This window comes from Podarcis vaucheri (genome assembly GCF_965113315.1).
Source record: "Podarcis vaucheri genome assembly, chromosome: W".
Taxonomy (NCBI): domain Eukaryota; kingdom Metazoa; phylum Chordata; class Lepidosauria; order Squamata; family Lacertidae; genus Podarcis; species Podarcis vaucheri.
Genome location: NC_138757.1, coordinates 19,962,275 through 20,033,938, shown reverse-complemented (window position 1 = coordinate 20,033,938; position 71,664 = coordinate 19,962,275). Strand labels below are relative to the sequence as shown.

At 44.5% G+C, this 71,664-nt stretch overlaps 1 protein-coding gene across 4 annotated transcripts; it reads left to right on the top strand.

Moving 5' to 3' along the window:
* The first annotated feature begins 52,593 nt into the window (after nt 1-52,593).
* On the top strand, nt 52,594-68,712 carry LOC309523306 (RNA-binding motif protein, X chromosome-like). 4 transcript variants are annotated; one of them, XM_082207102.1, is made up of 11 exons: nt 52,594-52,867; nt 53,053-53,159; nt 54,402-54,570; nt 55,518-55,637; nt 56,277-56,391; nt 58,994-59,119; nt 62,701-62,801; nt 63,279-65,247; nt 65,593-65,615; nt 65,715-65,731; nt 68,418-68,712. In XM_082207102.1, the coding sequence occupies exons 1-8, from the start codon at nt 52,759-52,761 to the stop codon at nt 63,587-63,589; spliced, it is 1,158 nt and encodes a 385-aa protein (XP_082063228.1). In that variant the 5' UTR covers nt 52,594-52,758; the 3' UTR covers nt 63,590-65,247; nt 65,593-65,615; nt 65,715-65,731; nt 68,418-68,712. The 4 variants fall into 4 exon arrangements, with proteins under 4 accessions (XP_082063228.1, XP_082063227.1, XP_082063229.1 ...); XM_082207101.1 differs by having other exon boundaries at nt 65,593-65,731; XM_082207103.1 differs by lacking the exons at nt 65,593-65,615; nt 65,715-65,731 and having other exon boundaries at nt 62,716-62,801.
* Nucleotides 68,713-71,664: the final 2,952 nt, after the last annotated feature.

Below are 71,664 nucleotides of genomic sequence, written 5' to 3'. Positions count from 1 at the left end.
GAATTAATTAATTAATTAATTAATTTTTCCTGGGGAACCTGCCTTTTTCTCCCAGATCAACTACAAGAGCAGGACCACAGCTTTAACAAAATGACACCCCAAACAGGAAGACACATGGGAGCAATGGTACACTGAGCAGGGCAGCTGTGGAAAAAATTGCAATGAAGTACAATAATGATTTAGTCCTTAGTCCTATAATCTAGGGGACGCGGGTGGCGCTGTAGGGGACGCGGGTGGCGCTGTGGGCTAAAGCCTCAGCGCCTAGGGCTTGCCGATCTAAAGGTCGGCGGTTCGAATCCCCGCGGCGGGGTGCGCTCCCGTCGTTCGGTCCCAGCGCCTGCCCACCTAGCAGTTCGAAAGCACCCCCGGGGGCAAGTAGATAAATAGGTACCGCTTACCAGCGGGAAGGTAAACGGCGTTCCGTGTGCGGCTCTGGCTCGCCAGAGCAGCTTTGTCACGCTGGCCACGTGACCCGGAAGTGTCTGCGGACAGCGCTGGCCCCCGGCCAATAGATGTGAGATGGGCGCACAAACCCCAGAGTCTGTCAAGACTGGCCCGTTCGGGCAGGGGTACCTTTACCTTTACCTTTACCTATAATCTAGTAAGCCTTTAAGCCCAACAGTCGAAATCGCATAATTTCAATGCTTTAACTATATTAGGGAACATGTATAGTTAGTAAACAAATTGCTAGTTTGGTGAGAAATAACACTTCACTGAAGTGGATAACACTTTGGCCAAGAGCTCACCTTTGGCAATCTTCTAGAACATGTTGCATATGTAGCAGTTCTTTCTAGCTAGAGTGAAACTCAAACCTGACTTTTACAGTACCAGATAGAAGTGTTCTGGAATGTCCTGGCTGAATGTCCTGGCTGTGTCTGTAGTCCAACAGTTTTGGAAATCTGTAGGAGAGCATCCCACCAATCTCTTGTCATACTAACAATCGTGTTATCAGCTAACAATCAAAAGTGTTAAAATTTTAGCTACATTGGCAACAGGATGTTGGCTAGAAGCAACTGGTTTTCTGAAGCTAAAACTTACAATTTTTTTAAAAAAAATATTTTTATTGCTTTCCAGGTGCAGATATAAAGTCAGATATAAAAAGAGAAATAACAGAAAGAGAAATAAAGAAAAAAGAAAAAGAAATCCATCTTTCAAAGACATTTTTCCATCACCAACCGGACTTCCCCACGTCTCCCTCACCCTGCATTCTTTACAATAAAAATATCAGCAAATTATTACCTTGTTTCATGCATTCTTTTGTACTTTTAAAATAATATATTTTAAGTCTAAGGTGCTTATTATCAGTTTACTTTTGTCCTAAATTAAATACCGTGTTACTTTAAACTTTAGTCCTTTCATAGTTATAACTTAGTTTCCCATATTACCAAGTCTTAATTGCTGAAGCTAAATTTTCCAAATCATGCAAATTCTTAAGATTCATATAGCTTATAGTATTTTTGTAAATAGTCCTTAATTTTTTTCCAATCCTCCTCCATTGTTTCTTCTCCCAGATCTCGGATTCTGCCAGTCATTTCTGCCAGTTCCATATAGTCCATCAATTGCGTCTGCCACTCTTCCAGTGTGGGTAAATCTTGTGTCTTCCAGTATTTTGCGATGAGAATTCTTGCTGCTGTAGTTGCATACATAAAAAAAGTTCTATCCTTCTTTGACACTTTCTGGCCGACAATGCCCAAGAGGAAGGCCTCTGGTTTCTTGGGGAAGGTATACTTAAATACCTTTTTTAACTCATTGTAAATTGTTTCCCAGAAGGCCTTCACCCCTGGACAGTTCCACCAGAGGTGAAAGAATGTCCCTTCAGCCTCCTTACATTTCCAACATTTATTGTCAGACAGGTGATATATCTTTGCAAGCTTGACTGGGGTCATGTACCACCTATATATCATTTTCATAATATTTTCTTTCAAGGCATTACATGCCGTGAATTTCATACCGGTGGTCCATAACCTTTCCCAGTCTTCAAACATAATGTTATGCCCGATATCCTGTGCCCATTTTATCATGGCTGATTTGACCGTCTCGTCCTGAGTATTCCATTTAAGCAGCAAGTTATACATTCTTGCAAGAACCTTAGTCTTTGGTTCTAACAGTTCTGTCTCTAATTTCGATTTTTCCACCTGGAAACCTGTTTTTTTGTCTAATTTGAAGACCTCTTGAATTTGAGCATAATGAAACCAATCTTGCACCCTATTCTTTAATTTTTCGAAGCTCTGCAACCTCCAATTATCTCCAATTTTTTCTATTATTTCCCAATATTTTGGCCAAACGGCTTCCATATTGGGGGTTTTTCGGGCCTTAGCCTCTATTGGTGACAACCATCTCGGGGTCTTGCTTTCTAATAAGTCTTTGTATTTAGTCCAGACATTAAATAATGCTTTTCTGACAATATGGTTTTTGAACATTTTGTGAGTCTTTACCTTGTCGTACCACAAATATGCATGCCATCCTAAAGAATTGTTAAACCCTTCCAGATCTAGGACATCAGTGTTTCCTAACAGAAACCAATCCTTCATCCAGCAGAAAGCTGCAGCTTCATAATATAACCTTAAGTCTGGCAGGGCAAATCCCCCTCTTTCTTTTGAGTCAGTTAATATTTTAAATTTTATCCTGGGCTTTTTGCCCTGCCAAACAAACTTAGAAATATCCTTCTGCCATTTTCCAAAACATTCCACTCTGTCCACAATCTGTAGGGTTTGGAACAAAAACAACATCTTTGGCAATACATTCATTTTTATAGCTGCAATTCGACCCAACAAGGAAAGTTTCAATCTTGACCAAATTTCTAAATCCTTTTTAACTTCTGACCAACATTTCTCATAGTTATCTTTAAATAAATTCAAATTTTTGGAAGACAAATTAACCCCTAGGTATTTCACTTTTTTAACCACATTTAATTCTGTTTCCTTCTGAAACCCATCTGTTTCTAAAGGTTTTCCCAAAACTTTAGTTTTTTGCTTATTCAACTTAAATAAGTTGGCCACCCGACCAAACTCATAAATCAGTTCTAAAACTCTTTTTGTACTAGATTCTGGCTCCTGTAATGTTAAAACCAAGTCAACTGCAAAAGCTTTCAATTTATATTGTTTCACTCCGATCTGTATTCCTTGGACCAACCGGTCCTCCCTAATCATATTCAAAAGCACCCCCAGGACTGAAATAAATAAAAGAGGGGAAAGAGGGCACCCCTGTCGTGTTCCTTTTTCAATTTTAAACTCTTCTGTCACCACATTGTTCACTATCAATTTAGCTTTTTGCTCTGAATAGATTGCTTCTATTCCTTTTTCAAACCCCCGTCCCACTCCCATCCCTTCCAAATTTTTCTTCATAAACTTCCAAGAAATGTTATCAAAGGCCTTCTCCGCATCAATAAAAATTAACACTGCTTTAGTATTAATGTTAGTTTGCAAAAGTTCCAAAATGTCAATAATGTTCCTAGTGTTATCAAACAAATGTCTGCCTGGGAGAAAGCCTGCCTGGTCCTTATGAATTACTTCATTTAACACTTTTTTGAATCTACTTGCCAAGATGTCTGCAAAAATTTTGTAATCCACATTTAGGAGTGAGATGGGACGGTAGTTCTTAAGTTGAGTCTTTTCAGTTTCCAGTTTAGGTATCAATGTGATGAAAGCTTCTTTCCACGTTTCGGGTGCCTTCTTCCCCTCCATAATCTCATTACAAACCTCCATTAGTGGTTGTATCAAATAGTCTTTTAATAACTTATAGTACTTGGAGGTAAGTCCATCTGGGCCTGGAGATTTGCCTAATTGCATGTTCTGAATGGCTCCCTCTATTTCCTGTTGTGTTATTCTGTGATTCAAGATTGTTCTCTTCTCCTGAGATAGTTTTGGTAATCCATTAACTTTTAAAAATTGATCTATCTCAGTCTCTTCCTGGGGCCCTTGCGTAAAAAGTTTTTTGAAGTATCTCTGGAAACACTTTCTAATTTCTTCTGGTTTCTGAATATTTCTCCCTTCAACCTCCAGATTGGTAACAAAGTTCAGTTTTTGTCTCTTTTTCAACTGCCATGCTAGCAGTTTCCCACATTTGTTCGCCGATTCGAATGATCTTTGTTTCATTTGTTTAATTTTCCATTCCACTTCTTGGTTTATCAATTTCGCATATTGTGCTTGATGGAATTTAATTTCTCTTAGAACTTCTTTTGATTTTGGTCTTAATCTCAGTTTTTTTCTCTCCATCTCTTATCTTCTCTAGTATCTTATCCTTTTTTCCATTCCAGAGTTTTTTCTTAATCGTATTCTGTTGTATCAGAAACCCTCTCATAACTGCTTTACTTGCGTCCCAGATTGTTCTCTTTTCCACCGAAGTGTTCAAGTTAATTTCAAAATAGTCTTTTAAAGCTTTTTGGGCCTTCTTCACAATCTCCTGGTCTCTTAGTAGGGTGTCATTCATTTTCCATCTGAAGGAACCAGTTGGAGTGAGTCTCAGTTCCACTTTCAAGGCGTTGTGGTCGGAGCAGGTTTTTGGGCAGATTTCCACTTTTCTGGTTTTAGGTGCCAGCCCTCTAGTTGTCCATATTTGGTCGATCCTTGTCCATGACAGGTGGGCCTCAGAGAAGAATGTTCCTTCTTTACCTAGGGGGTTCTTTGTCCTCCAAATGTCAATCAAGTCCATACTGTCAGTTAGTTCAAAAAAAGTTTTAGGTAGTCTGCCTTCTTTGGTTAACTTTTGATTTTGTGACTTATCCATATAAGTAGAGACCACCCCATTCATATCTCCCATCATAATGGATGTTGGCTAGAAGCAACTGGTTTTCTGAAGCTAAAACTTACAATTTTGTTCTAGGAGTTACTTGATCACAATATAGAACTATTTGTTTATTCCTGATGAGTTTTACACATGATGAAACGTATACTCAAGCAGATATTTTTGTAATCACTGTACTATACTATGATACAGTGCATAATGAACATCCACATTCAGCTAGTCTGTGTGCCAGCCCCCTTCAGATTCAGCACAGAGAGCACCAAGTGACTCAGAAACAAATCAGAAGTTTAAAAGTCATGATACAAAATGAGTCTTGGGGCCTATGTGCATACCTAACCTTAAAAATGAAATAAAATAGCAAACAAACAAACAAACCGCACCACAGGGTAAGACTCCCAAAATCGGTTAAGACAGACCTTGAGACCTGGATCACGTTTCTGGAACGCTACAATGGAGTCTCCTTATGGCAGGAAATCCTCAACCTGTCCTTAAATTTCCAGGTTCACTGATGCTGCTGGGTCCTTGGGCTTCAGTTTATTCTTTAGGGGACGCTGGTGTGCTCAACAATGGCCAGCAGAGGAGCAAGGCGAGGCTATCATGTGGGATCTCACTTTTCTGGAGTTTTTCCCCCCCTTAGTTGTGGCTGTTCACATTTGGACTGAGGAGTTCCAGAATCGTCGGGTGTGCTTCAGAACTGATAACCAGGCAGTGGTCAACATACTGGCTAAACAGTCATCGCGTTCCGAGAGGGTGTCGTGCCTACTCCAATCATGCGTCCTCCAGTGCCTCGCTTCCGAGCATTAGCTCCCAGGGCTCAGCCACTGCCAGAACCCGTTCCGGAGCACCTGTGGAACCTTGGAGACGTGAAGTGATTAAGGGAGTATTAGCATCTGTCGCACCCTCTACGCTTAGATCATATAAGAAGGTCTGGTGTGATTTCATGGGGTTCAGGTCCAAAGTATCCTCCCTTTCCACCAATGTTACACCCTCCACAGAAAACGTTCTGCAATACTTAACACACCTTCATGGCCTAGGTTAAGCCTCGAAAACTTTGAGGATACACATAGCCGCTATCACATTCTTTAGTAGACCCATGTTTTTCCACAGTCACCTTTGTTGAGACACCAATTCACAAGGGCACTCCGCAAAGCTATTGATGCCTGTGGTTTATCTTCCCAGGATTATGCGGCACACTCACTCAGGATTGGCGCCGCCACAACAGCTGCACGCTTGGGCCCGCCAGCGGATAAGATTAAGGAAATGGGTCGGTGGAAATCCGACGCTTATAAAGGTTACACTCGTTAGAATGTGCTCTGCTCCTTTACCTCTACTTACCCATATTTTTCTTTCCTTTATTCTCAGCCATTCTCAGAAGCGTCTGGATTTGTAGCCATGGTATAGTCCATTCGGCCCACGTACGGTCAGTTAGCTGTGGCCTCACCCCTAACCTTGGATTGCCACCTGGAGTGCGAGTTTCCTGGTTTTCGAGACGAGGCATTGCGTATGCCATTGCTGAGAGGGAGAGACGAGGCATTGCTTATGCCATTGCTGAGAGGGAGAGACGAGGCATTGCTTATGCCATTGCTGAGAGGGAGAGTTGCCACGTTTGGCCCTCCTGACATCCTTATCATTCACTTGGGAGAGAATGACCTTACTAAGATGAGAAGCGTGGACTTGTTGCGGAACATAAAAAGAGACTTGGAGGCGATTGCGGCCTTGTGCCCAGGAACAATGGTGTTCTGGTCCTCCTTCTTGAAAAGAATTGTTTGGCGCGGTGCGCAGAACTGTATGGCCATTGAAAAAACCAGGAAACTCCTGAATCGGGCGGTAGCCCGTTGGGTACGCTTTATGAATGGCCGAGTCATTTATCATGACCGTATCCGGATCGGCGACCAAGCCATGTACCGGAATGACGGAGTTCATCTGACAGACATTGGGAATGACATCTGGTTGGACAGCGTCATTAGTAGCATTAGGGATTGTTGCAGCTGTGAGGGTATTGGCGGCGAGCCCCTTTGCGGCTCGGGTGGCGGTTAGGCATTGGATTCATGTGTTGTGATGTGTCAAGGGCTAGGTGTGGCCATCGCCTATGCTATCTACCGTGGGTTATTCCGTTAAAGGAATCTGGCGGTCGTGTATTCCGTCCGATGCCTGCTTGGCGGGAGGCCATGGCACGACCCTCGGTGACATCAGGGGGTGAGCCTATAGTTGGATGAGCATCAACAGGCTCCACCTACTGTTGAATAAACCCACCACCTATAGTCATCCAATGCCTAAGCCAATACCTTTTCACTGCTGTAATCAATAAAGTTGTGGCCTTTTCTTGCCCATTAACCTTATACCACGTGTCCATGTGTATTTATTTCACTTAGCGGGGTCGGGGCCCTCGATCCACAAACTCTCTCTCAATAATACCATCTCAATATATTACTTTCATTAATACTCATCAGCATAAACACTCAACCGTCTTTACAGCCCATTACCCAACTTTTCTCCTGTTCCAACATTCTCACTTCTCTACCCTCTACCTCTCACCTACTTTTCTACTTCCCTCTACCTTCTCCCGCCGAGACCACTACTTCACCTTCTGCATAACATTTGGGACACAATTGTTCATTCCTTTTACAAATAAAAATTATACGCATTTCAAAAATATATCAGAAGAAAGGTAGTGCAAAAATCAATTTTGGTATCAAATAGTGTGCTCATCCTTATTTTAAACTGAGCTGAGATTTATAATAAAATCTAACTTGCAGAGTTGCTCTGGGGGCTGGCATGCCATGCAATATTTAGTAATTTTGTAATTTTCCTGAGTGTTCTTTGGCCCCATTTTCTGTGTTTAGCACACACACACTGCAGGGGTACATTTGTACATTTTTACTTTTGATCAACATTTAACAAGTGGTTTCTAAATCACCCAGGGTACCTATGCAACAGAGTCAATAAGAAACAAACTTTTAACAAAAAAATTAAGATACCAAGTAGCTCAAAGCACAGTGAATTGATGACATTCAAATTCTGAAACCAGTACATGATTACATGATTGTATTATTAATTGAAACCTTCCCACCTTTAACATGAAAATATAAAATTTGACCTCATGAGCAACTCATGTCACTTTTAATGTTAAAGACCAAATAACCCCCCCCCCTTTTTATACTTGTACTCTGCAAGATTCTAGGTGTTTTAAGGTCTGTTTCCCAACCCCCTAAGATGCAGCACAGTAGATGTGGCAGAATTGGGAACCCCTTCATGCAGGGTTCTATTCCTGGTGCCTCTTGCGCGTTGGCAGAGCACATATCTCTTTTTCCCGGACCCCACGTGTTGGCAATACAATACAAGCCAACTGGATGCACCTATGCTGGTCACTGCCAGAATACAGAAAGGAGCTTACAAGGGTTTTCAACTGTAGCTTGACCTTTCCAATTGTCCCCAAAATAAAACACTGCAAGGCAGCCAATTTACTGCAATTTACTGGGACACTCCGACCACCTAATGTAATTATTCACTCAGTCACCTTTCTCCGCGTCCTGTCAGTGGCCTAGATGGACTCGCGTCGCTAGGAAACGCACCTCAAGGACCACACTTCTCTTCACCAGTGGCTTCTGAGCCTCAACGTCTCATCCACTTAAAACATTCACTGGAGTGTCCCCACACACAAATAAATGCACATACATACGAATCCCCATACACATAAAAAAAAACCCATGCACCTCCCCAATCCCCTTTACCCATAAACTTCCCAAGACCGGTGGCACTTACTGCTCTTCTACCGGCAAACCAGCGGCACTCTGCTCTCTACTGGTTAAACCCAGCGGCACTTTACTGCTCCTACTGGGCGGGGCTGATCAAACCCCTGACTCCCACGAAACAAGCTGTGGAGCCTACCTTTCCCCTGGGTACCCTTCTCCCGTGCAGCTGCTGTCTTTCTTCCGTCTCTGCTGCATCTCCAATCAAGTACGGGGTGGGGGCTCCCCCTAGAAAATGTGGGGTGCGCGCTTGGAGCCACCGACGCCGACCGAGCTGTTCACTGAGCAGTGACGCCCCGGTCCTTCGTCCTTGTCTTCAGAGAATGCAGATTCCCAGCCAATGCACCATGAAATGTAGCCTTATTGGAGTTCACCGATTGGGTCTGCGTTGCTCCGGGACAGGAGGAAGGAAGTCAAAATGACACCGAGGTTGGTTCAAAGAAAGAGTTTATTCTGCTCTCCGGATAGCAGAAGGCACTTGCGTGGTGAGTCCACAGCAAGTACAAAGAAATGACAGGTTTCATGCAGTTTATATATCCTCCAGGCACCCTCTCACTCCTCCCCTAGGAGCCCAACCACGTCGGCCTACGTACGCAGGTTGACATCACATATGTTCCTGCTCTGGTACTCTCAACCATAAAAGGATCTTCCTTCCTGTACTTCTGACCATAAAAGGATCTTCCTCTTCCTACTCTTATCTGGGAAGACGTCATAATCTCCGGGAACACGCTTTTGGCATTTTTCTCGGATATTGGTCTTGTGCGTATTTTGTGGTCAGCACATAAGATAAAGTTCTGACGTGTTTTCTTTGTTCCCCTGGAGAGCCAAGGCCATCCCTTGCCTGTCCTGATAAAGGACAGAACTGTTTATGCAGCTGTGTCCTTATTATGGTTTTGCTCAACAGTTCAAGTTTTACGCATTTAAAAGTGCTCTCTTTTCAAAGAACAAAAGGGGGGTTGAGTCAGTTTTAAACTTGCTACACAGAAACCCATTCCTTCACTTGAGATTGGATATAGGCTCTCTGGACTTAAAAACGCTGGAAAAACTGCTGAGCCATCCAAAAGTAACAAAGCTACTTCTCAAATTTCAAAGTCATGCCATCCCCCTGCTTCTCCCCAAAATGGGTGGCTTCCTGAGTCATTTCCACATTACAGTTAAAAAGGTGTTTGCAGACTTGGACGCTGTACCTCTACTTCCAGCTATACAGAGGCCGACAAGTCGGTTATCTCCTGAGCTACCCCCCGACTCAAGCTCTGCCCCACCTTCAAGATTAAGCCAACGTGGAAATTTCCCAGATCCTCTGATTGACACTAACACAGCTGCAGTTAATAAAAGAGTGACTTTAAAGACATCTCCACTCCTTAGGAATGTTGAGCGAAGAGTACTGATAAACACAACCCCAATTAACTCCACACTAGAGGAAATTGAAGAAATAACAAACAGTATTCAAGATTCAATGCGTGACCTCAACAAACCCCCATGAACCTGCTAACGTGGGCAGCAGGAACACGAATAATGATAGGTCTGGGAAAGAGGAGATACTGGCCTTTCTACAGGAGGAATCCCCGGTAAGAGACTCACCCAACCAAGAAAGGCGTTTACAGACCAAGGGACTGGATCCAACTATATGCCGAATCAACATCTATGACACTATATATAATCCATCCTCACCTCTATCCATAGAACAGACTTTGCCCACAGTTATGGAGGAGGAGTAAGCAAGATCAGAAACTACACAAATATCTGGGGGACTTTTCGAACTCAATCAGAAGATGCACACTAGGAAGCTGGTCACCCTGAGAGCTGAGCTACGATTGCCCCCAGCTGAGGACCAACCAGAAACCTTCCCAATAAATAACATAATGCCAAACCTACCGGATGTAACACAAACTGTTAAGCAACCTATTCTCCCACCTGTGTTCCAGGACTGTCCCAAAGCTCATCTGCAAGAAGTTAACATTTTAATCCATCAACCTTCAACTTGCCCTGCAAATGCTGACTTGGATATGCCGGCACTAGAGGACACCTCAACAGAAGAAGAACTCCCGGGAACAACTTCTGGAACGCACATTCCTGTTGATGCTCTCAGACCTAGTGATCTTGCCCCCCAAACTGGCTACTTGACTTCAAACAAGGAGTTGACGGCAGACAGTTTAAGAAGTGCCGACAATAGGGACCATGAGTCTTCTTTGCCTGAACTGGAATGCTCTTCTGATATTAATCCTTCTGGTGATGTAAACAAATTAAGTGGAAATGTGCTTCCTTTATCGGATTGACCATTAGTATCCGTAAATCATAGATCTCTGCAAACTCTTTCTATCATGTCCTGGAATGTAGCTGGACTTTTATGTAAATTAGCTGACCCAGATTTTATAAATTTTCTTGATTCTCATGATATAATCCTTTTGCAGGAAACTTGGTCTCTTAAACCTTTAGTTATTCCTAATTTTATTACTTTTAATTTACCCACCACTAAAATGTCAAGAAAAGGACGCTCCAAAGCCAGTTTGATCTGTGGTATTATACAGTCTTCTAACCTTAAAATTAATTACACTAGAAATATTGGACAGTATGCACAATTGTTAGCATTTCCAATTTTCACAAGGAAATTCTTCTTTTAAATATATATTTCCCTCCCATAGAGTCAGAAGCCAGACCACATTATTGATGGAATATAGTCTTTGAAGAGCTGTACTTAATACGCAGTAAATTCCCAAATATCCCCCTGATTGTAATGGGGGACACTAATGCGCGAATTGGATCAGATAACACAGCTCTCTATAAATGCTATGTCTCAACTCTAACCGAAGATGCTCCACTTCCTTTGAGAATAGGGAGGATTTCAAAAGACATTACTATTAATAAAGTGGGAGGAAAACCTCTTACAATTGGTTTTAGAATTTAATCTTGCATTTTTGAATGGCTCAATACGGCCTGATATTCCAGGAGATTTTACCTTCCGCTCCAAAAGGGGCAGGAGTGTAATTGACTATTCCTTAGTCCCCTTAGAAATGTTAGATGAAGTTGCCTCTTTTACAGTTGTACCCCGCTTTGAGAATGACCACTTTCCTTTTTTTAAAAAAAAGATATTTATTGAGAGTTTCAAACAAAAAATCACCAAACATGTAAGATACCATCACCAAGATATAACAAACAAAGAAGAACAGAGAAAAACAAAAAGATAAACATGGAATAGAAAAAATACAACAAAAACAACTATCCATAAATCATATTTCCATAACCTTTGGACTTCCTCACATCTCCCTTTCCTGCGTTCCCAATTATAAAGTTATAAGCAGCAATTTATTACCTTATTTCAGTTCTTATTTTGTAATTTTCAAATATTATGTCTCCGACTTTAAATATTTTTATCAAATACTTAACTACTTAGTTTAAACATAATATTGCTTCAAATTTCATCTTTTTCTTAAACATCACTTATTATCATATATCTTTCAACTAAATTGCTGATGCCATGTTGTTTTCTATCCTGCATCTTCTTAGCATTCATACAGCTTATAATGTTTTTGTAAATAGTCCTTAAACTTTTTCCAGTCCTCTTCCACTGTCTCTTCTCCCAGGTCTCGAATTCTGCCAGTCATTTCTGCCAATTCCATGTAGTCTATCAGTTGCGTCTGCCATTCTTCCAGCGTGGGCAAATCTTGGGTCTTCCAATGTTTTGCGATAAGTATTCTTGCTGCTGTTGTTGCATACATAAAGAATGTTCGATCCTTCTTTAACACCCTCTGGCCAACAATGCCCAAAAGGAAGGCCTCTGGTTTCTTAGGAAAGGTATACTTAAATACCTTTTTTAACTCATTATAAATCATTTCCCAGAAGGCCTTAACCCTCGGGCAAGTCCACCAAAGGTGAAAGAATTTTCCTTCAGTCTCCTTACATTTCCAACATTTATTGTCAGGCAAGTGGTATATTTTTGCAAGCTTGACTGGGGTCATGTACCACCTATATATCATTTTCATAATATTTTCTTTCAAGGCATTACATGCCGTGAACCTCATAACCTTTCCCAGTCAGCAAACATAATATTGTACCCAATGTCCTGTGCCCATTTTATCATGGCTGATTTAACTGTTTCATCTTGAGTGTTCCATTTTAACAGCAAGTTGTACATTTTTGAAAGTACCTTAGTCTTAGGTTCTAACAATTCTGTTTCTAGTTTCGATTTTTCCACCTGGAAACCTGTTTTTTTATCCAAGTTAAAAACCTCCCTAATCTGAGCATAATGTAACCAATCTCACACTTTATCCTTTAATTTCTCAAAACTCTGCAATCTCCAAGTATCTCCAACTTTTTCTAATATTTCCCAATATTTCGGCCATTTGGCCTCCATATTGAGTCTTTTCTGAGCCTTAGCTTCCATAGGTGACAACCACCTTGGGGTCTTGTTTTCTAATAAGTCTTTGTATTTTATCCAGACATTAAATATTGCTTTCCTGACAATATGGTTCTTGAAAACCTTATGAATTTTTACCTTGTCGTACCACAAATATGCATGCCATCCAAAGGCATTGTTAAACCCTTCCAGATCCAAAACATCAGTGTTCTCAAGAAGCAGCCAATCTTTCAGCCAGCAGAAAGCTGCTGATTCATAGTACAGCCTTAAGTCTGGCAGGGCAAACCCCCCTCCTTCCTTAGCATCGGTCAATATTTTAAATTTTATTCTGGGCTTTTTGCCCTGCCAGACAAATTTAGAAATGTCTCTTTGCCACTTCTTGAAACAGTCCATTTTGTCCACAATCTGTAGGGTCTGAAACAAAAACAGCATTTTTGGCAGTACATTCATCTTTATAGCAGCAATACGGCCCAACAAGGAGAGCTTCAATCTTGACCAGCTTTCTAGATCCTTTTTAATTTCTGACCAACACTTTTCATAATTGTCCTTGAATAAATTCAAATTTTTGGCAGTCATATTAACCCCTAGGTATTTCACCTTTTTAACCACATTTAAATCTGTCTCTTTCTGAAACCTTTCTGACTCCAAAGTTGTCAAATTTTTTTCCAAGACCTTAGTTTTTTGCTTATTTAATTTAAATCCCGCCACCCGACCAAACTCATAAATCAGTTCCAAAACCCTTTTTGTACTAGATTCTGGCTCCTGTAGTGTCAAAACCAAGTCATCTGCAAAAGCTTTAAGTTTGTACTGTTTGGCTCCGACCTGAATTCCTTCAACCAACCGGTCCCCTCTAATCATATTCAAGAGCACCTCCAGGACTGAAATAAATAACAAAGGGGAAATAGGGCAACCTTGTCGTGTTCCTTTCTCAATCTTAAACTCTTCTGTCACCACATTGTTAACTATCAATTTAGCTTTTTGTTCTGAGTAAATTGCCTCTATACCATTCTCGAACCCCCGTCCTACTCCCATCCCTTCAAGATTTCTCTTCATAAACTTCCATGAGATGTTGTCAAAGGCCTTCTCCGCATCTATAAAAATCAACACTGCCTTTGTTCGTCTGCAAAAGTTCCAGAATATCAATAATGTTCCTTGTATTGTCAAACAAATGTCTACTTGGGAGAAAACCTGCCTGATCTTTATGAATCACATGATTTAACACTCTTTTAAATCTATTTGCCAAAATGTCTGCAAAAATTTTATAATCCACATTTAAGAGAGAGATGGGACGGTAGTTCTTGAGTTGTGTCTTTTCAGTTTCCGATTTAGGTATCAATGTGATGAAAGCTTCTTTCCACGATTCCGGTGCCTTCTTCCCCTCCATAATCTCATTGCAAACCTCCATTAATGGTTGTGTCAGATAATCTTTCAGTGTCTTATAAAGACTCTCCTCCCTGAAAGAGAGGGGAGTGGTTGTGGTTGGGAGCCCGAGCACCGCCCAGCAGGGGGCGTGGCCCCCTGCCTCCAGCTCACCTGGCTGGCGCTCACGCCCCCGGTGGCCACCCAACCAGGTGCCGCAGAGGGGGCGTGTTCAGCAGCCTTTTGCTGCAGCGCCAGCCTCTCCCTGGCCTCATTCCTCGTCGTTGCCCCGTCGCGAGTCATCATCTCCTCCGTCTGCCCAGCAGTGATGACCACGTGGATCTAACTTCGAATAGGACCTTTAGCAGAGAAGTTTTGCCTTACCTTTTCTATTTTCTATTTTTTTATTTTTTATTTTTTTTTATTTTTTTTGCTGCTTTTCCCTTTACTATCCTTTTAGTTGTGAAGGATAGGGGCTGACAAGAAGGCTTAGGCGTCCTTAGCACCCCTTTTGTTCTTTAACTTATTTCAACACAGAGCACAACTCGAGCCAACATGCAAATGACCAGCCTATCCTCACATCACCCCCCCATCTCTGCCTTAGATTTTCGAAACTTTCCTGTAGCTTCCTGCTCCTAGCTGCACTGCTGCTACACTCTGCGTTTTGAAGCAGCCCGACCTTTCCTTTTGAGTGCCACTGTGTGTGCGGGCGGAGTGTGTGTGTTAATTTACCCACTCTGCGTGTCCCCTTACACATCCTACTTTCCTTATACTTCATTTGAACCTAAATTCTCGATTGGGTGTTTCTCCCTGCCTCCCCATCCAGCGTCTGTTCTAACTATTTTGGACTCCTTAACGCTCCTCCGACAAAAAATCGGACACTCTGTGTGTGTGTGTGTGTGTGTGTGTGTGTGTCTTCAGCATAGCTTCGCTGCTTGGGGGAGGAATCTGGGAACTTTCTGTGTGTCTGCGGGTGTTCTTGTCATAGCTGCGCTTTTGAGGGAGAATTTGGGTGCAAATTTTTACTTTATTTATTGTTTAGCGGGTGCCTTTACTTAATTGGGGTGTCTGAGCGATGGCAGAAGCCTCTCTTAAAAGCTGCTTCCCCCAGCACTTCTTCTTGGTTCACCACTGTGTATGTGCTGAGAGCGTATGCCTGAAAGATCGACCGTTCGACTTTAAGTCTGCTGCTGGGTGTGTTCTGAGTCTGTGTGGGGGTTCTATGAGTGCGTATTGCCCACGTGGTCAGTGTGTTTCTCCTGCAATTTTTCCCTTCCCCAGTTTAGCGTTCTGGCTGCGTTTGTCTCTTTAAACTGCGGTTTCTCTGCTAAAGGGCTCTCAGTAAGCAGCTGATTTTACAACTGTTTGCACATTGGTTTGGGGGTGCCTGTGGTGTCTGCGGGATCGCTACTGCTTGTGGTTCATTGAGATTTTGTTTAAATTGTTGGCAGGATGCATTTAAAACTACTGTATTTGCTGCGTGAGTCCTTGGCCCTTTTACAGCGGATTGGTTCCCTGCTTGCTCTCCCAGCCCCATACCGACCTCAAGTTGGCCACTGTGTGTGTTCTGCTGGTGTGTGCGTGTTTGCTTTTCAGTGTCTGCTCGAAAAGATGGTCGGATTTAATTCTTTTCCTTTACTTGCCTATGAGTGTATGGACCACGTGGTCTGTGTGTTTCTGAGGCAACTTTTCCTTCCTGCTTTAACAATTTTATGCTGCGTTTGTTCTCCTGGAGCAATGCTTTCTTCCAAACGTTAATTTTAGCGGGGTTGGGGTGCTTCCCTCTTACTGGTTCTTAAATTTGCACTCCTTGGAGCTTCTTTGTTGTTGTTTAGTCGTTTAGTCGTGTCCGACTCTTCGTGACCCCATGGACCAGAGCACGCCAGGCACTTCTTTTTTTTTTTTTTTTTTTAATACATTTTTATTGAAGTTATACACGGAAAACAGACATATATGAAAATACAGAGAAAAAATTACAAAAGAAAAAAGAAAGAAAAAAGAAAAACCACACATCCGAAAAAAGAAAAACACACAATCTGAACTTCCCTCCATCCTTTTGATAAGTATCAAATATCTCCTTCCATTACGTATTTGATTTTCAATCTATAGTCTTAAATTCACTCGCTGGTCGTATTGTTCTAACCCCGTCAATTCACTTTAAGCATTTATTCCAATATATTTCCAAAATTTACTCCAATTTTTCAGAAATTTCTGTTCATCCTGGTCTCTTATTTTACCTGTTAGTTTGTCAAGCTCAGCATAGTTTACCATTCTAATCTGCCAGTCCTTTATGTTGGGGATGGATTCCACTTTCCAATATTGTGCCAACATAATTCTCGCTGCTGTGGTGGCGTAGAGGAATATCGTCCTATCTTCCTTTTTAATTTCTTTATCCATCATTCCCAACAGGAAGGCTTCAGGCCTCTTGGGAAAGGTATACTTAAATATTTTTTTAAGTTCATTATAAATTAATTCCCAAAAGCCTTTCACCTTTTTACATGTCCACCATAAATGATATAGGTCACCCTCCACCTCGCCACATTTCCAGCATCTCTTATCCTTTAATCTATACATTTTGGCCAATTTCACAGGGGTGTGGTACCATCTATATAGCATCTTCCAGATATTTTCTCTCAATGCCATACATGCTGTAAACTTTATGTTACAATTCCAAACTTCTATCCACCTTTCAAAATCAATATTATAACCAAAGTCAATTGCCCATTTAATCATTGCCTCCTTCACCTCCTCATCTTTGGTGTACCACTCTAGTAATATATCATAAATTCTGGACAGGGTTTTATTATTGCCTTCTATTACTTCTATATTAAATTTTGATTTTTTATCATCAAAACCCGCCTTCCTCTTATCCTCTTTTAACAAATCATTCACCTGGTGGTATTGCAGCCAACCAGTGAATAATTTTTTTATTTCTTCATAAGGTCTGAGTTTGGGCCCTTGGTCAGTTTTTCTTAACATTTCTTCATAGGTGGCGTTTATCTCCTCCATATTTATTTTCTTAATCGTTAAGGCCTCTATTGGTGAAATCCACCATGGGGTTTTTCTTTCAAGGAGGTTTTTGTTCCTTTCCCATGCTTGATATAATGGTCCCCTAAAAATATGGTCTAAGAAACTCTTGTGAACTCTCACTTTCCCATACCAAAGGTACGAATGCCATCCGTACCAATTATTAAAGCCTTCCAGGTCCAGTAGCTCTTTATTCTCCAGTTTTATCCAATCTTTTACCCAATATATACAAGCCGCTTCATAGTATAAGCTTAGGTCCGGGAGAGAAAAACCCCCTCTTTCTTTTTTGTCTATCAAAATTTTCATTTTTATCCGTGGCCTTTTCCCCTGCCAAATATACTTTGCCAAGGCTCTCTGCCACTCTTTACATTGTTTTAGACCTTTAAGTATGGGGATGGTTTGGAATAAAAATAACATTCTAGGCAGAATGTTCATTTTAACAACAGCTATCCTCCCCAAAAAGGAGAGTTTCATCCTCCCCCAAATTTCCATGTCTTTCTTTATACTCCTCCAGGTGGCATCGTAATTATCCTTGTATAGATTTATGTTCTTGGCTGTAACCCAGATCCCAAGATATTTCACTTTCTTAGCTACCGCAATTTTGGTCTTTCTTTCTAGATCTATCACTTCTTCCTTTGTTACATTTTTAACTAACATTTTGGTTTTGGTTTTATTTACCTTAAGTCCTGCCACGGCTCCAAATTCATCAATTTTTTGTAAAGCTTCTTTTACGCTGTTTTTTGGATCTTCTAAGGTTAGTACGATGTCATCTGCGAAGGCCTTGATTTTGTATTCCCTCTTTCCTACCCTGACTCCTGTGACTTCTGTTGCCCCCCTGTTGACAAAAAATCGGACACTCTGTGTGTGTGTGTGTGTGTGTGTGTGTGTGTCTTCAGCATAGCTTCGCTGCTTGGGGGAGGAATCTGGGAACTTTCTGTGTGTCTGCGGGTGTTCTTGTCATAGCTGCGCTTTTGAGGGAGAATTTGGGTGCAAATTTTTACTTTATTTATTGTTTAGCGGGTGCCTTTACTTAATTGGGGTGTCTGAGCGATGGCAGAAGCCTCTCTTAAAAGCTGCTTCCCCCAGCACTTCTTCTTGGTTCACCACTGTGTATGTGCTGAGAGCGTATGCCTGAAAGATCGACCGTTCGACTTTAAGTCTGCTGCTGGGTGTGTTCTGAGTCTGTGTGGGGGTTCTATGAGTGCGTATTGCCCACGTGGTCAGTGTGTTTCTCCTGCAATTTTTCCCTTCCCCAGTTTAGCGTTCTGGCTGCGTTTGTCTCTTTAAACTGCGGTTTCTCTGCTAAAGGGCTCTCAGTAAGCAGCTGATTTTACAACTGTTTGCACATTGGTTTGGGGGTGCCTGTGGTGTCTGCGGGATCGCTACTGCTTGTGGTTCATTGAGATTTTGTTTAAATTGTTGGCAGGATGCATTTAAAACTACTGTATTTGCTGCGTGAGTCCTTGGCCCTTTTACAGCGGATTGGTTCCCTGCTTGCTCTCCCAGCCCCATACCGACCTCAAGTTGGCCACTGTGTGTGTTCTGCTGGTGTGTGCGTGTTTGCTTTTCAGTGTCTGCTCGAAAAGATGGTCGGATTTAATTCTTTTCCTTTACTTGCCTATGAGTGTATGGACCACGTGGTCTGTGTGTTTCTGAGGCAACTTTTCCTTCCTGCTTTAACAATTTTATGCTGCGTTTGTTCTCCTGGAGCAATGCTTTCTTCCAAACGTTAATTTTAGCGGGGTTGGGGTGCTTCCCTCTTACTGGTTCTTAAATTTGCACTCCTTGGAGCTTCTTTGTTGTTGTTTAGTCGTTTAGTCGTGTCCGACTCTTCGTGACCCCATGGACCAGAGCACGCCAGGCACTTCTGTCCTCCACTGCCTCCCGCAGTTTGATCAAACTCATGCTAGTAGATTCAAGAACACCATCCAACCATCTCATTCTCTGTCGTCCCCTTCTCCTTGTGCCCTCCATCTTTCCCAACATCAGGGTCTTTTCCAGGGAGTCCTCTCTTCTCATGAGGTGGCCAAAGTATTGGAGCCTCAGCTTCACGATCTGTCCTTCCAGTGAGCACTCAGGGCTGATTTCCTTCAGAATGGAGAGGTTTGATCTTCTTGCAGTCCATGGGACTCTCAAGAGTCTCCTCCAGCACCATAATTCAAAAGCATCAATTCTTCGTCGATCAGCCTTCTTTATGGTCCAGCTCTCACTTCCATACATCACTACTGGGAAAACCATGGCTTTTACTATACGGACCTTTGTTGGCAAGGTGATGTCTCTGCTTTTTAAGATGTTGTCTAGGTTTGCCATCGCCTTTCTCCCAAGGAGCAGGCGTCTTTTAATTTCGTGACTGCTGTCACCATCTGCACTGATCATGGAGCCCAAGAAAGTAAAATCTCTCACTGCCTCCATTTCTTCCCCATCTATTTGCCAGGAGGTGATGGGCCCAGTGGCCATGATCTTCGTTTTTTTGATGTTGAGCTTCAGACCATATTTTGCGCTCTCCTCTTTCACCCTCATTAAAAGGTTCTTTAATTCCTCTTCACTTTCTGCCATCAAGGTTGTGTCATCTGCATATCTGAGGTTGTTGATATTTCTTCCGGCAATCTTAATTCCGGCTTGGGATTCATCCAGCCCAGCCTTTCGCATGATGAATTCTGCATATAAGTTAAATAAGCAGGGAGACAATATACAGCCTTGCCGTACTCCTTTCCCAATTTGGAACCAATCAGTTGTTCCATATCCAGTTCTAACTGTAGCTTCTTGTCCCACATAGAGATTTCGCAGGAGACAGATGAGGTGATCAGGCACTCCCATTTCTTTAAGAACTTGCCATAGTTTGCTGTGGTCAACACAGTCAAAGGCTTTTGCATAGTCAATGAAGCAGAAGTAGATGTCTTTCTGGAACTCTCTGGCTTTCTCCATAATCCAGCGCATGTTTGCAATTTGGTCTCTGGTTCCTCTGCCTCTTCTAAATCCAGCTTGCACTTCTGGGAGTTCTCGGTCCACATACTGCTTGAGCCTTCCTTGTAGAATTTTAAGCATAACCTTGCTAGCATGTGAAATGAGTGAAATTGTGCGGTAGTTGGAGCATTCTTTGGCACTGCCTTTCTTTGGGATTGGAATGTAGACTGATCTTCTCCAATCCTCTGGCCACTGCTGAGTTTTCCAAACTTGCTGGCATATTGAGTGTAGCACCTTAACAGCATCATGCCTCGCTTCCGGTTGCTAGCGCCTGGAGCTCGACTGTTGCCCGAACCCTTTCCGGAGCACCTGGGGAACCTTGGAGATGCAAACTGATTAAGGGAGTATTGGCATCTATCACACCCTCCACCCTCAGATCTTGCAAAAAAGCATGGTGTGACTTCATGGGCTTCAGGTCAGGGATATTGGGGCTTTCGCCTAGCGTGCCACCAAGCGCGGATGACGTTCTGCAATACCTTTCCCATCTTGACGATTTGGGACGTGCCCCCAAAACCTTAAAGATACATGTAGCCGCCATCAGCTTCTTTTCAAAAGCTACATTTGCTCATGACCCGAGTAGCGACTTCTTGATCCGTAGAGCCATTGAGGGTTGGGGCAGGCTACAACCTCCCAGGGCCAAGGGCCGTAAGCCGACTTCATACGGGTTGTCATCTCAGATACGCATAAAAGTCAGGTCAATTTGCTGGTCCAGATTCGAGGCACGTCTCTTTTCCGCAGCATACGCTATCGCCTTTTTTTTTTTTGGCGCGCTCAGAGTTGGTGAGGTGGTGTTTAAGTTAGTGCACGAGGTTCAACACACGGCCTCCTGTGTGAGGATGTGCAGGTGTCCGAAACTACCGTGACAGTGCGTATACGTCAGTCCAAGACTGATCAGGCTGGTAAGGGTGTCCTAGTTAAGCTCATGGCGTTGGCGCAGCAGGGCCCATGCCCGGTAAAGGACACTAGGCGGTACCTCTACCTCAGACCGCCTGGCCCGGGTCTGTTTCTGGTCTACGAAGATGGGTCACCCTTGTTGAGGCACCAATTCACCAGAGTACCTCGCAAGGCTATTGAGGCTTGTGGTCTATCCTCCCAGGAGTACGCTGTGCACTCATTTAGGATTGGCGCCGCAACCACGGCTGCGTACCTGGGGTTACTGGTGGACAGGATCAAAGAAATGGGCCGGTGGAAATCCAATGCTTATAAGTCTTATATTCGCTAGTACGCGACCTGATGCTTTACCCTACTTACCTGCCTTTTCTTTTCTGTCTTTTACCCCCAGCTATGCTCAGAAGAAGCGGGTGGATTTGCGGCCACAGTATAGTGCATTGGGCCCGCATACGAGCGGTGAGCTGTGGCCTGGCACCCAGTCTTGGCCTTCCACATGGTGTTCGAGTTTCCTGGTTTTCCAAAAGAGGCATGCCTTGGGAGGAGCTTATGCCATTGCTGTGGGAGAAAGTAGCCAAGTGCGGCCCTCCCGACATCCTTGTGATTCATTTGGGGGAGAATGACCTCGCTAACAGAAGGAGTGTGGGCTTGTTGTGGAGCATAAAAAGAGACTTGAATGCATTTGCAGCCTTCTGTCCCAGAACGATGGTGTTCTGGTCCTCCTTCCTGAAAAGAACTGTTTGGCGCGGTGCGCAAAGCTGTATGGCCATTGAAAGAACCAGGAAACTCGTAAATCGGGCGGTAGCCCGTTGGGTGCGCTTTATGTATGGCCGAGTCATTTATCATGACCGTATCCGGATCGGCGACCAAGCTTTATACCAGAATAACGGTGTCCACCTATCGGATCTGGGGAACGACATTTGGTTAGCTAGTGTCAGCAAAAGCATCTGGGATTGGTTGCAGCTTTGAAGGTATTGGCGGCGAGCCTTTGGCTCGGGTGGCGGTTAGGCATTGGAATAATGTGTTGTGGTGTGTCGAAGTGCTAGGTGTGGCCATCGCCTATGCCTTCAATTTATAGGGGTATTCCGGTAAAGGAATCTGGCGGTCGTGTATTCCGTCCGAAGCCTGCTTGGCGGGAGGCCATGGCACGACCCTCGGTGACATCTGGGGTGAGCCTATAGTTGGATTAGCATCAACAGGTGATGAACCCCTGGTGAATAAACCCACTTGTTTCGCGATCCAATGCCTAAGCCAATACCTTTTCATTGCTGTAATCAATAAAGTTGTGGCCTTTTCTAGCCCATCAACCTTATATCACGTGTCCTTGTGTCTTCATTTCACTTTGCGGTGGTCGGGTCCTCGAACCACAAAGACTCTCCTCCCTGAAAGAGAGGGGAATGGTTGTGGTCGGGAGCCCGAGCACCGCCCAGCAGGGGGCGTGGCCCCCTGCCTCCAGCTCACCTGGCTGGCGCTCACGCCCCCGGTGGCCACCCAACCAGGTGCCGCAGAGGGGGCGTGTTCAGCAGCCTTTTGCTGCAGCGCCAGCCTCTCCCTGGCCTCATTCCTCGTCGTTGCCCCGTCGCGAGTCACCCACCCTCCACTCCCTTTTAGTTAGGGCTTAGGTCATTGGCCTTGCTATGGACCTTAGGTTGGTCACCCTGGTTGGCTGGGGGGCCTGGTAGGAGTTTTTCCATTTGGCATTAGGCTTTTTGATTTTTTCGCCTACCTCGTAGCAATCGTCACAACTTTTGTGGTATTGGTGGGTAGGTTAGGCATTGGAATAATGTGTTGTGGTGTGTCGAAGTGCTAGGTGTGGCCATCGCCTATGCCTTCAATTTATAGGGGTATTCCGGTAAAGGAATCTGGCGGTCGTGTATTCCGTCCGAAGCCTGCTTGGCGGGAGGCCATGGCACGACCCTCGGTGACATCTGGGGTGAGCCTATAGTTGGATTAGCATCAACAGGTGATGAACCCCTGGTGAATAAACCCACTTGTTTCGCGATCCAATGCCTAAGCCAATACCTTTTCATTGCTGTAATCAATAAAGTTGTGGCCTTTTCTAGCCCATCAACCTTATATCACGTGTCCTTGTGTCTTCATTTCACTTTGCGGTGGTCGGGTCCTCGAACCACAATACTTGGAGGTAAGCCCATCTGGCCCTGGAGACTTGCCCAGTTGCATATTCTGAATGGCACCTTCAATTTCTTGTTGTGTTATTTTATAGTTCAAAATTGTCCTATTTTCTTGAGACAGTTTTGGTAATCCATTTCTTCTTAAAAATTGGTCTATCTCGGTATCTTTTTGCGGCCCTTGCGTATAAAGTTGTTTGAAGTATCTCTGGAAGCACTTTCTAATTTCCGCAGGGTTCTGAATGTTTCTCCCTTCAATCTCTAGGTTAGTAACCGTGTTCAATTTTTGTCTCTTTTTCAACTGCCACTCTAGCAGTTTCCCACATTTGTTTGCCGATTCAAATGTCCTTTGTTTCATTAACTTAATTTTCCACTCAACTTCCTGGTTTATCAGTTTAGAATATTGTGCTTGGTAAAGTTTAATTTCTCTCAGAATCTCCTGTGACTTTGGTTTCGATCTTAGCTTTTTCTCGCCTTCCTTTATTTTCTCCAAAATCTTGTCCTTTTTCTCATTCTGTGCTCTTTTCTTTATCGTATTCTGTTGTATCAGAAACCCCCTCATAACAGCTTTACTTGCGTCCCAGATTACTCTTTTTTCTACTGTGGTGTTCAAATTTATTTCAAAGTAGTCCTTCAAAGTCTTTTGGGCCTTCTGGATAATCTCCTGGTCTCTTAACAAGGTGTCATTCATCTTCCATCTAAAGGAGCCGGTTGGAGTTAGTCTCATATCCATCTTTATTGCGTTATGGTCGGAGCAGGTTTTTGGGCAGATTTCCACCTTTCTGGTCTTAGGAGCCAGTCCTCTAGTTATCCATATTGGTCGATTCTCGTCCATGTCAGTTGGGCTTCAGAAAAGAATGTTCCTTCTCTTCCTAGGGGGTTCTTTGTCCTCCAGATATCAATCAAGTCCATATTGTCAGTTAGTTCAAAAAAAGTTTTGGGTAGTCTGCCATCTTTTGTCACGCTTTGTTTGTAGAAACCACCCCATTCATGTCTCCCATCATAATGATGTTGCTATAGTCCAGATAGTCCAGCATTGTCTCATGCAGTTTCTTATAAAATTCCGATTTCCCCTCGTTCGGTGCATAAATTCCCAATATCAAAAACTTTTCGCCTTGAGTTTGTATCTCAATTGCCAAAATTCTTCCTTGCTCATCTTTAAATAGGAATTTTGGTGATAGGCTCTCCTTTGCATATATCACCACTCCTCTTTTCTTGACTCGATCCGATGAAATAAATTCTTGGCCTAGTCTCTTATTAATTAACACTTTTCTATGGAGCCTAGTCACATAATTTTCACTTTCTTCCCTCTAAATGTAAAAGATAGTCCTTGGGGAAATTCCCACCTAAAAGCAATTGAATTACTCCTCAGCAGTTTTGCTAGCTCTGTATAGGTGGATCTAAGATCCAAGAGTTGTTTCGGGATATCTTTGTAAATTTCTGCTCTCCTATCTTGAATTTCAAGTGACTTTTCGTAGTGTACGCTTAATATTTTATCTCTTTCCTCCTTGGATCTCAAAGTGATCAAACAGTCTCTGGGTCTGTCTTTCCTTGCTACTCTTCCAAGTCTGAAGGCACTCACAATTTTAAAGTCCTTATCTTCTTCCAAGGGCCAAAACTTGGAAAATTCTTTTGTCAGATACTCAGTTAAATTCCCTTGTTCAAGTTCTAAAATTGACCTCAGTCTCAGATTGTTTTCCCTACTACGTAATTCTATCATAGACAGATAAGCCTGCTGTTCCCCAATCTGCCTATGCAATGGTTTTACCTCCTCCTTTAATGCTTCAGCTTTTTGGTTAGCTTCCACAGCCAGTTTGCGATTTTCTGTGGTGACTTCAAATAGTTTCCCAATTGATTGTGCATGCAGAGCAACTTGTTCAGTTAGTTTATTAACACTGGCTGTATTTTGATCAATCTTAGCCGATTGCTCATCCGCTTTTTTATCCAAACTTTCCAATTTTTCAAAAATTTTATCTAGTACTGAGGCGGATCCTCCTGCAGCCATACCTTCCAGCAAAGTTTGCTCAGTTTCTTCCTCTTGTGTCCCCAAAATAGCAGGAACAGATGATCTGCGCAGCTGTGAAGTTAAAGTTGTTTGTTTAGCTTTAGCTTTAGCCGATCTTGTTTTCCCAGTGCCGCTCATTCCACTTCTGTCTACGTGCCAAGGTCAAACTGTGTATGGTCCCATGGGAATCCACAAGTCCAGAGAATAAACAACAAGATAGGAGAAAAGGGGGGGGGACAAGTCCCAGACAGTTATAAATCCAAAGTCCTCTAGGGGGAGTTCTAACGTATCTTTAGGGAAACAGCAAGTTTGTTACTCATAAAAAGTTTATATCTCAAGTTATTCCATAGCTTCAGAGTTTTTAAAACAATGTCCAAACAGCCACAAATTTCCAAAAGACCTTCAGCTCTCTTGTAGTTAGCAGAGTTAATCCTTAGAATAAAACAATGTCTCTAAAAAGTGCCAGAAACAGTGTTTCAGTGTAACCATTCAGGTAGCGCTCAAATGTAGCAGTTCAGAATAACAAAGACAAAGTCCACAATCTGACAGTTCTATTAATCTGGCAGTCCGAATACCTGGGTTTCTTAATATTTTAAAATTAATAATTAAATATTATTAAATTAAATAAATTAAATAAATTAAAAATAAAATAATTAAAATTAATAATTTGTAAATCCACAGGGAGAGGTAAAATCAGGTCCATAACCAAAAGAATTAAATCCCTTAGTCTCAATGAAGACAGCTCAAGTAGTGCACAGATTAAAAACTTTTAACGCCACTTCAAAGGCTCCAGACAGATCAAAGTCTTTTGCTTTAAATCTTTAAGCAGAACCGGGAGACGGACTTCCTGGTTGCGTCTCCCGCTTTGGCCGAATTTTAAATTAATTTAGTCTCCAATTCCTTCAGTCCCTCTTACTCACGGGTTGTTGCTTTTCGAATCGGATGTTCCAGGAAAAAAGGTCAGCGCTCACCGACAGCAGCTATGCGGCTTCACTCCACAGAAAGAGCGATCGACTCACAGCACCGCGCCAGCCCTTCCACGTTCCGGAGCCCCTTACGAGGTCCCTTCTTCGTTTCGGGGGGCGCTTCTGGTACCCGCCGAGTCCCACGACCACAGGCTCTCGCTGCCTGTGGGTTTCCGACTTGGGTCTCCGCTTCGCCGTAGCGGACGACCCTTTTCTGCGGAGCTTCCCCTTCACAGCGCGAAGGAGACCGCCATTGCCGTTCGCGCCGCCTCCGGAAGTCCTGAGAATGACCACTTTCCAATTGTTTTAGAGATGTATAGAAACTCCAGAATTAATGACCCTTGTCCTTTTATTAGTACCGATAAGACTGGTTATGCCAAAAGAATTTATATAAATGATAAAAATAGGGAGGGTCTATTAGCAGTATTTGAAAATAACCCAGTTATTCTCGAACCTTTGGCTAACCAAAATTTGATACCTTTGGCAGACATTGATTATTATTACAATACTATTCAGGAATTATTTTCTTCTTTTTTAAATCTCTAGTTCAGCAAAAAACCTTTAAATAAGTATAACTGTTTTGATAAAGAATGTATTAAACATAAGAAAGAACTTAGAACTTGTCTAAAAGAAGCCTCTATTACTAACTCCCAAGATCTCTGGAAGACCTATTTTGAAATGAAAAACGCTTTTAAGAACATGCTCCTGGGGGGGGGGGGGGAATCTGTTTTCACAAACCAAATGGTCCAAAATTGTTACTGCATTAGAAATTAAAGATACCAAAACTCTTTGGTCACTCCTTTCAATAAAAGCTACCACTGATTTCCCTAATATAAGTGATGAAGCTTGGATTACGCATTTTACTGCTGTTTTCTATGATTCCCAAGTTTTTACGAAGGAAAATTTTAACTCTTCTTTGGCAATAACCACACAATTTCAAATTACTGTTGAGGAGATGAAAAGGATAATTCTTTTGTTTAAGCAAGGAAAATCTCCAGGTATGGATGGCATCTCAATAGACCTGTTGAGATTAAATGTGGAATGGTGGGCCACTAATCTTGTCCCGCTCTTTAATTCTATCTATCACTCAGGCTTGGTACCTAAATCGTGGAATAACTCAATAGTGGTGCCGATTTTTTAAAAAGGTGATAGGAATTGTCAAGAGAATTACAGGCCTATTAGTTTGTTACCATGCATAAGCAAAATCTATGCCAAATCCCTGCTTATTAAACTGGAATAATGGATGCTTACAAAAGGTCTACCTGGTAAGGAACAAGCTGGTTTCAAGGCAGGTTCTTCAACTCTTGACCAGTGTCTAGTGTTAAGTCATCTTGTGGACAAATATGTCTTGAGAAACAAACGAAGACTCTTTGTGGCATTTGTAATTTAAAAAGTGCCTTTGATTTGCTCAATCGTAATAAACTGTGGACCAAATTGGAACACCTCAGTATTGACCCATACCTGCTTACATTGATTAAAAGTTTACACTCTAGTAACCAAATATATGTTAAAGTTTCAAAAGATGGTAGACTTGCAGGTCCAATTCTGAATAACCAAGGAGTTAGGCAAGGCTGTATCTTGGCCCCTACCCTATTTAATCTCTTTTTATCTGACCACCCATTATTTCTTCAAAATGCAACCACTCATATCCCTTATTTAAACAATATCCCATTTTTAATTACTTTATGCAGATGATGCGGTAATTATCTCACTTTCCTCTTTGGGTTTTAAAAAAAATATTTAAGAGTTTCTCAAATTTTTGCACTCTTAATAACCTCAAAATTAACTATGATAAGACAAAAATTATGCAATTTACAAAGAGAGGAAACCCCAAAAATTGGATAATCAATGGCCATCTAATACAAGAAGTTAAGCATTTTAATTATCTGGGAATAGGTATTTTAAAATAACATGAATTGGAACACACATATCTGTGCTGCTATAGCTAAGACTAAAGTGACAGCTCACCATATTAAATCTTATTTTTTCCCACCCGTAGGAAATAGATATATTCCAGCTGTATTGCAAGTGATTGATATGAAACTTTGTGCCCAACTTTTATATGGCACCCCAGTGTGGATTTCATAGAATCATAGAATCATAGAGTTGGAAGAGACCACAAGGGCCATCGAGTCCAACCCCCTGCCAAGCAGGAAACACCTCAAGAGTGACCTCAAGAGGTTGGATAAATTTCATGCATCCCTTCTGAGGTCATTATTAGGACTTGCAAACTCTGTAAAATATTAATCAATATGTTGTGAGTTGGGAATACTTCCTTTATCTGTAAGAGTATGGTTGAGAACCTTGAAATATTGGATCTTCCTGCATTATAGAGCCTTATCTCCTAATTCTCTCCTTTACGACCTCTTAAGTGATAATGTAATTTACAATTTATCATTGATTTGTAGGAGAAAATTGAATTTGATAGGGCTTAATCTAACTGACTTTGAAAATTCTGACCCCAAAGATATTTGGGAAATTATCAGGAATAATCTAACAGAAAAAAAGTGTTCTCTCCACTCTTGAGGTTGCAAAGCACAGCACTTGCTCTCCTCTCTATTTAAATCTCCCTTTGTGTAGACAAATCTGAAGAATCTCCCTTTGTGTAGACAAATCTGAAGAATCATGAATTGTGCAGGTTGTTTATGTTAGCCAGATTTAATGTTTCCCTCGATGATAGTAAGAGGAAGATATTTAGCTCTCCCAGAATCAGAGCGTCTCTGTAAATGTAGTAAACCGGAACCTGATACTTTGGAGCATATTTTCTTTTATTGTGATTTTAGCATTTATGCCAGAAGACAATTATTAGAGGCCTTACAACTCAATAGGCTGATTTCTATGCTACCAACGGTTCAGGACCTGCTTTTGGACAGGAATGATCAAATTACTTTAATAGTGGCTGAATTTCTGAGTGCTGTCCATGTAGAAAGACTGGGTCATTATAAAGCGAATCAGTGGTTCTTAACTGATTGGGGAGTCGGTAGGTCTGTATTGTATTATTTATGCAAATTTATTTTCTCTGGAGTTAAAGATCTGTCTGGGACAAACCTTGTTATGTTGAGCTCGTATTTTGCACAATTTGTATATGGTGTCTGTTTGATAATGTGTGGTTTGCTATGCCTAATAAAAGATACTGGATTGTAAGTGTAGATGGGTTCAAGGAGTTAACTCTTTTTATGGTTATGTTGGAAGGGGTGAGGAGGAGTGCTTCATAGCGATTTAAGCATGGATTTGAAAAGTGGCAGCCTTTCAGAGTTAAGAGAGTAGAGACTACATGTGGGACATGGGTGGTGACTTCATGACATAGTACTGTCTCTTGCGACTTTTGGAGTAGGATGGCAGCAGCAGCAATGGCTCTCAGACATCCTGCTGCACCCTTTGCTGTGTTATCTAGGTGTTATGTACTAAGTTGAATAGGATCCAAACTGCAGCAGTCTGATTGGTCCTAGAACAATAGGATTCAGAATGCAGCAGTCTGATTGGTCCTAGAACAATGCAGCAGTATGATTGGTCTGCAGGAGCCACCCAATCCAGCTCCAGATAGAAGTGAATCCACAACCTGATTGGCCTACAGGAGAATTCCGGAATTAGCCAATCACGTGCAGCCCATTGTGTAACTAATGTATATAAAGCAGATACTTTGAGGGGACTTTCATTCCCTCCTCACCACTATGAGCTGAATAAACAGCATGAAATCCACTCTCGACTCTGAGTATATTTCACTAACTGTAGGCTATAGTAGGCTACTGGTCTCTGTTGGTCACAGAAAGTTTGGGTTAAAACTCTGGAGGCCACCCCCCCATTTGTTCATGAATAAACAGACCTTAATTCTCTTTTGAGGCGTTCAAAGCTTGAGTATGCATCATCGTTCCAGACTAACTCATCGGGATGGTCGTTGGGTCATGGCTGATTGTGGTTTTGTTATTTCGCTGTACCTGGCTATCCAAGCCCTGCAGAATCCTGCCATGCCTAGGAAGCCTCACAGTTGGCACTTGGTTTTTGGCAAGGGGTTTTTAGTTCTGGCTTGTATCTGTGGCCAAGCTCTGGGTGCTGACCCAGAGAATGTGTCCCAAATATTTGATTTCTTGCTTACAGTATTGTATCTTTTTAGGGGATACTTTATGTCTTTTGTAAGCTAGTGCTGTGATGAGGTGTTTAGTGTCTGTTTTGCATGCTTCCTTGCTGGTAAAGGTAAAGGTACCCCTGCCCGTATGGGCCAGTCTTGACAGACTCTAGGGTTGTGCGCTCATCTCACTCTATAGGCCGGGAGCCAGCGCTGTCCGCAGACACTTCCGGGTCACGTGGCCAGCGTGACAAGCTGCATCTGGCGAGCCAGCGCAGCACACGGAACGCCGTTTACCTTCCCGCTGGTAAGCGGTCCCTATTTATCTACTTGCACCCGGGGGTGCTTTCGAACTGCTAGGTTGGCAGGCGCTAGGACCGAACGACGGGAGCGCACCCCGCCGCGGGGATTCGAACCGCCGACCATGCGATCGGCAAGTCCTAGGCGCTGAGGTTTTACCCACAGCGCCACCCGCGTCCTTGCTGGTAGAACATATTAAAAGGTCACCAACATACTGTAACATCACAGACCCTGCAGGCAGAAGTAGATCCTGTGGATCCTGATGCAGAATTGAGGAGAATATAGCGAGTGACTCTGCGTACCCCCGGGGCAGCCTTGTCCATGTGAGTTGGCTTGCCATTGAAATAAAAAAATTAAGGTCATATATATATATATATATATACACATATACATATATATACATATACATATAAGACAAATGTTCATAACTGCATATATAAATCACATGTCTGAAACCCCACAGAAAAAGTCCTGAAACCATTTTGCCCCTTCCAAATTGACCTCACATATTTCTCTGCAAGGTCAAAGGAAAATGGAAAAGCCTCCCCATTGTCTTTTCGTTCACAAATCCTGTCTTAAGGGTATGTCTGTGTATGAATAGGGTGAGCCTGTGACCTGGCTCAGGAACTAAGTATTTGTCATTACAAAAGACTGCCCAGGCTCCCCAGGGTATCCAATCAAGTGACCATTAACAGGTAATCTGCCAGACAGGAGATAAACAACGCACTGAGATTTCTGTTGTAGGTATGATGTATCTGGGGGTGGGTGGTCTTGAGCTACACCCCTTCTGTGATGTATGTATGATGTTTCTGGGGGTGGTCTTGGACTCCAGGGCGGGCAATTTAAAATGTCTATATAAGGGTGGGCACACCTTTGTTCGGGGTCCTCCTCCTTTCCTGCGTGTGAGGGAAGCACCCTGTTGCAATAGAATCAATAAAGATCAGGCTTACTAGCTGCTTTGCTTCTCAATATTCTCTGGTTGGCCTCTGTTATTGTGATGGCCTGGGAATCCGATTCAGATGCTGAACCGGAGGAACCCCAGCCTGCACAGGAGTCCCCGCCTCCAGGGCTGGCTGAGCTGGGGCGGGGCCTTGGATCTGAAGCGCCTGCACCTGTGCCGGATCCTCAGGAGCAGGCACCAGGTGATTCCACTCTAGCTCTGGAGGTGATTGAGGACACAGTGCCTACAGGTGCGCCTCTCCCGGCCCTGCCAGAGGAAGGTGAGTCTCCCCCTGGATCCAGTAACTCCCCAGCCTCTCCTGAGCTGCAGAGGCTCAGGGCAGAGAGGCGGAGGGAACTGGTTTCTCCCAGGAGGAGTGCTCGCCTTAAGGCCGGGAGAGGCAGGTCTCCTGGGGGCCGGGACTGCCCCTGGCCTCAGAGAAGATAAAGGCCAGTCAGCCCGGTCCCAGGTTGTGGGAGCAACGTCGTTGAATACCTGTCCTTCCAGTGTTCCTGCTTCCTGCTTCGGACCCCGCCTCGCTCTTTGTGAACTGCTTCCAGACTAGTGACCCAGGACTGGACTTTGACTACGCCAGCGGTAACCTTTCCCCCGGGACCAGCACAGTTATTATCTCCGACCGATGGAGAACCTACAAAGGACTCCATAAGGGCTCTTGTGTCCCCCATAAGGGAATAAGGAAGATTTTTGTTTATTACACTTTGAAGGGATGATGAGCTGCTTGTGCGTAAAATCGTAGTCCCTCAGAGTCTGCTCAAGTCCACAAACCTCTGTCTGTGACGGAGCCCCTCAGACATGGCTCCTCTAGTCACTTGCAGATTCCGACAGTGGCTGCTTTCGGAATCGCTTCCAACATAAAAGCTCCTTAACGGAAACACGTCTTCTGGACTCACGACGTGACAGTTTCCGGCGAGGAGTGGGTCTCCCTATGGGAGGTCCAGAAACCTCCCCACTGTTCTCGCTGGACGTGTCCCTGAGCCCTCCCTCTTGCTCGCTTTCCCTCAAAGACCCACCTCTCCCCCTGCTGGTTCCTGCTTCCGCTACTGGGTCTCTCCCAACCTCCGTGAGCCCTTCCACCACCTGTACCTCCGATGGCAGTTCCCTGACATCCACCTCCCCTCCAGGGCCCCCGTCACCCCCTCCCGTTCCCTCTCCTCTGGGCGGTGAGGAGGTAAAACCCCGAAAAGAATCCCCTTCATCTTCAGACGTCTCGAACATTTCCCTCCATCGGTTGCCGTTCCGGGTCTCTGAATCCTCCTCCTCCTCGGAATCTGTGAACCCCTCCAACTCCTCTTCCTCATCTGTGGTTGCAAAGTATTCCCTCCGGAACCTCGCTACAGGCTGAGGTTTACGTGGGAACCTCTGATGAAAAGTTTCTATTAAGACCTCGTCATTGACATCCTCTGCCATGACCCAGGTGTTTTCCGACTCCGGTTCCCCTTCCCACATTACCAAATACTCCACTTGCTCTCCCTTCCACCTGGAATCGAGGATCTCCGCCACATGGCTGCTGTGTTCCCTTTCCTCCATTGCTGGTCCCCTGGTGAACCTCCCTTCTCTGTCCCCTTTATACGGTGACAGCAACGACCTGTGGAAAACTGGGTGCAGCTTCATGTGGTTCGGTAACCGGAGTCTGAAAGCCACTGGGTTGACCTGTTGCGTGACTTCAAATGGGCCCAATCTTTTGGGTCTTAACTTCTTACAACCCCCTTTGAATGGTAACCCTTGGGTTGACAGCCACACCTGGTCCCCCACCCTAATGGTTTCACCTTCCCTTCTGTTTTTGTCTGCCTGCCTCTTATACTCCTCCTTGGCCCTGTCTAAGTTGAGTTGGAGCTGACGATGGATCGCTTCCATTTCTTCTACGAACTGTTCGGCAGCCGGGACGCTCCATCTCTCCCCTTCCCCCCCTGGGAAAGCCCTGGGATGGCACCCGTAATTAGCCAAAAAGGGGCTCATCCCTGTGGACACGTTCTCCGCATTGTTGTAGGCAAATTCCGCCAACGCCAGCTTCTCCACCCAATCATTCTCTCTGTCATTGACATAACACCTCAGATATTGCTGGAGGATGCCATTGGCTCTTTCCGCCTGCCCGTTGGTTTCAGGATGCCGGGCAGTCGAAAAATTGACCTCTACATGCAGTAAGCTCATGAGCGTCCTCCAGAACCTGGAAGTAAATTGTTTCCCTCGGTCTGAAACCACCCTCAAGGGGACTCCATGCAACCTAAAAACGTTTTCTACAAACAATTTCGCTGTTTCTTCTGCCGTGACAGCATGTGAGCAGGCTATAAAGTGGCCCATTTTGGTTAACAGGTCTACCACAACCATGATGGCTGTTTTCCCTCTGGACTTTGGCAGATCAGTCATAAAATCTATTGACACTGCTTCCCATGGTCTTTCAGGTGTGGGTAGCGGTTCTAATAACCCCGCCGGCGCCCGCCTCTCCCCTTTGGCTCGCTGGCATTGGTCACAACCTCTCACATACTCCCGTACATCTTCCCTGACCTTGGGCCACCAAAATTCCCTGGTAACCAACCACATGGTTTTGTGTTGCCCAAAATGCCCCGCTGTGGGGCTATCGTGCAGCTGCTTGAGTACCTTCCCCCTCAACTCTCCTTCAGGTATATACAGCGCTCCCTTGTAATACAACGCCCCGTTTCTCTCCTCAAAACCTCCGGGTTTGTCTCCCTCCCTCCTGAGACCCCTGAGTTTGTCCTGGGCGTATTCATCATTCTTCGTTCCCTCTACCAGTTCTCTTTGCCCCACCAATGCCGCCCCACACACCCAGCGGTCCTCTGGAATGACATGTCTCTCTTCGGGTGCTCCCTCCCCCTCCAAATATTCAGGTTTGCGTGAGAGAGCGTCCGCCCTAATGTTCTCTGGGCCTGGCACGTAACAAATCTCAAAGTTAAATTTGGAGAACTCCTGGGCCCATCTCACTTGCCGTTGGTTGAGCACTCGTGCCGTTCTCCAGTACTCTAGGTTCTTGTGATCCGTGCACACTTGCACCTTATGTTGTGCGCCAATTAGCAGGTGCCTCCATCTCCGGAACGCCTCATGAATGGCGAGTAGTTCTCGGTCATACACCGTGTAGTTCCCCTCGGATTTGTTCAGCTTTCGCGAAAAAAAGGCACACGGTCTCCACTCTGACTCCTTCCCTGGCTGCAGAAGCACCGCCCCGATCGCTCTGTCTGATGCGTCAGTTTCCACTCTCATCGGTTTTTGTAAATCCACATGCAGGAGTTGTTTTTCCGAGGCGAAGGCCCTTTTTAGTTCCTCAAAAGCTCGCTCCGCCTCCTCAGTCCAAACGAATTTCTTCTTACTGCTGAGACAGTCCGTAATGGGCGCCGTCAGGTGGGCAAAGTTTCGGATGAACTTATGATAGAAGTTCCCAAACCCTAGGAACCTCTGCACATCCTTCTTTGTTTTGGGTGTTTTCCATTCCAGCACCGCCTGGACCTTGCCGGGATCCATGGCCAATCCCTTGTCTGACAGGCGATACCCCAGGAATTCCACCTCCTTGGTATGAAACTGACACTTCTCCAGTTTCACCCATAGCTGGTTGGCTTGCAGCCTGCTCAACACTTCTCTGACGTCTCTCACATGCTGCTCCTCATTCTCAGAATACACCAACACGTCATCTAAGAAGGCCACACAATTCTTGTAAAGCAAAGGCCCCAGTACGTGGTTCATAAACGATTGAAAGCACGCGGAGCCTGCTTGTAGGCCGAAGGGCATAACTAAATATTCAAATGCCCCCAAAGGGGTGAACATGGTAGTTTTCCATTCATCCCCCTTCCTTATTCGTATCAGGTTGTACGCCCCCCTTAGGTCCAGCTTTGTGAAAATCTTTCCCTTCCGCACCCTTGTCAAAATGTCGTCAATCCTGGGCACAGGGAAGGCCACTGGTTCTGACACTGCGTTCAAGGCCCTGAAGTCACACACAAGTCTCGGCTTGTCCGTGTTTTTTTTATCCACAAAAAACACTGGGCTGCCTCCCACCGCTCTGGACTCTCGGATGAAACCCCTCTTCAGATTTTTGTCAATGAACTCCCTTAGTTCTAACATCTCCCTGTCTGACATGGCATACAACTTGCCTACTGGGAGCTGTGCCCCAGGGAGTAAATTGATTTGACAGTCAAAGGGTCTATGCGGGGGTAGTTGGTCAGCCTCCCTTTCGCTGAAGACGTCGCGGAGATCTGCGTATTGTCGTGGTACCTTCACGTTCTCCGTTACTTCAGTCCCTGCTAGGGTGGCTTGGGCCCCTGCCAAACCCTTTCCCTCTTTGCAGTGTTCTAAGCAATGTGCTGAACCAAAGGAAACCACTCTCTGATGCCAGCCCACCAGCGGATCATGTAACGCTAGCCAGCTCATCCCTAAAATAATGGGAGCTCCTCCCAAGGTGGCCACATTAAACGCTATCAGTTCGGTGTGCCTTGCCACCTTCATTATCATTGGGACGGTCTGCAAGCTGACTTCTCCTCCCAACAGCTCCCTGCCATCGATCGTGGTCACCTGCAGGGGGTTGCTTAAAGGGATCGTCTGTATCTGGTGTTCAGCTGCAAACTCTTTGCTCATGAAATTGCAGGAGCTGCCTGAGTCCAACAGCGCCTTTATCTTTAGAGGGTGTCCGTTTGGCAGCTCTAGCGACACTTCTATCACTAGGGCGGGTTTAGGAGGTTCTGGCGTGGGCACTTTCACTGCTCTTTGGCCTGGCTGCTGTGTCCCGACGGTGGCAGCCAGGCGTTGGCTTTTACTTGCTCCGGTATTTCTTCCTCTCTTCCCTCAACAGCTCCCACCATCCCTTGCCATTCCTTCCTCTGGGGGCAGACTCTGGCAAAGTGACCTGGCTGTTGGCAGAGATAGCATTTCTGGGCGCCTTTTCCCTCCTTCTTTCCCCCCTCACTGGGCTTTGAAACTGCGCGCGCGCGCGCGCTGTTCCGATTTCCATCGGCTCTGCCGGCGGGAAAGTTGGCTCTGGAATGTCTGGAATGCGGAACTCCTTCCAACGTTCCCCCTTCCCTTCCCGCCTCTCCAATGCTCTCGCCTCCTGGCGCGCTCCTATGGTCAGCGCAGATTTGGTCAGCTGGTCCATAGAATCCGCCCTGGGGCCCCGGGAAAGTTTGTCTTTCACAGCCGAAGCAAGCCCTTCTTCAAATAGCATTTGAATGGGTTCCGCCGATAAGTCCCACCCCAATCTGTGAACCAGCATGGTGAACTCAGTCCAGTACTCACGGACAGATCGGCTCCCCTGTTTGCAAGCCATTAGCTGTCTGCGCACCACTCCCTGCTCAATATTGCTGGAAAACATCAGATCCATGGCGTGAAAGAACTTCATTGTGTCCTTTAGGACGTCATTATTCGCTGCCATCAGGGGTCTAACCCAGTCTCTCGCCCCCTTTTCAAGATGCCCAATCACGAAAGCCACTCGTGATTCCTCGTCAGGGAATTCATCAAACTGCAGATTGAGGGCATATTGCATCTCTGTCCGAAAGGCATGGTAGTCCTTGGGCTCCCCCCCAAACTTCTGCACCAATCCTGGTACCTTTCTGGCGAGCTGGGTGGCTTTCCCCTTTTTGTCTGCATCCTGAGCCCTCCTCTCCTCAAGGCTCGCCGTCTGCAGCGCTAGCTGGACCTCCAACACCCGGTACCTTTCTTCCAGGCTTGGACTCGCTCCCGCTCCTGCTTCTCCGGTTCCGGCTGGGTCGCTCATGATGCCTTCTCCTGCACAAGCTGCTTACAAAGACTGTCGGAATGCTGTGATGGGATGATGAGCTGCTTGTGCGTAAAATCGTAGTCCCTCAGAGTCTGCTCAAGTCCACAAACCTCTGTCTGTGATGGAGCCCCTCAGACATGGCTCCTCTAGTCACTTGCAGATTCCGACAGTGGCTGCTTTCGGAATCGCTTCCAACATAAAAGCTCCTTAACGGAAACACGTCTTCTGGACTCACGGCGTGACAGTTTCCGGCGAGGAGTGGGTCTCCCTATGGGAGGTCCAGAAACCTCCCCACTGTTCTCGCTGGACGTGTCCCTGAGCCCTCCCTCTTGCTCGCTTTCCCTCAAAGACCCACCTCTCCCCCTGCTGGTTCCTGCTTCCGCTACTGGGTCTCTCCCAACCTCCGTGAGCCCTTCCACCACCTGTCCCTCCGATGGCAGTTCCCTGACATACATCTTCCAGGTAAAAGCGAAAAGAAACTGACTCTCAGGTGCTAAGGGAATGCTTAAAAATGCTGAGCAGAGATCTGCAGCGCTGTACCAGGTAGTCTCTGCCAGGATGGTGTTTAGAAGAGAATTTGGGTTGCCAGCAATTATATATGTACAGACCCTCCAAGTGTCCCTATTTTCCAGGGACAGTCCCAGATTTACAGAAGCTGTCCCACTTTCTGATTTGTTCCTAGAATGTACTGCTTTATTATTATTATTATTGTTGTTGTTGTTGTTGTTATTGTTATTATTATTATGGAATAGGATGTCCCTATTTTATTTTAATTGGAGAAATGTTGGAGGGTATGTATGTACACATGTATCCGTGTTGAGATTGTATGTGCATGATATACTGTTGTAAACAAAAAATTGCCCTTTTCCCTTATGGGGTATCCAAGAGCCCATATAGAGTCCTTACATAGGTTCCCTATTGGTAGTGAAGGGTTAATCTTCATATTAAGTACACATTGTGAGTTTCTGCAAAACTTACTTCTGCATTTGTGGTCAAGCCAAAGGCCAGACAGGCTATGGGGCCATTTCCTGCCTTGCGCTTCCTGCTTCAGTAATGCAAGATAAGAATAGACACGTACAAGGCGCTGCTTAGCTAGCAAAAAAGGACACGTGTACGAAGGAGAGGGGAGGGACTGCTAAGCAAGCAGAAAAGCACACAGGGGTAAGAGGAGGAAGTGCTTAGCCAGAAGTGCTTAGCAAGCAATATAGATATGCCCTAAAAGGGAATAAGTGAAAACTTGCCAGCTGATTGGAGAAGTTTTGGGGGAGGTCTTGAGAGGTGGGTGAATGCTTTCAGGTATAAGAAAGTTTGCTGATGTGTATTACTTTGCAGCCAGATTTCAGAAGATATTCTGCTGGCTGTCTCTGTGCACAGATAAAACCCTTTTCTCCAAAGAAGAAACTTTCCTGGTGTTATTTTACTCTTTCTTTGGTCCTGGGGACGCGGGCACAATGATTCCCTGGCGAAATAAGGCTTCATATTTTTGGTGCGTTGGCCGGGAATCGCCCCACCCCAGAGGACCGAGGAGAGCCAGGCTCGACCTCAGTGAACAGCTCAGATCGGCGTTCGCATTTCCGGTGCACACCCTGCCAGTTTGTAGGGGGAGATTGCCACACCGTCCTGGAGTGCAGACACCTGGTCGAGGGAGAAAAGAGGCCGAAAGAGGGAATCCTCAGCGGAAAGAAAAAGGTAAGCCCGAAGGAAAGGGCTAGGGGCCCGAGGGAAAGGGCCAGAGGCCTGATCAGCCTCACCTGGTAGCAGTAAAGTGCCACCAGGAAAGGAACTGGCCATGCAGTAAGAGTGCCGCCAGGAAAGGAATTGGTAAGGTTTGGGAAAGGGAATGGGGCAGAGGGAATTGAGTGTTTTGTTGGCATGTTGTGTGTCAGATACTCTGGTGGATGAATTATTGAATGAGGGCCAAGGCTTAGTGTCCCCTTGGCCGAGCGATTGTAGGGTTGTGCATTTTCTGACAATCTGTAGCATGTGGAGTGTGAGAGAATTTTGAAACCCGGTTAGGAGCGGAGTATCTGAAAAATGGGGTCTGGAGCAAGCCAATGTATTCCTCTGGAATGCTTTTTAAATAACTGGAAAACGGCCACGAAGAGTGATGATTTGGGGATTAAAATTGAAAAAACAGAGACTCGGAACTTTATGTGAGGTGGACTTGCCGACCCAGGGAACTGCGTGGCTTTGATTTGCAATTAATCAACCCCCTGTGGCGAATCAACCCCCTGTGGCAAAATATATTAAATGTCCACCCAGACCAGATCCCCTATATCTCTACATGGAAGACCAATGTAGAAAAGAATCTACCATGGCTAAAGTCTTGCCGTGACAGCAACACACAGAACAGGATTTGTACAGTGAAGCCTCTGGTGTTAGAAGACCCAGAAGATGAGGAGGGGGAGTGATTAAGCCACCACCTTACACTCCACCAACAGCCCCTCCAACACCCCCCCAGGCCAAAATCAAGAAGCACAGGGAGGTGCTGGTGTAGGGGGAGGAGGACCTGCGAAGGAGGATAGTGAGACGGAAGAAGAGGAAGATGAGGAAGAGTTTAGGAAGACACTAGATGATATGAATCAAGGAAAGAAAATGTGGACAGAAAAACAGAAAGAGAGACTAAAGGAGTTTGTAAAGCCATTTGAGGAAGAAGTTGGATGTGAGCCCCTTGTTAGTTGAGGCAGCAGAATGCTGCACCCCTAAAAAGAGGAAGAGATGGCAACGTAAGTGGGGACAGGCGGCGAAGAGAGTTATGTCTCACAGACAGTATGAGAAAACCAGGAAGGATCAGGCAGCCGGAGTAATGCCCCTTCGGAGGGTTTATGATCCACCAGCCCCTGTCCCAGCTGGACAAGCGAAGGCACCACAGACCTACACGGTCCAGCATATACCCTTTTCAAGTGCAGATGTTTGTAATTGGAGAAATCAGAACCCCTCTTTTGAGGAGAATCCAGCAAAGATCGTAAAATTGTTTGAAGGGATTTTTAAAACCTATAATCCCACTTATGATTATGTACAATATCTCCTGGACTCACTACTAACTACAGAAGCATTGCTTGGCCCCTGCATGAGTCAACTAGGGGAATAGAGAAGGATCCTTTTATATGGGGCAGGGAACAGCAGCAGGCTTTTCAGGATCTCAAAGTGGCATTACAACAAGCCCCAGCGCTTGGCATCCAAACCCCGAGAAGCCTTTTACCCTGTTCATAGATGAAGACCAGGGGGTAGCCAAGGGAGTCTCATGCCAGAAACTGGAAAATTGGCAGCAACCCGTCGCATACTTGTCAGAGAAGCTAACCCCAACAGAACAGAGATTGCCCCCCCCCCCCCCGTATGAGAGCGATTGTGGCAGTGGCCACCCTACTCACAAAGGCAGATAAATTCACGTTTGGACAGGACACCACCTGTGTGACTCCACAAGCAGTCCCAGCCTTACTTGACATGAAAGGCACCTATTTCCTATCACAAGCGAAAATGAGGAAGTGCCAGATGCTGTTATTACATTCACGCCTGAAGTTTCAGGTTACCACAGCCCTTAACCCAGCTACCTTATTACAGGTAGGAGAAGGTGAACAAGGGAGCTGCCCACTCAGTCTTACCTGTGCCTGTAACAAAACCCACAAACCAAGTGGTTAATATAATTGGGGCCACAGGTAAATCACAAAAGGCCCCGTTTTTGCAGTCTGTTACCTGCTGCCTAGGTGGCCAAGTAGTCCAGCACAAATTTTTGTATATACCAGAGTGTCCCATTCCTTTCTTGGGCCGAGACTTGTTAACAAAATTACAAGCCCAGATTTCCTTCCAACCAATGGGGGAAGTAATGATGACAACTGGACCAGCAGGAGAGTTTTCTTTAGAAATGCCCCTGAGAGACCATTGGTGCTTGATGATGATAAAAGAAGAGGAGGGAATCCTCCCTGTTAGCCTGCTTCATGATGTTTACCCTGGACTATGGGCGGAAGATAAAAACCAATACCCCATCCCACGACAGGCAGCTGAAGGAGTGTGGGTGCATTTGAAGCGATTGCTTCAACATGGAATCTTGAAACAATGCCAATCACAGTGAAACACCCCACTGTTGCCAGTGAAGAAGGAAGATGGTGGGTACCGCATATAGGCCCCAAAGTTCTGGAAAAGAGGAAAGGATGAACAGGACTTTGAAAAACCATTGACCCAAGAAACAGGGTCTAATTGGGTGTCCATGTTGCCCTTGGCTTTGCTTAGAGTCTGTAGCCTCCCATTGAAACGTATTCACTTGTCACCTTTTTGAAGTGATGTTTGGGAGACCGGTTCCTTATGTGTGCATGCTTTCACCTATCCCTGTTCAAGATGTGGAATTGAACAATTATGTACAGTCTCTCTCTCGAGATTTTCTCTCTCAACCCAGGCCCGAACTCCTTGCGTGACCAGTTTGAGCCAGGTGACGAGGTGTGGATAAGACTGGTCCCAGGCACCACTGCAACCGTGCTGGAAGGGCCCATCTGCTCTCCACACCCACAGCTGTGAAGGTCGCTGGCGTCACACCTTGGGTCCACCACATTCAAGTGAAAAAAAAAAAAGCTGCTTCAGATTGGACTGTGTCTCAGCATCCTGAAGATCCCCTCCAGTGACGACCGCCTTGTTGATATCACTACGGAGGCTGATATCTCTACGCACGGTGAAAAATTGGATGGGAGGGGCGCCCGCAGGCAGCGCCCCCAACGTAGACATTTGTTCTCCAGCCAATTTAGAGGCACCACCAGGACTTTTGATATTGGTACCAGAACCCCTTGATATAGTCACCCCGTGTGTCAGGCTGCTCCACGTGGTAGGAGCTTCCGAAGTAAGGTGGAGAGGCACCCCTGAGGCCCAGCAAATAATTGAATACGAATATCAGCGGGCCCTTCAGCAGTAAAGGAATATCAGAAATGACCCCTGAATATTGGTGGGAGGAGCCCTGGCATTCTTGGGGTTGGTGGGTGGGAGTTATCTCAACCGCCCTTGTCATATGGATGTGCATTTTCTTTTGCTGGCATGAGCGTAGCCCATTCTGTCAATAAGTCTAAATGTCTAGTATGCACCCTGCCCCCAACAGATGCCTCGAGTGGACTGCCACTCCTCCCACTGCCACTTAACCGTTCCACCATTCACAATCTTTCCACCCTCCCAGGTTCTCACCTCTGGCCTCAGTGGATCCAGCCATCACCCCTCCGTGTCCATAGAGTGAATGAGTGGGTCTGTGTGATGCAGAAAAGGGAACCTACCAGTAAACAAGCAGTTGGTGTCTCCCACTGATGGGGAGGATATTGGCTATGCTGGTGGGCCCAATAATGCTTCTATTGCTTTTCTGCTTCTGTATCCCCTGCTTGGTGCAGTGCATGCAAAACATGTTACAGAGAATGATGTCTAGCATGATGGGACCCCGCGTGATTGCTTTAATGAGAGATTATAGACCCATACTCCAGAACGAACCTAAGTATTAGGTTGTTCATAAGAAGAGGATGGAGTGAAGGGTTAATCTTCATATTAAGTAAACATTGTGAGTTTCTGCAAAACTTACTTCTGCATTTGTGGTCAAGCCAAAGGCCAGACAGGCTATGGGGCCATTTCCTGCCTTGCGCTTCCTGCTTCAGTAATGCAAGATAAGAATAGACACGTACAAGGCGCTGCTTAGCTAGCAAAAAAGGACACGTGTACGAAGGAGAGGGGAGGGACTGCTAAGCAAGCAGAAAAGCACACAGGGGTAAGAGGAGGAAGTGCTTAGCCAGAAGTGCTTAGCAAGCAATATAGATATGCCCTAAAAGGGAATAAGTGAAAACTTGCCAGCTGATTGGAGAAGTTTTGGGGGAGGTCTTGAGAGGTGGGTGAATGCTTTCAGGTATAAGAAAGTTTGCTGATGTGTATTACTTTGCAGCCAGATTTCAGAAGATATTCTGCTGGCTGTCTCTGTGCACAGATAAAACCCTTTTCTCCAAAGAAGAAACTTTCCTGGTGTTATTTTACTCTTTCTTTGGTCCTGGGGACGCGGGCACAATGATTCCCTGGCGAAATAAGGCTTCATATTTTTGGTGCGTTGGCCGGGAATCGCCCCACCCCAGAGGACCGAGGAGAGCCAGGCTCGACCTCAGTGAACAGCTCAGATCGGCGTTCGCATTTCCGGTGCACACCCTGCCAGTTTGTAGGGGGAGATTGCCACACCGTCCTGGAGTGCAGACACCTGGTCGAGGGAGAAAAGAGGCCGAAAGAGGGAATCCTCAGCGGAAAGAAAAAGGTAAGCCCGAAGGAAAGGGCTAGGGGCCCGAGGGAAAGGGCCAGAGGCCTGATCAGCCTCACCTGGTAGCAGTAAAGTGCCACCAGGAAAGGAACTGGCAATGCAGTAAGAGTGCCGCCAGGAAAGGAATTGGTAAGGTTTGGGAAAGGGAATGGGGCAGAGGGAATTGAGTGTTTTGTTGGCATGTTGTGTGTCAGATACTCTGGTGGATGAATTATTGAATGAGGGCCAAGGCTTAGTGTCCCCTTGGCCGAGCGATTGTAGGGTTGTGCATTTTCTGACAATCTGTAGCATGTGGAGTGTGAGAGAATTTTGAAACCCGGTTAGGAGCGGAGTATCTGAAAAATGGGGTCTGGAGCAAGCCAATGTATTCCTCTGGAATGCTTTTTAAATAACTGGAAAACGGCCACGAAGAGTGATGATTTGGGGATTAAAATTGAAAAAACAGAGACTCAGAACTTTATGTGAGGTGGACTTGCCGACCCAGGGAACTGCGTGGCTTTGATTTGCAATTAATCAACCCCCTGTGGCGAATCAACCCCCTGTGGCAAAATATATTAAATGTCCACCCAGACCAGATCCCCTATATCTCTACATGGAAGACCAATGTAGAAAAGAATCTACCATGGCTAAAGTCTTGCCGTGACAGCAACACACAGAACAGGATTTGTACAGTGAAGCCTCTGGTGTTAGAAGACCCAGAAGATGAGGAGGGGGAGTGATTAAGCCACCACCTTACACTCCACCAACAGCCCCTCCAACACCCCCCCAGGCCAAAATCAAGAAGCACAGGGAGGTGCTGGTGTAGGGGGAGGAGGACCTGCGAAGGAGGATAGTGAGACGGAAGAAGAGGAAGATGAGGAAGAGTTTAGGAAGACACTAGATGATATGAATCAAGGAAAGAAAATGTGGACAGAAAAACAGAAAGAGAGACTAAAGGAGTTTGTAAAGCCATTTGAGGAAGAAGTTGGATGTGAGCCCCTTGTTAGTTGAGGCAGCAGAATGCTGCACCCCTAAAAAGAGGAAGAGATGGCAACGTAAGTGGGGACAGGCGGCGAAGAGAGTTATGTCTCACAGACAGTATGAGAAAACCAGGAAGGATCAGGCAGCCGGAGTAATGCCCCTTCGGAGGGTTTATGATCCACCAGCCCCTGTCCCAGCTGGACAAGCGAAGGCACCACAGACCTACACGGTCCAGCATATACCCTTTTCAAGTGCAGATGTTTGTAATTGGAGAAATCAGAACCCCTCTTTTGAGGAGAATCCAGCAAAGATCGTAAAATTGTTTGAAGGGATTTTTAAAACCTATAATCCCACTTATGATTATGTACAATATCTCCTGGACTCACTACTAACTACAGAAGCATTGCTTGGCCCCTGCATGAGTCAACTAGGGGAATAGAGAAGGATCCTTTTATATGGGGCAGGGAACAGCAGCAGGCTTTTCAGGATCTCAAAGTGGCATTACAACAAGCCCCAGCGCTTGGCATCCAAACCCCGAGAAGCCTTTTACCCTGTTCATAGATGAAGACCAGGGGGTAGCCAAGGGAGTCTCATGCCAGAAACTGGAAAATTGGCAGCAACCCGTCGCATACTTGTCAGAGAAGCTAACCCCAACAGAACAGAGATTGCCCCCCCCCCCGTATGAGAGCGATTGTGGCAGTGGCCACCCTACTCACAAAGGCAGATAAATTCACGTTTGGACAGGACACCACCTGTGTGACTCCACAAGCAGTCCCAGCCTTACTTGACATGAAAGGCACCTATTTCCTATCACAAGCGAAAATGAGGAAGTGCCAGATGCTGTTATTACATTCACGCCTGAAGTTTCAGGTTACCACAGCCCTTAACCCAGCTACCTTATTACAGGTAGGAGAAGGTGAACAAGGGAGCTGCCCACTCAGTCTTACCTGTGCCTGTAACAAAACCCACAAACCAAGTGGTTAATATAATTGGGGCCACAGGTAAATCACAAAAGGCCCCGTTTTTGCAGTCTGTTACCTGCTGCCTAGGTGGCCAAGTAGTCCAGCACAAATTTTTGTATATACCAGAGTGTCCCATTCCTTTCTTGGGCCGAGACTTGTTAACAAAATTACAAGCCCAGATTTCCTTCCAACCAATGGGGGAAGTAATGATGACAACTGGACCAGCAGGAGAGTTTTCTTTAGAAATGCCCCTGAGAGACCATTGGTGCTTGATGATGATAAAAGAAGAGGAGGGAATCCTCCCTGTTAGCCTGCTTCATGATGTTTACCCTGGACTATGGGCGGAAGATAAAAACCAATACCCCATCCCACGACAGGCAGCTGAAGGAGTGTGGGTGCATTTGAAGCGATTGCTTCAACATGGAATCTTGAAACAATGCCAATCACAGTGAAACACCCCACTGTTGCCAGTGAAGAAGGAAGATGGTGGGTACCGCATATAGGCCCCAAAGTTCTGGAAAAGAGGAAAGGATGAACAGGACTTTGAAAAACCATTGACCCAAGAAACAGGGTCTAATTGGGTGTCCATGTTGCCCTTGGCTTTGCTTAGAGTCTGTAGCCTCCCATTGAAACGTATTCACTTGTCACCTTTTTGAAGTGATGTTTGGGAGACCGGTTCCTTATGTGTGCATGCTTTCACCTATCCCTGTTCAAGATGTGGAATTGAACAATTATGTACAGTCTCTCTCTCGAGATTTTCTCTCTCAACCCAGGCCCGAACTCCTTGCGTGACCAGTTTGAGCCAGGTGACGAGGTGTGGATAAGACTGGTCCCAGGCACCACTGCAACCGTGCTGGAAGGGCCCATCTGCTCTCCACACCCACAGCTGTGAAGGTCGCTGGCGTCACACCTTGGGTCCACCACATTCAAGTGAAAAAAAAAAAAGCTGCTTCAGATTGGACTGTGTCTCAGCATCCTGAAGATCCCCTCCAGTGACGACCGCCTTGTTGATATCACTACGGAGGCTGATATCTCTACGCACGGTGAAAAATTGGATGGGAGGGGCGCCCGCAGGCAGCGCCCCCAACGTAGACATTTGTTCTCCAGCCAATTTAGAGGCACCACCAGGACTTTTGATATTGGTACCAGAACCCCTTGATATAGTCACCCCGTGTGTCAGGCTGCTCCACGTGGTAGGAGCTTCCGAAGTAAGGTGGAGAGGCACCCCTGAGGCCCAGCAAATAATTGAATACGAATATCAGCGGGCCCTTCAGCAGTAAAGGAATATCAGAAATGACCCCTGAATATTGGTGGGAGGAGCCCTGGCATTCTTGGGGTTGGTGGGTGGGAGTTATCTCAACCGCCCTTGTCATATGGATGTGCATTTTCTTTTGCTGGCATGAGCGTAGCCCATTCTGTCAATAAGTCTAAATGTCTAGTATGCACCCTGCCCCCAACAGATGCCTCGAGTGGACTGCCACTCCTCCCACTGCCACTTAACCGTTCCACCATTCACAATCTTTCCACCCTCCCAGGTTCTCACCTCTGGCCTCAGTGGATCCAGCCATCACCCCTCCGTGTCCATAGAGTGAATGAGTGGGTCTGTGTGATGCAGAAAAGGGAACCTACCAGTAAACAAGCAGTTGGTGTCTCCCACTGATGGGGAGGATATTGGCTATGCTGGTGGGCCCAATAATGCTTCTATTGCTTTTCTGCTTCTGTATCCCCTGCTTGGTGCAGTGCATGCAAAACATGTTACAGAGAATGATGTCTAGCATGATGGGACCCCGCGTGATTGCTTTAATGAGAGATTATAGACCCATACTCCAGAACGAACCTAAGTATTAGGTTGTTCATAAGAAGAGGATGGAGTGAAGGGTTAATCTTCATATTAAGTAAACATTGTGAGTTTCTGCAAAACTTACTTCTGCATTTGTGGTCAAGCCAAAGGCCAGACAGGCTATGGGGCCATTTCCTGCCTTGCGCTTCCTGCTTCAGTAATGCAAGATAAGAATAGACACGTACAAGGCGCTGCTTAGCTAGCAAAAAAGGACACGTGTACGAAGGAGAGGGGAGGGACTGCTAAGCAAGCAGAAAAGCACACAGGGGTAAGAGGAGGAAGTGCTTAGCCAGAAGTGCTTAGCAAGCAATATAGATATGCCCTAAAAGGGAATAAGTGAAAACTTGCCAGCTGATTGGAGAAGTTTTGGGGGAGGTCTTGAGAGGTGGGTGAATGCTTTCAGGTATAAGAAAGTTTGCTGATGTGTATTACTTTGCAGCCAGATTTCAGAAGATATTCTGCTGGCTGTCTCTGTGCACAGATAAAACCCTTTTCTCCAAAGAAGAAACTTTCCTGGTGTTATTTTACTCTTTCTTTGGTCCTGGGGACGCGGGCACAATGATTCCCTGGCGAAATAAGGCTTCAGTAGGAGAGAATAACAGATGCCAACCAGAGAATATTGAGAAGCAAAGCAGCTAGTAAGCTTGATCTTTATTGATCTGTTGCAACAGGGTGCTCCCCTCACACGCAGGAAAAGAGGAGGACCCAGAAAAATGGTGTGCAAAGCCTTATAAAGACTTTTGAAATTCCTATCCTGTAGATCAAGACCACCCCCAGAAACATCATACATACATCACAGAAGGAGGTCTAAACAGAAATTTAAATGTTTATCTCTTGTCCTTGTTTATCTCCTGTCTAGCAGGTTACTTGATTGGATTTCCTGGGTAGCCTGGCCAGTCTTTTGTAATGATAAATACTTAGTTCCTGGCCAGGTCACAGGCTCACACCTTATTCAAACACAGACATACCCTTAAGACAGGATTTGTGAGGAAAGAGACAATGGGGAGGCTTTTCCAGTTTGACCTTGCAGAGAAAAGATTTAGTCAGTTTAGGAATCAAAATGGCTCCAGGTTGGCCTTCCTGTGCTGATCTATGTATGTTGTTACGGTAAAATCTGGGTGCAGGGCTACTCTGCCACCCAGCTCGTCGGACTAAGTCCGCGGGTCCCTGCGGAAGAAAATGAGCTTAGCTGGAGACAGGAGCAAACTGCAGAAGATCCAAGTTTATTGCGCAACAGGTTCAAGACGAGATTGAACAGTGAGAAAGGGGTGACATGAACTTTTGAAACTTCCCTCCATGTCCCAGAATACAGTGCAAAATACATCACAGTTACATCATGAATACATTAAAGAGAGGTTGGGTTACACCAGATTACATCATGAATACATTAAAGAGAGGTTGGGTTACACCAGATTAACATATAGAGGAGGGAGGGGGAATATGCAGAGCTGGAGATATGCACAGATAAGCACTTCCTGAGTGCCGGTGATGAGAAGACAATGGTCCATGTATGCATGGTCTGTCACCTGGCATTGCCCAGAGGAAAGGCTTGGCAGAGCGATTTGACCAGATTAGGGTCTTCCTGAGTACGTGACGCCTCGCTCTAGGGATCATGGAGGCAGGGGAGGTGTCATGGAGTCCTGAGGAGACTGAGCCGATCGGCACCAAAAGCAAGGAAATCGGAGTTGTGGTTGATTTTATACAAATTTCTAAAGATTTTAGTCCTTTTTAGTCCATTTTATATTGGTGATTGAAGTCGGAAACAGAATAGATACATTGTAGCAAGATTTGACACTTTTATGAGTTCACAAGTTTCGGTTCCATTGTTCTCCCAGTGGGGAGCCGTCAGCAGCTTGTCAAGAGGTTAAATTAGGCGTGCAGGAGCTCGCTGAGCTAGCTCTGCAAAGCGAATGCATGGTTCTGATTGGATAGAACGCAGCCATTGAAAGGAATAGGGAATACAGCTTCGTACGGTCAGCCCACAGTAAAGATAGAGCGGGAAAGAGGCATAAGAATTTGGGCTTATTTCGCCCGTAATAGCGGATCGGTGTAGGAAAGGGAAAAGGCACTCTATTTATGGGGCTTGGGATAGAGTGTGGTGCTTGTGTAATGGTGTGGGGGCTGAGGGGTCCACGTGGGGTTGGGAGCCCTTGAGGTCATCGCCTCGGACCCTCTGGTGGCCGGTAGAAGGTTGAAGGAAGGCATGCCCCCCCTTTCCCTATCAATGTGCTTGGTTGGTACACTTATGAACATTACCATAGATCTAAGACCATAAAATTCCTATTACAATACAATAGTATATAATATTCCTGGGTCCAGTAAGTGCTAGAATTTAAGCAAGTCTCCTGAATCCCTGGATCCAGGAAAAGTTAAAACATAAGACAGGCCAGTTTCCTGATGAGGTAATGGCCTGGAAGATGAGCCATCAAGGTTGTATATAGTGTATGTGCAAATTACCCATATATCAGAAAGACAACACAATGCCTCATTTTCAGAAGAAATCACAGACCCTGTGTAAAACTCCAGGAATCCCCACTCAGAGATTGGGGTGGCATGCAACAATACAGTACAGTCGGGGACCATTTTGCACTGTTATATAGAACCCCCCCATTTGTTTTTTTTACATATTCTTGTGCTTGTGCTGATTGAGTCTTTCTTTCTTTCCTTCTTTCCTTCTTTCTTTCCTTCTTTCCTTCTTTCCTTCTTTCTTTCTTTCTTTCTTTCTTTCTTTCTTTCTTTCTTTCTTATGCACACACACCAACAGTTCTCCAGAGAAAGCTGCCCCCCTATCTGAAAAGGCCACGCCTATCTTGCCCGGTGTGTCCCTGCTCCCCCCTTGCCCCGTCCCATTCCTTTTTACTCCTACATCCGGGCTTTCTGGCCTCGAGACGAATGTGCTGACCTCAGCTATATAAAGGCCCTCGGCGCCTTACCTCCTTCTCAGTGCGTTGTTGCTGATGATCTAGCGTTTTGGAGGTAAGTTCGCGCGGGAGGGGGGGGGCAGAGAGAAGCGCACGCCTTTCGAATCGCCTGCCCTTTGCTATCCACACCAATTGTTCTACACCGGCGGCAGTGAGCGTGGGGAGAGATTCGTCTTCTGCGATCTGCCGCTTATTCCTTTTTAATTCCTCATACGCACACGCCCTCTCAACGCCCGTTCCTCTCATTCATACGGAGGCGCCATTTTAAACCGTGAGGGAGGGGCGGGCGGGGGTCGGTTGCCGCCTTGGGAAGCGCCTTGGGAACTTTTCTGAGGGAAAAGTGAGCCGGAGGGGGGAGGAGAAGGGGGGCTGGGCTGGGCTGGCAGGGAGGGAGGGTCGCCAAAGCCGCCATTTTGCGATCGCCTTCAGCCCCTCCTTTGTGGCCCCCTCCCCTTTCTCCGAAGTGCGCATCACGCGCGAGGGCGCAGGGTGGGCGCTGGAAACCGCGACTGCGCAAGCGCGACTCGTTCTTTTCTTGCGTCTTAATGGAATGCGCTTTCACCTCCTCCCCTATTCTTGGCGGTCTCAGCGTCGCGCATGCGCGGCCGCAGGGTTACCTGAATGTGGCCTTTTGTCATTTTGTGTATATTCAGTTGCTTGCTTTTCTTTAATTTCTGAGTTTCCCTCCCCCCTCTCTATTGTAGCCAAGAAAGGCTCTGAGAGCGACTTATAAAATCACTATTATAAAAGCATAAATCTTTATGATGGCAGCCGCTGTCCTTGGGCTTAAGAGTCTAAAAACAAATTTTAAAAGGTGTAGGATGGAGGAGGGGAAAGCAAACGCCTCAGGTTCATGTTTAGGGGAAGGGCTGTAGCTCAGTGGTGGAGCATCTGTTTGGCAGGCAGGAGGTCTCAGGTCCTGTCCCCAGCATCTCTAGGCAGGACTGGCAAAGACCCCTGAAACCCTGGAGAGCAGACAATACTGAGCTGCATGTACCAATCAGCTTACTGTGTGTAAGTTCCTCAAGTTGTAGTTCATATAACAGAGTTAAGAGCAGTGACTCCTTGTCATTTGGTGTGCTTAAGCATCATAAATTGATTTAAGCTCTCCCTCCCTGCTACGAATGTGGGTCAGCTTGCTACTTCAAAGTATGTGTGGGTAGGATTGGGCTGTTGATGGACCTTGTTGAACACAGTTTTTTTAATCCTGAAAGTTCCTCACTGAGCCTTTAGCCAATAATGTTGTGATGGTGGAGTATAGAAACATTGCAAAGCATACAACATAGTGGTGATCTAATATATTCAGAAGTTGCTTGTTTATATCATTGTTTAGTGAACTGTTCGGTAGAATTCTGAATGTATTCCTTGTCTTAATAAAAGGGCTAAGTAGTTTCCCCGCCTTCCTTTTAATGGGGAAAAAAATTCATGTGGGGGGCCGACTTAAATATCCCTGTGGGATATTTCTGTGTAAAATAGCAAAGATAATGCAAATGGATACAAAAAGATGTAAGGAAGTATAAGATAACATAGAAAGAACAAAGTAACAATTATTAGTACAACAGAAAAAAGAAACTGTAAATACAGTGGGGGTGATGGGAAGTCTTATGTATATGAATAATAATGTATGGTGAAAGGAATTGTATAAGTTTGAACAGATTTTTATTTGTGTATTTGGACATAACATACAAAATAATGTTTTGCTATTAATCAATTTCAGTAAAGTTCACAAAAAGCAAAATAAATAAACATCCATGTGGGAGACGGCTCCCTTTGTAGTAACCACTGTGGTGCATTTTCAACCTTTTTCAGTTTTTGAAAAATCATAGGGGAGCTGTTGTATTTTATTTCCCTGTGAATGTTTCCTTATCTTAAAGTAGGTTTGCTTTTCTTTTTTAAAAAAATTGTAACAGTTTCTTGCATTAGAGCTTTTGCTTGCAGGTAGTAATTAAAGGGCCATTGTTCTGTATTTTGGGGCAATGTGTTTGTAGTGTCAATATTTGTTCTCAATTAGATGCGTTTAAGCAAGGCCTTAGGGGCGCGGTGGGTTAAACCACAGAGCCTAGGACTTGCCGATCAGAAGGTCGGTGGTTCGAATCCCCACGACGGGGTGAGCTCCCGTTGCTCGGTCCCTGCTCCTGCCAACCTAGCAGTTCGAAAGCACGTCAAAGTGCAAGTAGATAAATAGGTACCGCTCCAGCGGGAAGGTAAACGGCGTTTCCGTGTGCTGCTGTGGTTCGCCAGAACTGGCTTAGTCATGCAGGCCACATGACCCAGAAGCTGTATGCCGGCTCCCTCGGCCAATAAAGCGAGATGAGCGCGCAACCCCAGAGTCAGCCACGACTGGACCTAATGGTCAGGGGTCCCTTTACCTTTTTAAGCAAGGCCTTGGTCACCACAAAAAGGATGCTGCCATTTCTGTTTAGCAACTAAGGGCATGGACAAGCTGATAAGGACCATCAAGCCCTAATCAGATTTTTCAATATCTGCATATTGCTGTCTGAGAATTTATCCTGTTGTTTTGTCAAATATTTCCAAAGGACTCAAGCTTCTCTCATTTCAAGTTGAATGTGTGTTGTTCCAGATCCCAAACTGTGTAAAAATGGTTGAAGCAGATCGTCCTGGCAAGCTGTTCATTGGTGGGCTGAACACAGAGACTAATGAGAAGGCTCTTGAATCTGTCTTTGGCAAATATGGCCATATAGTAGAGGGTAAGCACACAGCCTTTTTAGGGCATAATATTAAGTTAAAGGTCTGCTTTGATGAATTTTACAGCTTTGATCAGTTGAAGTGATAGAGCTTATATGTCCTCTAAGAAGTTCTGAGCAGGCTTGTGTACAACTTGGGATACACCATTCTAAGATGAAAGTGGAATAACACTTTTGTCTTTCTTCAGTTCTCCTTATGAAAGACCGTGAAACCAACAAATCAAGAGGGTTTGCTTTTGTTACCTTCGAGAGTCCAGCAGATGCCAAGGATGCTGCCAGAGATATGAATGGAAAGGTAGGAACTAATGTGTTAATTGCAGAATGTCAAGCTGAGGGTGATTGGATTGATTGATTGACAGGGTTGCTTTTATTAATGAGACAAGTTCGGTGATGTGTTATAATGGAGTGAATGCTTGGGTAATAGCATTTAGGGATGCTAAGGGAATTTGTTTAAGGATGTTAAGGGTTAGCTTTAAGACAAATAAAGCCTTATGGCTTATTTTCTTCAAGAATGCTAGTATGGGCATTCTATGGGCTACTCTTAAATTAAGAATGAAACTGGATGTCTCAAGAACTGCCTAAATAATACAGCATTGCTTCCTGATTGTGATGGCTCAATCAATTATTTCTAGAAAATACCTGTAGTGACTGTTATTTTTTAATAACATGCACTGTCGGGATCTCCGCTCGGCCAAGCTGATAAAGCTCATTTTCTTCCCCTGAGTCCTTCGGAATCGCCTCCCAACGTGTTTAACGACCTGAGCCTTTAATAAGGCTCCAAGGCACGTTCCCACATTAAGCAGAGTATCAAAGCAGCAGAAGTGATGAGATTTATGGCTACATGCTATGCTTTATTTCTTACTACGCAGACAGCAAAGAAATATACATCCTCTCTCCATGAAAGCAGAGAGCAACTGAAACAAAGGAACAAAGGAAACAGGAAACCACTAACGTCACATCCGCCTCTAGTCTCCCGTGAGACTTCCAACAGTCTGGACTGTCTCTGGAATGTAAACAGAGCCTTGTGACTCTAAGCAGCTTCTCAGTGGCAAAACAGAAACTAACATCCTCCCCCTTTCTGTGAACACCACTGGGCAGCATGTCAGTACAATCTCAGTACAAACCCAATTTCTGTACATAGGTACAGCCTTGTGACTCTAAGCAGCTGCTCAGTGGCAAAACAGAAACTAATATGCACATCATGGCAAAACCTTTGCTTCTGAAAATTGGTTTGAATGCACTTGGAAACTAAAGATCTAGAAGAATTGTATGTAAACAAATAAGATTGACATACTGAAAGCATGTAGCCGTAGAATATGGGTGTTCAATTTTTAAGTTCACCTTGGTTGGTTAAATCCTAGAGTGGTTTACAAAGTGGGGTTAAAGCAATATATTCATTTTTAAAATTATGTTTTTATCTGCATAATACAAAACCAAACGTATTTGCTAGAAACCATAGCAGGGATAAGAACTGAGGCACTCTGTCCTACAAAAAGAAGCATTTGCAATTAATGTTAAGTTAGATTCCTTTGTTCAGTCTTTAGACGGAAGATCAATTAAAGTTGAACAAGCTACCAAGCCATCCTTTGAAACCGGTAGACGTGGGCCCCCTCCCCCTCCAAGGAGCAGAGGTCCTCCAAGAGGTTTTAGAGGCGGAAGAGGTGGAAGTGGAACACGGGGTCCCCCTTCAAGAGGGAGTTATTTGGGTATGTGTGTTTTCCCATGTGTAATTGGGCAGCATACAAGACACTGCATAGAGAATGCTGGTTTACAGCCTACTCTCAAAATCAAGACACAATTAGGACTGTGCAGTGTCTGGTTTTCAACATTTTATATATCAGCAGCTAAATATTGTATTATACTGCTACATTCCAAACATCATGATATATCTTAGCTGCCGCTTCTCTCCACCTTAGGGGAGGAATAAACAGCCTAGATACATATGCCATGCAGTTAAGTAAGGCCCCATATTGCCTTAAACTTCTTGGCTGAGGGGCAAGGAGCCCCTAAAAATATCTGAAACAGATACTGCGATCTGAATGCCATACTGGTTTCAGACAATTTACCAATATATCGCCCAGCTCTAGACACAATACAAATGATGAATTTCTGGTGGTTATCTTACCCCTTTTGGAAGTTTGGGAAAAGATTGCCGACCTGCTATTTCACAGGACGAATGCTGTTCTTGTGTTTGATGTACTCAAGTATAGAGATGAAGCTAGCAAACTTGTAGGCTTGCTTAAAACATTGAGGTGTATTTTGGAAATTGGGCCAGGAATTAATCTCATGTTAAGCAAATTGGCAATTTGCCTTAACTGAAATTTTGCAAGTTTAGGCAGAAGTTATTTAATCGGTTTCAGTAACGTTTAAAAACAAGTATTGCAATCCCTGTAATAACAAACACAGCAGCAAATAAATAAACAACAAATTCATGAAAACAGAACGGTAAAATCATAGTTATTCAAATTATCGGAAAGAGCTGCTGAGAATCAGTTCTGTTCCAAATGACATTCTCTCTCTGGGAAGGGACAGTGTAGAATATTCTGTGTGTATCATGGGTACTGCCACAGTGGTACATTGTGCTCCTAGTGAGGCAGAACTGTCTGAGGGATCCTGTTTCTGCTATCTAGCTGGCACATTGCTGATCTTTTAGGTTCTTCTAGAGGCCCTCTACCGATGAAAAGGGGTCCACCCCCACATAGCGGTGGCCCACCACCTAAAAGACCTGCTCCTTCTGGACCTGTTCGTAGCAGTAGTGGAATGGGAGGCAGAGGTAATTTTTTAAATCACTTTGATGCCAAACAGCATGTAAATGTAATAAAGTATTTTTTTATTGTCCATTGCATGGATCCACAAATCTGTGGTGGTTGAAGAAAGGCTTTTACAACTGTGCTGAGTTTTACTGGCACTCAGAAATAGCAAGTTAGTTGTGCTGCTTCCAGGACCCTCCAGCAGTGCTATGTTGGGAGCAAGTCCCCGCTAGTGTCTCTGTGTTAGGGCAGATACCCCTTGCTGGATTAAGAGGTATGAATTGACACTCCTTAGTTATGCTGGATGACTTCGGTTTTCAGCATATCTCCACATGTGAGTCCTATGCAACACGTTGGAAAAGGATTCTTGAGTTGTAGAATATGGGCTAAATACTCACTAGTCAGCCCTTGTTGATGTATGCTTAGTTTGACTAGGCCTCTGTTTGGAAGAACTGAAAGCAACCTTTCTTTCAGTATAATGTAGGACTTTGCTATCTCTTCATCTTGCTGATAGAGGTTGTATTGAACTTAAACCACCACAGAAAAGTTTGATTCAGTATGGTGTGGTCTTAGCTCATGGTGGGAACAACTTTCTCTACTAATACCTTGTTTTCAGAAGGCTTTATTTCAAAAATATTTCATTTTCTGCTTGATTACTTAAGCACCCCTCTCACGTGGTAGAGACGGTTATGGAGGACCGCCACGCAGAGAACCACTGCCATCACGAAGAGATGTCTACCTGTCTCCAAGAGATGATGGTTACAGTACTAAAGACAGGTAAAATCAAACCCTGTTGGATATTTTTTCAGATCAAGGAACTTAATTATTGAACCTACTGCATTTTTATTGCAGAAGCAGTGATTTGATTGAAAGGGTGTAGGGGGAGCACATCTGGGACATTTTTTGGACTGGGCGTGTCCCATCTGTCAGGACAACCAGACAATTGATTTGTTCTGGCAAATCAATGAGATAATGAGGCTTCCGGTGTTTACTGTTTATGAACAATTTGTTACCTGCATAAAGGAAGAACGAGGAGAATCAAAGTGGGTGGATATTTTCTTTCTTTTAATTGAATTTGTACTTAATGCTAGTCATTTAAATTGTAGCAATTAATTGTAGAATTGGTTGTATTTCTTATTTAAAGCTAAATGCTAATCAGAGAAGTTAACTCAGGTTTCTGCAACCCAAGTTTAAGATGCTAGTGGCTACACCACCTTTTGAAGTTCAGTATTCTGTGACTTGTCTTTTTTTTTAAAAAAAAAAATTCATTTTATAACACAAGTAAACAACACAAACAGAAAAACAAACAATACAAACATTCTTGTCTTATCCTTATTTTTTCTAAACATTGTTAGGTGGGCTTCCCCAAGTCCCCCCATCTGATTTTCATTTTAACTCATCTTTAGCAGTTTACATATATCACAATTTCTAACTATTTTTTTTATCATCACACTTACTTTAACCATAAAAATCTTCACATTTCATTTACAAATAATACTATTTTAAAATACACTAGCTTCTATTTCTAACCCTACAGCCTATATCCACTTCCAAAGCTATTCTAAGATTTAAATATTAACATATTTTTTTCAAATATTCCTTAAACTTTTTCCAATCTTCTTCCACTGTCTCCTCTCTCTGGTCTTGGAGTCTCCCAGTCAGTTTGGCAAGTTCCATATAGTCCATCATCTTCATCTGCCATTCTTCGATAGTTGGTAAATCTTGTTTCTTCCAATTCTTTGCTAGCAATATTCTTGCAGCTGCTGTGGCATACAGAAAAAAAGTAACATCCTTTTTGGGGATTTCACCCCCCACTATGCCAAGTAAAAGGCTTCTGGTTTTTTAATAAATGTGTTTTTCAACACTTTTTTCAGTTCATTGTAAATCCTTTCTTTCCCAGAAGTCTTTTACCTTGGGGCACGTCCACCACATGTGGTAAAAAGTTCCTTCTTTTTCTTTACATTTCCAGCATTTATTATCATGAGTATGATACATTTTTGCTAACTTCACTGGTGTTAAATACAATCTGTACATCATTTTCATCAAATTTTCTCTTAATACGTTACAAGCTGTAAATTTGATTCCCTTTTTCCACAATTTCTCCCAATCCACCTTCATGATACTGTGCCCCACATCCCTGGCCCATTCAGTCATTACAGATTTCACTTGTTCATCTTTCGTATGCCATTCCAGCAATAAATTATACATCTTAGATAGGTTTTTTGTTTTTGTATCTAGTAATTCCGTTTCCAGATTGGATTTCTCTGTTTGAAAACCGATTTTCTTCTCCATTTTAAACACTTCATTTATCTGGATGTACTGGAACCAATCATCTACTTTATCTTTCAACTGATCATAAGATTTTAATCTAAATTGGTCCCCTACTTCCATCAAAATATTATACTTCAACCACGTGTCTTTCATATCCAACCTTTTATGGGTCTTAGCTTCCAATGGTGATATCCACCTGGGTGTTTTCCTTTCTAAACAAATCCTTATATCTCATCCAAACATTGTACAAAGATTTTCTAACTATATGATTTTTAAATCCTTTGTGAGCTTTTATCTTGCCGTACCATAAATATGCATGCCAACCAAATACATTATCAAAACCTTCCAAATCTAAAACATCTGTATCTTCCAATAAAAACCATTATTTCAGCCAGCAAAAGGCTGCAGCTTCTAAGTAAATCCTTAAACCTGGCAGGGAGAAACCGCTTCTCTCTTTCACATCTGTTAATAATTTAAATTTAATTCTGCCCCCCCCCCCCCGCCAGATAAATTTAGATAATACCTTAAAACAATTACCTTAAACAATTTAACTTATCCATGATAGGAAGTACTTGAAACAAGAATCACAACTTAGGCAATACATTCATCTTTACCTCAGAAATTTGGCCCAACAAAGATAGTTTCAGCCTTGTCCAGATATACAAATCCCTTTTGATATCTTTCCATAACTTTTCATAGTTGTCTTTGTACAAATTCAGTTTTTTTGCAGTCATATTTACACCCATATATTTCACCTTTTTCACAAACTTCAGCCTTGTGGTTTCCTCTAAATTAAGTTTTTCATGTATTGTTAATTTTTTTCCTAAAACTTTGGTTTTATTCTTATTCAATTTGAAACCTGCAACTTGTCCAAACTCTTGAATCATCTTCAGTGCTTTAATTGCACTGATCTCAGGGTCCTTTTGAAGTTCAGTATTCTGTGACTTGTCAGCCAAGTCTAATTAGATGTTACACTACGTCTCCTCCACTTTGTGGTAGGGTGTCTGCTGCTGCATTAGGACTCTGCTTGAGCGTATGGCTGTGAGCTGTTATGAGGAGCTCCTGCACTTCACTATCGGAAAAAATACTTCAGTTTTCATTTCCATAGCTATTCAAGTCGGGACTATCCAAGCTCCAGAGAAAAAAGAGATTATGTCCCACCGCCAAGAGATTATGCCTACCGTGATTATGGTCACTTCAGTTCACGTGATGAATACCCCTCAAGAGGCTACAGGTAGCTAATGTTCGATTTTGTGTGTTGTTGAACAAATCTCTCATATTCCATTAACAAGCTAGTCAAGCTCATTGTTCAATTGGCAAGTTCCAGAGACAAAAAAGAATATACTCCACCTCCAAGAGATTATGCCTACCGTGACTCTGGTCATTCCCGTTCACGTGATGATTATCCCTCAAGAGGTTACAGGTACTTAACGTTCACTTTTGTGTATTCTCAAACAAATCTTTTAATATTTCATTCAACAAGTTAGTCCAGATTATGTTTCAGTTTGCAGTGTGCTTCTTTGTACTTGATTCAAACGATAAGCACAATAATATAACAAGTGTTTTGTCGCACCTTGAGCAGCTTCATTATGCCAGAAGGTTTGGTGGACTTACAGTCCTTTTCATCAGACACTTCTGAAGTCTTATACCTATTTGCAACTAAGGATAGTACTTCATGTGTCAGGTGAAGTGGACTGTGGTGCATGGAAGCTTATGCCATACTAAATCTGTTTATATTTAAGGTGCTACAAGAACATGTGTATCCCTCTTATGTTACAGAAGAGAAACCAATGAACAATTGTTGGATTTCTTTAAGCAGTTCTAAAGCCACTAGCCAGCCATGTGAAGGTGGATAATGTAGGTCTATGGGAAGCTATATGTCATTATTTTCTATAGCACCATCAATGTTTATCAGGGATGGGGCAGACTTCAGGCTTTTGGAATATACTTTATTTGGAACTAAAACCTAGGAATCTATTAACAGGAGTCTAGTGTAAATGATGGACTTGGAATTAAAGAATTTTGAGCCCAGGAGTTCAGCTGAACAGCGCTCATGTTCTACGCACAGATCCTTTAATGGTTGCCACAAGCTTTCTACATTTTGCTGCTATAATTGGGAATCACAAATCTTTGCTAATCTACTAATAGATCCAGATCTATCTTCTGACTACCACCCCTGATATTCATGATGCTCTGCAAAGAACAGCTTTGACTAGTTCTTACCCCAAGTGACTTATGTAGACACAAAGGAAATAGTGTGTGTGTGTGGGGGGGGGGTAATTGATGCAAGGATAGATAGATCTTTGATTATTTTAGTTCTGTGTACTTAGACTGAGTCAGGCAGGGTATTGGGACTAAAGGGTGGGTCATCTCAAAATGACCTGGATGGGAGACTGCTTGGGAACCAAATCTAAGATTCTTTTGAGGAAGAACAGGGTGTAGGTGAAAGGTCTACCTTACTCTGTGCAAAAGTCACTGTGACCCTTCCCCTCTGCAGGGAGGTGGGACCAATTCGGATGGTCTGCCCCTGCCACTTAATGGATCCAAATGGTTTCCAAAGAGTGGTAGGGGATGTTTTATCCCATGTTGATGGCCTTTCAGCTGATTCCCTGGTGGCCCGCTGGAATGTGGAGTTAACCAGGGCTATTGACTGTTTGGCTCCGAAGCACGCTCTCCGATTGCATGGAGCCCGGACAGCCCCATGCTTTTCAACGGATCTGAGGGCAATGAAACAATCACTGAGACAGCTAGAGCCCCGGTGGCGGAAAACTCATTCTGAAGCTGACCGGACACGGGTTAGAGCTCAGTGTCGAGCCTACCAAGTGACGGGAGCAACAGCGGAGAAGACTTTCTTCACTGCCTCTATTGCATCTGTAGAAAACAGCAGCAGGAGACTTTTTCAGGTGGTTCGTAATTTAGCGGAACCACCTGCTCCATCGGGGCCCAGTATGGGCCAAATGATCTCCTGCAATGATTTTGCAAAGTTTTTTGCAGATGAAGTCGCTCAGATTCGGGAAGAGGTAGACTCCACAGTGGGAGCAGGGCCAGGGCGGGAGAGTGCTAGAGTCCTGTCTAGTCAAGTTGTGTGGGATCAATTCCAATCTGTTACCTCCGAGGATGTGGACAGGCTGCTTGGACGAGTGAAACCAACCACCTGTCTCCTTGATCCTTGCCCATCCTGGCTTATAAAAGCTAGCTGGGTGATGGGCTTTGCGGGGTGGTGAATGCTTCTCTCTGTGAGGGAGCCTTCCCAGACCCGCTGAAAGAGGCAGTTATCAAACCGCTTCTTAAAAAACCATCTTTAGATGCTGTCAACATGGCCAACTATCGCCCAGTCTCAAATCTTCTATTCTTGGGCAAGGTATTGAGAGAGTGGTTGCTGAATAACTCCAGGCACGCCTGGAAGAAGCGGACCATTTGGATCCCTTCCAGTCGGGATTCAGGCCTCACTATGGGACTGAAACTGCCTCGGTTGCACTGGTTGATAATCTCCGGTGGGCTAGGGACAAAGGTGAGAGCTGTTTCCTAGTTCTGCTGGATCTCTCAGCGGCTTTTGACACGATCGACCAGAACATCCTTCTGGACCGTCTAGAGGAGCTGGGGGCACTGTTATACAGTGGTACCGCTCCTTTCTCCTGGGCCGTGTTCAGAAAGTGGTGGTGGGGGATGAGTGTTCAGACCCCTGGGCTCTCACTTGTGGGGGTGCCTCAGTGTTTCGTCCTCTTCCCCCATGCTTTTGAACAGCTACATGAAGCCGCTGGGAGAGAGCATCAGGGCTTTTGGGCTGGGTGTTCATCAGTATGCGGATGATACCCAGCTCTACCTCTCTTTTAAATCAGAACCAGTGAAGGCGGTGAAGGTCCTGTGTGAGTGCCTGGAGGCGGTTAGAGGTTGGATGGTGCCTAATGGATTGAGGTTGAATCTTGAAATGACAGAAGTACTGTTTTGGGGGGACAGGGGGGCGGGCTGGTGTGGAGGACTCCCTGGTCCTGAATGGGGTAACTGTGCCCCTGAAGGACCAGGTACGCAGCCTGGGAGTTAGTTTGGATTCACAGCTGTCCATGGAGGCGCAGGTTAATTCTGTGTCTAGGGCAGCTGGTACACAGGCTGAGACCCTACCTGCCTGCAGACTGTCTCGCCATAGTGGTGCATGCTCTAGTTATCTCTCGCTTGGACTACTGCAATGCACTCTATGTGGGGCTACCTTTGAAGGTGACCCGGAAACTACAATGAATCCAGAATGCGGCAGCTAGACTGGTGACTGGGAGCAGCTGCCGAGACCATATAACACCGGTCTTCAAAGACCTACACTGGCTCCCAGTACGTTTCCGAGCACAATTCAAAGTGTTGGTGCTGACCTTTAAGGCCCTAAATGGCTCCAGTCCAGTATACCTGAAGGAGCGTCTCCACCTCAATCTTTCTGCCCAGACGCTGAGATCCAGCGCTGAGCGCCTTCTGGCGGTTCCCTCATTGCGATAAGTAAGGTTACAGGGAACCAGGCAGAGGGCCTTCTTGGTAGTGGCACCCGCCCTGTGGAACGCCCTCCCACCAGATGTCAAAGAGAAAAACAACTACTCGACATTTAGAAGACACTTGAAGGCAGCCTGTTTAGGAAAGCTTTTAATGTTTAATAGGTTATTGTATTTTAGTGTTCTGTTAGAAGCCGCCCAGAGTGGCTGGGGAAACCCAGCCAGATGGGCGGGGTATAAATAAATTGTTGTTGTTGTTGTTGTTGTTGTTGTTGTTGTTGTTGTTGTTGTTGTTGTTGTTGTTGTTATTATTATTATAGCAATGGCCTGTACTAAACCCCAGCAGTTATTCTTCTTACAGTAATCGTGATGGCTGTGGAGGGCGTGACCGGGACTACTCTGATCACCCAAGTGGGGGCTCATACAAAAATTCCTATGAGAGTTATGGTAAGTGCTTATTTTGAAGGTCTTCAGAAACTCAATAGGCCTCACTCTTGACTTAATAGACTGCATCTACTTAAGTGGGGAATTGGCATTCTGGGCTTGTCCACTGCAGTGAAAATACACCGTTACTTCATTTTTAACAAAATGATTGAATTACATTTCCCATAAACTAACGAAGCAAAAGTTCAACTGTTCTGAATTGCATCTATCACTGGAGAAAAAAAATGGTGGAATTTCTGTTGTAAAAAAACCAAGCTGTTCTGGAATAATCCCGAAAAGAGCTGCCTTGAGAAATATCGTCTTCAAACAGTCTTTATTTCATTCACTATCCGATACCCCCCTGCCAAATGTATATTAAAACTTTCAGTTAATACAAAAGAGTAACAGACACCATTGATACAAATTCTTTTTAACTTAGATGTAAAGTTGTGGTGATATGATTTATAGTGTTGTCCTATTACCTGACCATTGAACCTGCAGGTAACTCACGTAGTGCTCCACCTGCACGAGGGCCCCCTCCATCTTATGGTGGAAGCAGTCGCTATGACGATTATGGGAACACCCAAGATGGGTATGGTGGAAGTCGAGAAAGTTACTCAAGCAGCAGAAGTGATGTCTACTCAAGTGGCCGGGATCGTGTGGGAAGACAAGACAGAGGCCTCACCCCTTCTATGGAAAGGGGTTATGCTCCTCCACGTGATTCTTACAGCAGCTCCAGCCGCGGAGCACCCAGAGGTGGCGGCCGTGGAGGGAGCCGCTCTGATAGAGGTGGAGGCCGAAGCAGATACTGAAACCTTTAAAAGTGCTGGACCAAATCAGTTTTTTCCTCCAACAAATGAGATGTGGAAGTTCTATCCCCACTCCAGAGGACTACTGAAACATTTATCTTTATCTTTTTTATTGTTTCTTGTTAAGTTCCCCTCCATTACTTTTTTTTTTTTTTTTTTTTTTTTTGGTGAGGAGAAAGTAAACTTGTTTTAATTTCATTTCAAAATTGTTAAGATTTGTCTCAGAATGCAGGTGTTAATGTATGACATTTTTAGCCTGTGTACTAGTGTTGTAAGTTCTTAAAGTAAAGGTTAACCCTGAAATGCAACGCTCTCACCTCATCCATGAAACCGGCAACCCTAAGGCTTCACGTACAATGTGCAGCCATCTAAAATGGCCATGGATCGTTCTACACATGCAAACATGTGCCTTCTTTCTAGCAAACCCATTTTAGCTTTTGGAGGGTGGTGGGATGTGTGCCAGACTAAAATGTTAAAACATCATCTCCATGCTGAAATGCACACAATGCTCCAAAATAGAAAATTAATTTAGTCTTGTTTAAAAATTCAGGATACCATTCAGTCATTAAATCCAAATGACATACGGATAATGCTGAATGTACATTGTGCCTTTCTAAATATTTCATTTGGGAATTTGCAAGAACCTCACCCCCCAAAATAACATATTAACCTGTAGTAAGCAAGCTACAGATGTGTAAGAGGTTTGGCCAGTTCCATCAAAGAAGCTGCAAAACAGTACTTGCTCTTACTGTTTCAAATTTTTGCAATCCTGTAGTGTCTCATTTTTAAAGGAACATCTTTGCTGTACATCATGGCAATGGAAGCTCTTTTAAATTTTAAAGCAGCACCCAATAGAAAAACTGCTGGATAGCCTTAGGCGAAGCCTTACAAATTCAACATAACCTTATCTTAGATGAAACTGTATTATGGCACAAAGCTTTTGAAAGCAACACTAAGAAAGCAACTCACTGTAGACAACATTTCTTTAAAGGGTTGGGAGGGGTTATTTTTTGCCCAGTATGTTTCGAGGAAGAACTTAAAAAAACAACTGCTTGTACTATACTATACTAGGAAATTAAAATGCTAGCAAATCAGAAATTGGCTTAAATAGCCAAAATATATACCAGCTTGGGGAATTACAGACAAGCCGTTAATACAAACCTGATGTTTAGTTGGATGCCTGACTTCTTTGTACTAAGTCAGGTGGGCAGTTTTGATACAAATAGCAGAACCTGTGGCAAGTTGTCATGATCCAGGTGCAGCCAGGAAGTCCAAAAGATGCTCTTGAAATGTAGTAAGACTTGAAGATCTCCAAATAAAGTTCTGCTATAATCCTTAAAACATGCCACTCAGGTTGTGGATTTACCACGAAAAGCACCATTGGAAAGGAAATGAGAATCCATAAGCCATTCCTGTTCATTCCAATCCAGTGAACCTTCCACCTCTCAAACTTAAAGCATCAGAGCTTGAAGCAGGTTAATTGGCAAACACAGGCATTCTTGCTGTGTTTCTGGGGGTGGTGAGGGGCTTGGGCAGTTTGTGCTAGAATAATCTTTCATGCCTGTTTTAATTGTTGCAGGATGACAGTGGTCTTTAATATGTGACCTGGTACATGGCAGTGCTGGTGGACAACATGGATTTCTACTCTAATAGTACAACAGGTAAGCTGTGGATGGACGCAATGTTAGGAACACTGCATACTTTTTGCAAGTTAAAGATGGGCAGATAGAGTGTACAACTTAAATTGCTGATACCTTCAGTGAAGTTTGTGGTGAGTTCTTGGCTGCTCAATTTGGGTAAATAAATAACCACCCTTTTTTGGAATCTAGCCTTTGCAAATTTCTGAGGGAAGAGGAGAGAATAAACTAGATTTTTATTATTTTTATTTTTAAATAATTTTTATTAAAATTCCATTTATCAAACCAATCATATCCAATCATATTCCCAATTATATCAATTCAAATCGCAAAGTCCAAATGTTAAGCCGAATTTTATTTTTTTTGTAGGGGGTACCCATGCTTCGAGTTTGGTAGGAGTCCAATCATCTTGTATTTCTGCTGCTTTGATGTTCACAGTCCTATCTTCTCATCTCCTTGTCATTATCCTTTTTCTTTTAATAACCTCCGAGTTGTCTCCACAAGCGAGGTAAAAGAAACAGCCTTGTTTATATTTCTGTGTGAACTTTGAAATGCTTTCCCGTAATTCATCTCACATAAATCCATCCAAGAGTCCGTTCAAGTGGCAGTCGCCATTTTAGACAATTCTGATGAAATACAGTCTCAGCGTCCGTTCTTTAATTTTTGCAGACCTTATGCACAATAAATCAGCCTTTTCAGGAGGTTTGTTGCCCTTTCAAATTTACGATCCAACCTGATAACAAAACAGTGGCTCATACTCCCTATGACTGGAAATCTTGCAGCAAGGTCTGCCCCTTAATGGCAGATCGCTTTTGTAACTACCCACAAGAAAGCCTCCATTCTTTCCAGATCTCCCACAGAGTAAATCTTTTATTAGCATTTTTTGTTTCCACACAGTTTATTTTTCCATCTCACTTGCTGTCAGTCATTGTGGCAGTTCTTCTAAAGGGGGGGTTGTTAGGTATAGAATCATAGAATCATAGAGTTGGAAGAGACCACAAGGGCCATCGAGTCCAACCCCCTGCCAAGGTAAATCATATTTAAAAGCAGAAAGTTCCCCCTCCTTTCCGTTCCGTTTCACATACCAACATAGTTGTGTTTCTTTGATATAGTCCTCAGTTCATTCCATCGCTTCATCATTTCAGTGGTAGATTTATTTAGCAGATAACACACTCCTGACCTCGCTCGAAGCATGTGCGTTTACTTCTCCAAATTTTCTTCTTCTTAAGCAACGCAGCCAGTTTCGCTCCTGAAAGTAGCGTCCGGGAGTTCCAGGACTCGCACAAGGGCTTTCCGCCTAGTGCCCCCACCCCCTCCTTCTTTCGAACTCGGGGGTGATTTATGGTCAAACCGCGGGCGAGGCAGCATTTTCCCATCCCCTGGGAAAATGAATGAGACTGATATACTCCCCATAATCGGCCTCTAATTACCTCGTGCAAGCCGGAGAGATGGTATTGTCGGCCATCTTTCAAGGCGCCCCTAGCGGCCCCCCGAAAACTAGATTTTTTTTAAAGGCAAGCTGTGAATGGCATTTCAGCAAAATAATATGCAGATGTCACTGATATGAGTGCAAGCTTTGAAGAGGCTCCACTAGGGATGGTGACTTCAATACCAGTTAAATATGCTGTCAGGGTTCAGTTCACTTGTTGCCCTGATACCTGGAATGCCCTTAATGGTGGCATAGAAAGCTGTAGACTTTAATCTCTGATGAAAACTGGTTAAAAGCTTTGACCAGGATTTCAGACATGCTGTTCAGTAGTCTTGGGAGTATTACTATTTTTCACCTTCCACATACGTCCCAAGGTGATGTATGAAATAAAATAAAAACAGCAGAAAAATAGCAAGATGAAATTAAAAACAAAAGACATCCGTGGCAAAGATATACCATAGATTCCGGCATATTAGGCGACTGGGTGTATTAGGTAAAGGGACCATTAGGTCCAGTCGTGGCCGACTGGGGTTGCGGCGCTCATCTTGCTTTATTGGCCGAGGGAGCCGGCGTACAGCTTCTGGGTCATGTGGCCAGCATGACTAATCCGGTTCTGGCGAACCAGAGCAGTGCACAGAAACACCGTTTACCTTCCCTCCGGAGCGGTACCTATTTATCTACTTGCACTTTGGCGTGCTTTCGAACTGCTAGGTTGGCAAGAGCTGGGACCGAGCAACGGGAGCTCACCCCGTCCCGGGGATTCGAACCGCCGACCTGATCAGCAAATCCTAGGCTCTGTGGTTTAACCCACAGCACCACCCACGTCCCTATGGGCGTTTTAGACGACCCCCCAAATTAGCAGCTGCAATTTGGGGATTTGTCTTAGAAGCCCAGTCGCCTAATACGCTGGGCAGCTCCAAGCTGGGAGAAAGCCGCCCGGCGCGGAGCTGAGCCTGCCGCTCACTGAGCCTGCCGCTTTGGGGGGGCGGGCTCCTCACTGGGTGGCTTTCTCCCAGCGCGGAGCTGAGCCCGCCGCCTGCTGCTGCTGCTTCGGAGCCGCCACCGCAGCAGCAGCAGGGAGGCGAGCTCTGCTCCGCGCCACCCATACCCGGTGTATAAGGCGACCCCCGACCTTTTAAGCTCTTTTCCGGGGTTAAAAAGTCACCTTGTACGCCGGAATTTACGGTAGTCACCCACCTAGGGAAGCTTGCCAGAATTTTTAAAAAAACACTTCAGTTCTCTCTCTCCCTCCCTCCACCCAAAAGGAAAGGTAGTGGGCAGATGCCATAGCTCAGGCACAGGCAAACTCGGCCCTCTAGATGTTTTGCGACTACAACTCGCCTCATCCCTGACCACTGGTCCTGTTAGCTAGGGATGATGGGAGTTGTAGTCCCAAAACTTCTGGAGGGCCTAGTTTGTCTATGCTTGCCATAGCTGAACAGTTGCAAAAAACAAACATTAGCAGTGAGTAGAATAAGGCTTTCAGCAGCCACATTGCACCTAATAAGGATCCTTGAGTGTCTAATATTTTTGGGTTTGGCTGTGCTGTTTTAGAGGAAGCCTCTTCTATCCCTTAAGGATCGTGTGCCCGCTTGTGACGGTAAAATAACACTTTTTCCAAGTAGACCATCGTAGTTTATACAGCCTGTATTTTGAGTTTGTTATCTGCATCAAAGCACACCCATTCATGACTGCCCCTGAGCAAATCATAGTTTTCTGATAACTTCCTTTCGAGGCACTGCTAATGTTACTCTCTTTATCTTAGGTACAAGGTTAATTGTGACTGACATTTGAAGAATGGATGCCCATGGAGAATGCAGCTGCTGAGCAACTTAAATATGTCTACAGTGTTTCATGAAGACATTTCAGAGGGAAGTCAGATCTTAAATGCCAGTGTCAGTCGTTGTTGTGAGCATTGGATGTTCATAGAAGAGAAGAGGAAGAGGCCTAAATGTCAGAAACACCTGGATACAGATTGTTTGTGCCCTCTTACAAATACTGTGTATCAAACGTTGGCATGTAATGTTCTACTCTGGCAGTACAATACTATATGATGACAACTTGTGCAGGAGTTTGGTTCCATGTATATGCAAAAACACTCTCTAGCCTGTGGAACTCCCACACACTTGAGCATCCCAGGGTTTCCAGAGGGCTTCAACACCCCCATCCCCAGCAAGGCAGAGAGCTTAAAAACTCTTTGCATTGGGGTTTCCCAATGCAAAAAAAGCGCTTTTAAGCTCTCTGCCTTGCTTGCTTTTAACTTTGCAGGATTTCAACTAGGAGGCTTCAACCATGTATGTTATGTTTTGTTTATTGAAAATTTTAAAAACAAAGTTTGTAAAAATGGCTCAAATCCTGCAAGTTAAATGCTTGTAACATTCTAGCTTGTAAAGGGTCTGTCATGCATAAGTCTAGACATTTCTACACATCTCCATCCAGGCCTACAAGAGGCACAGCTTTGTTCAGCCATGCATTCTAGTGAAAAACACTGGAGAACAGGCCTGGGGAGAGTCTCAGGGGGTTCATAGGTCTGAAGGGCCGCATTCAGTTCCTGAGTCTGAGGTTCCCACCCCTGGTTTAGGGTAACAGAGTGGATCTAAGTGTCAATTATCTGTTCATTTTGTAACCTTGCCCAGCATATTTGGGATGGGTCTGAGTTCCCCTTTAAATTGGGATTGGATACACATATTTTTGCATTGTGTGAATGTACACTGGCAGATGCATTCTTTACACACTGGGTAAGGAATCTTAGTTTTGTGTGTTTTGTGAGCTGATGCCTAAAAAACATACATTATTTATTTCAAACTTAAAATTACAGCTGCCTTAAATATAGTTTCTTAAAAGATGGCTGCTGTCTTGAAAGTTATAGCTAACACTTTACCATTTCCTGTGCAGGTCTAGCTGCTGAGCAGAACAGAGTGAGAATGAAGTGACAGGGACAGAGGTAGACTTACCTTTATCTCCTCAGGACTGCAGGAGGGGGACCACATTTTTAATTGATTCCTGCATTTAAAGAAAGAGTCCTGCGTGTAAAAAGCTAGTGCAGTAAGGTTCAGCCTGGGCTTAACTTGCTTGCTGGTGAGTTTATTATTATTTTTGCACAGGGGAATACTCAAAAAGGGCATCTCCCATGATCCCTTCTACTGGCTCATTTTGCTGCAAGAGTAGTCAAGGTCTCTGTTTTATGTTATGCGGTGTGCAAAGTAAACATTTGAGAGATGCAGGATAAGGGCACCTCTATACTTACAGCAAAACATCCGCCACAAAAGCTCTTCCCCTTCCTACTACTTCAGAAATGATCGCAGAAGACCAGAAACCATCATGCAAATGCACACAAACCTGTTCCACCAGTCAGAGGAAAGTCTTTCTGGTAATCCCCCCCACAATCAACCCGTTTGTGGCTTTAAGTGCAGGGCGGTAAGTAACCTCCACTGCTGTTCTGCTCACTCCAGAAGAAGCAGGAAGATACAGGCACGGATGTGGGTTAGGCATCGTTGCATGCAAGGTCTGCAAAGCTGAAGACATTACATCTTCAACCATGAATCCAGAAGAGCAAATCGTAACCTGGCTGATTTCTATGGGGGCTTAAAATTCTCCCAAAATGATTATTGGCGACCCTGTGCAGTTCTTGAAAACATCTCTGAAAGATGGGGTTGTTCTGTGTAAATTGCTTCTCCGCCTTCTTCCAGGATCTGTAGGAAAGGTAAGACCATGAAAGTTGTCGTTCACCTGCCCACTGACGAAAGCCTTTATTTCGGGCATTGTAGGAGAGGTACCATTTGGAAGTGATCCTATATACAGTGGTACTTCAGGTTACATATGCTTCAGGTTACAGTCTCCGCTAACCCAGAAATACCGTAGTACCTCAGAAATAGTACCTTTGCTTCAGGTCAGGATGAGAACAGAAATTGTGCTCCGGCGGTGTGACAGCAGCAGGAAGCCCCATTAGCTTAAAGTGGTGCTTCAGGTTAAGAACAGACCTCCAGAACAAATTAAGTACTTAACCCGAGGTGCCACTGTATTTTCCAATGCCCTGCTGCAAGGATGTGGCCGTTGCTTTAAATCTGAACCCCTGGTTCTTTCCAACAAACTTTAATATTTGCAAGAAGAAAAGAAAGTTGATGATAATAAGCATGGCCCTGGTGCACAGTGGTTGTGTTACTCTGCTAGTATGGGAGCAACAACAGGCCTGATACACTAAGACAACAAGCCCCAGACTACATAGAAGCAGCCAATGCTTTGTCAGCTTGGTTAAAGCTGCTGTCAGAATCTGCCACTAGAGTGGCTAAGGTGTCTTGGCATTAAAAAAAAAATGCTTTTCATAACCAGTTATGAAACTGCAATAGACCTATAGAGTAAGCTGCTGCTGCTGCTTTCTCCAAATTGCAGAAAGGAGGTGGGCAGTAATGCAGCTGAGAGAACAGTGGTTTGCCTATTTCTCTCTATTGATTTCATGGAAGGTGGTGATATGAGAATTTGAGACAAAAGCATCTGCTTTATAACTGGTCACATTATTTCCTCGACTAGTAGCTTTCGGGGGCCTCTGGCAGAGACTGCTTTCTTAGTTCTGTTGCCTCTAGGCTGAGGGATCCCAAATGCAACTGATCCCTCCCCAAGACCTACTGGTTGGACACAGTGGTGAACCCTGCTATGTGAGGAAATTGGCTTCTGAGGATTTCAGTAGGGGCAAATGTAAGGTTCTACACTTAGGTATGGTGTTGGATTAAATCCCGTGGAGGCCCCTAGGCAGTCGAAATCTTGGGGGTCCCCCTCTTGTTGGCATAACACTGAACTAAGAAAGCTTGATTGTAATTTTCTATCGAGATCCATTGTTACGGGGCTCCTAAAAGGCATGGGGCTCATCGACCAGTGTCTATTCTGCCCATTTGATGATCTGGCACTGCTTAGGCAGGAAGAACCAGTTGCACAAATATAAGAAGCAGATTACCGGGCTTGCAAGTTGTACATGTGAAAAGGAGCTGGGGGTTTTAATAGACCACAAGTCTCGCATG

Coding starts and splice junctions, on each gene's coding strand:
- LOC309523306 (XM_082207100.1), top strand. CDS start 52,759: ATGGTTGAAGCAGATCGTCCTGGCAAGCTGTTCATTGGTGGGCTGAAC. Junction 54,571..55,517: donor TTCAAGAGGGAGTTATTTGG/GTATGTGTGTTT, acceptor CTGATCTTTTAG/GTTCTTCTAGAGGCCCTCTA. Junction 62,802..63,278: donor AAATTCCTATGAGAGTTATG/GTAAGTGCTTAT, acceptor TTGAACCTGCAG/GTAACTCACGTAGTGCTCCA.